The 72,089-nt window shown below is 37.9% G+C and overlaps 1 protein-coding gene across 1 annotated transcript; it reads left to right on the forward strand.

Annotated features, from left to right (window-relative positions):
* Nucleotides 1-5,693: 5,693 nt before the first annotated feature.
* Nucleotides 5,694-29,424, forward strand: LOC104468980 (calcium-activated potassium channel subunit alpha-1-like). Its single transcript, XM_010083290.1, has 7 exons — nucleotides 5,694-5,803; nucleotides 9,071-9,201; nucleotides 17,298-17,492; nucleotides 18,615-18,733; nucleotides 20,527-20,751; nucleotides 22,822-22,850; nucleotides 28,572-29,424. The coding sequence occupies exons 1-7, from the start codon at nucleotides 5,707-5,709 to the stop codon at nucleotides 28,724-28,726; spliced, it is 951 nt and encodes a 316-aa protein (XP_010081592.1). The 5' UTR covers nucleotides 5,694-5,706; the 3' UTR covers nucleotides 28,727-29,424.
* The last annotated feature ends 42,665 nt before the right edge of the window (nucleotides 29,425-72,089 follow it).

Raw genomic sequence — 72,089 nt, forward strand, 5'->3', positions numbered from 1 at the left:
GTTTCACCTACTTTTGTGAGCAGTAGTGTCCCAGAGGGAGCTGGGAAATATTTCTTTGCACAGAACCAAGATCTTGAATCAGCTGCTTTCTGCGGAGAACTGCAGGAGGCTGACACCTTCAGAGCAGGCAGCTGAGTTAGGACATGGGAGTCCCTTTCTCTCAAAGAGGGAGGGAAGCAGTGACTCCCGACTGCCAGTTCTCACTGTTTTTGATCACATCAGGAACCCAGAGCCTATGTTCCTCTCAGAAGCATGGTATGTTTAATCCACTGTTTGGCAGCATCTTGTTTCAAAGAGAGATGGGGGCCTGCTACCTCCTGTTGAAGTCCTAGCCTTTTGCTCAGTTTGATGTTGTGGTGGTTATTACTATAGCCAGTGGTGGTGTGTTGACCCTGACTGGCAGCTAAGCCCCCACCCAGTCTCTTGCTTACTTGCAGCCAGTGGGATGGGGGAGAGAATCAGAAGGGTAAAAGCGAGAAGAAATCTCATGGGTTGAGGTGAAGAGAGTTTAACAAGTGAAGAGAAAAAAAACCCCAAAATGAACAAACAAAGAAACCCCAAAAAACAAGTGATACAAAGGCAATCGCTCACCCAGTACCCCAATTTAGTATCAGATGCGTTGGCTGCAGGAACTGGTATGGTTGTGCTGCACTTTACGTCCTAGTTGTTGGCAAAGAGAATTTCCTGTCACTGTATTTCCTCATACAGGGACTGTGCTCAGGCTTGCACGGGCCATGTGAATTTTATTCTAGGAGTTGAGCCTGTTAAGCAATTGTAACTGCAACTCCCTCAGTTGTTTGTTGAACAAGAAGACACTGCGGTTATAAGAAGATCACAACTATCAGACCTGTTTTATGATTTTTATGAGCATTAATGGAACAATGTTTGGGGACTGAAGGAAAAAATGGAATATGAAAAGGAAAATGAAAAGGGGCTGTGAGGAAAGCATGTCATTTCTAAATGAATGCTCTGTGCAGAGGAATTGAATCTTTTCACAGCTGAAAATGGATCTCAAACCTGATGCCTTAGCTTGTTTCAGCTTCTGTAATGAAATAGAGTTTTCCTAATACCCTGTGACCTGAATTTCTCCTTGCTTTATGGGTGCTATTCCTTGACGTACAAACCTGTATTTTCTCAAGTCAGCATTTGATGATGGATGTCAAAATACAGATCATGTATTATGCATATAGCATTACCGATTTAAGGTGTTTACTTGTCAAGTTGAAGAAATTCAGAAATGTCACATTCACTGAATCTGCACAGCTGTCACTTGTACTTTTTCATGCCTTTAAATGAAAGTTCTGATAAAGCAGGTTAGTTTTCCTGTACTTTTTTTTTTCTTTCCTGGAGGAAAGAAGTAGAGAGCCTATATATAGCATTTACATTGTGACGTGGGAGAAAAAGGTGTACAATGCCTTGTGACTCCAAACGTAGTCTCACAATACCCCCAAGTACTCCTGTTTTCAATTTCCTGAGACCATTCCAAGATTTTTATATTTTTTAAAAGTGGATTTGTAGAGTTGTCTGAATTAAGCTTGGACAAGGAAATTAAATTAAAATAGCAGATACTTCTCAGATCTTCCAGGACTATAAGATGAAAAATATTAAGGCATGTGTCTATTTTTCATTCAAGGAGAAAACAAAATCCCTTTAACATGCTTCCTGCATTTTAGACTGAATGCACGATGTGTGCAGTGTGCAATTACAGAACTCTTGACAGAAATGCCACATTTACTTCAATCTTCTAACACCATTCTAGGAAGACAAATATCTGAAGGGCCAGAGAGAGGTGGCTACAAATAGCCTTCGATGGAGAGTGTCCATGCCTCACTGTGTGGGCATGTTGCAGCAGAGGGAGGTCAAGAACTTAGGCATTTAGACTCAGTTATGTCAGCTTTCTTCAATTTGCTTTTAGCTAGTAGGGAAATACCCATCTGAAGATCTTGATTCACTGAAAGATGTTTTAGGGAGTACATCCTGAGATGGGAGGAGAAAAGCCTTCAGGAAAAAGAGAGAAGCAGGGCCTCTAGGGATGCTCCCAGCAGTACAACCCCTAGGGTGCATAGGAACAAGATAAGTTTTCTTTGCTCTCAGGTAAGAGAGTGTAAAGAGTCTTGTTATTGCCATTTTGACTTGTGAATCTGCAGAGGACCGAATTGGGCCTGCAATTTTAACTGATCAGGAGGTCTACAGCTACTGGAGCTTTTTTTAATGTAGTGTGACAAAAGCCACGTCTTTCCTTTCCTGTAGCATAACTGAATGCAAAACTTAAACATCAGATCCTGCAGCAGAAGGATGTGTCACACTAATACCCCCCTGTCCTCCGATCACATTCCCTCCCTTTGGAGTCACACTTTAATTTTCCTGCTGCTGTGAGTGTGTCAGGGTTACCTCTAACTCATGAGGTGATGCCTCAAGGAACTCTTGTTAGACTCACTTTGTGAGTCTGAGAAAACTGAGGCTCAGCCATGCAGGAGCAAGCATTCACTGAGCCAATACAGCTATTAGTTTGTCGTGGTTTAGGCCCACCCGACTATAAGCACCACACAGCTGCTCACTCTCTCCTCCCCCTCCCAGTCGGATGGGGAGCAGCATCAGAAGAACAAAAGGTAAAACCTCATGGGTTGAAACAAGGATATGGAGGGATCACTCACCAGTTACAGTCATGGGCAAAACAGACTTGACTTGGGGAAAAAAAATTCAATTTATTACTAATGAAATCAGCGTACGATAATGAGAAACAAAACCAGATCTTAAAGACACCTTCCACCCATCCCTCCCTTCTTCCTGGCCTCAACTTCACTCCCGATTCCTCTACCTCCTCCTCACCAGTGGCGCAGTGGGACGGGGAATGGGGGTTGCGGTCAGTTCATCACGCGTCATCTCTGCTGCTCCTTCCTCCTCAGGGGAGGACTCCTCACACTCATTCCCTGCTCCAGCTTGGGGTTCCTCCCACAGGAGACCTCCATGAGCTTCTCTGATGTGAGTCCTTCCCACGGGCTGCAGTTCTTCACCAACTGCTACAGCATGGGTCCCTTCCACAGGGTGCAGTCCTTCGGGAGCAGACTGCTCCAGTGCGAGCTTCCACTGAGTCTCAGCCTCCTTTGGGTGCATCCACCAGCTCCGTTGTGGGGTACTCCAGGGGCTGCAGGTGGATGTCTGCTCCATCGTTACCCTCCATGGCTGCAAGGGCACAGCTGCTGCTTCACCACGGGCTGCAGGGGAACCTCTGCTCTGGCACCTTCTCTCTCCACTGACCTTGGTGTCTGCGTAGTAGTTTCTCTCACATCCCACTCCTCTGTCCTCTGTAGGTCTTTTCAGAATTTTTTTTTTCCTCTCTTAAATACGATATCACAGAGGTGGATCCACTGTTGTCAGTTGGCTTGGCCTCGGCCAGAGGTGGGTCTGACCTGGAGCTGAGGAAGCTTCCAGCGTCTTCTCATGGGAGCCACCCCTGTAGCCCCTGCCTCACTACCAAAACCCTGCCACACAAACCCAGTAGGCAGTTACAGTGCCAGACACAACGAGACATTTGCAAACTGATACCAGTTGGGAATGCAACTGGCTGTTGCCATCCTGGTCTTATTGAATCAGTTTCAGCACAATGAATAGTATTAAATGACTGCTGTTAATGTTACTAACATTTCCGATTGCTTCTAAGAAATCTGCTTTCTAAAGATTTTCTATGCACTGGCAAAATTAAATTGCTTTGCTGTCTCTAGGTTTGCCTATGGCTGTGTTTTTGTCTTGTGAGCCTGTTGAAGATACCACATCCAATTTTTTTCTTCTAATGAATTTCTTCACACATTTTTTGCTCCCTTTTTACTTATCCTGTCCTTACAATCCTCATGTTTTATTGTGTGATAGTCAGAAGGAAATCTGTACTGGCACCTTCTGGAGGGCTAAGTAAGTCTCTCAATTATTCTAGTTTTGTTACCTATATGTTCTATAGGTGATATAGACAAAGCATAGGGAGAAATGAACTGAATATCAAATAGAAACTTAAATTCCATTAAATCAAGAAGTCCAGATCTAGTGATCCTTATAGTTTGTCTTGTTTAGGGACAATTTAAGAGTGATGGTAATTATCACTGGAAAAGAACCATAAATTCCTCAGAAAGACAATGAAAAATCAGTAACACAGGTTAACAACTACAGTTTATAGTTTAGAGATTTCTCTGTTTGTAAATTAGTCACCAAACTGAAGAAAGGTAAAGTAAAAGTATCATATAATCTTCTTCTGAATTAAATTATAGATTATAATGAAGTTACGTCAGAAATTGATTTGGCTGTGAATAATTTTGAATCGGTATATGAAGAATTAAAAACTAGTTCAGACCACTAACGACAGAGGATCAAAAGTCTGTCCCTGGATGTCAGCTGTGAATTCAAAGAATTTGGGAATAATGGGGCAAAAAAATTAGTGTATTCTCATAAATGTGTGTTTTAAAGTAAGCTTGACTTAATCCTATTCCTAGCAGACAAATATTTGCTGAAAAATGTTGCCTTGATATTGGTCTACATGAAACCCTAAAGTCAAACTCTGGCTTCGCCATCACTTATGCAAAAATGACATTAAATGAATATTCCCATGCTTTCTGCAGCTTTAATGAGCAAGGGAGATGGAATGCATTAGTCTCAGCTGTGAATTTCCTGTTGCATGTGCTTTTGTATGTTTTTTTGTATTTTGCCTGTTTTTCAGTATGTGCCATCAAAATCCAAAAGGCTCTGCCTGAGTATTTTTTTATTAAAAAAAAAAAGGTTAAAAAATGCTCAGTGTGAAGAGGTCCTTTTCAGACTGTGTAGCGAATCAGACTGAAAACACAATCTTTTTCAGAGGTGAACCTTGCTGCTCTCCAGATCTCTTTTTTCTTTGAGTGCCTGCCAATGTGTTTCCTCTCCCACTTTTCTTTCCCAGACATCCCCAAAGGTATAAAACTCTTTATAGTTTCTTTTCAAGCATTCCTCTTACATACTGTTTGAAAACCTGTGTCTTTTTCCTTCCATCCTATCTTATTTCTTTTTTCCTGTTAGAATGGGCCCTTCCATCCCAGTATTTCTATACTTGTAATCCTCATAAAATGCGTATTATGAATGGTACACCTCAAAAGGAAAAAAAACAAAACAAAACAAAACAAAACTTTGTGTGGGTTGTATTGCTTCTGGAAAACAGAAAACTTCAAATTCTGCATGTTGATCAAATCTAAAATCTGTTAATGAAAGCAATTTGTTCCTCGTGGTTGTACTACTGATTACAAACAATACTCTTTAATATGTTAATTGAGGTTGAAGGAAAGAAGTTTGTTTCAGGTTTATTTGAAATACTAATAGGACAAAATCAAACCTCTCTGACACTGAAATCTTTTTTTTTTTTTTTGTTTTAATTTGTATTTAAGTAAGCATTACTTTTTCTGTGTTGAGTGTTTTGGTGCAAAGCCTACCTAGGATGACAAAATAAATTTCAGTTTCTCCATTCGTTACCAAATATCTTACAGTAGAAATGGCCTGCATATTTGTGAAGGATTATGCTTTTAGGAAATAACTGTTGAAAATTAAGATCTTTTTTTTAAAAATTACTTTTTTTCCACCATACATTTCTGTAAAAAAAAATAGAAATAGGGAATTGCCTGTTGGTGGAGATTGTTTTTATATAGTTTGTCCTGTGCAAACTTTCCCTTTTTTCTTTTAGGCTTTACACCCCCTGGGATGGATAGGTCATCTCCAGACAACAGTCCAGTCCACGGCCTGTTACGTCAACCATCCATTACAACAGGAGCCAACATCCCTATTATAACAGAGCTAGGTAAGAAAAGCTAATATTTATCCTTTCATGTATATTTCCATGTCTTTTTCCCACTTCCCTTGTTGCGTGGTATCAGGAAAATTGCCTATACTGTATCTTACACTGCTGTGTTTTTTCTTTCAATAACTGTTTTGAATTGCTTTCTCTAAAGAAAGATTAGTAATGGTTGTTTCACTTTATTTGAATAACTGAAATATATTTCTCTCTTTTCTTTGGGTTTTCTCCATTTTCTTAAATAAACACTATTATCAGACAAGATGCTTTTTACATAGTGTAACAAATAAGCGGAGGTCTTTGGTCTAAGGTTAGAAAAGAAAAAAAACACAGTAAGTATGAGCAGACATTTCCTGTGCATTTAATCAGTAGTAAGAGACCATTTGTTTATTTCTTCGTGGTCCAGAACTGTTTAATCATGTGTAACCAAACTCTGCATAATAATATGAGACATTTTACTCCTGAGAATATGATGATGGTAGGTAACCAGGCTCTGATTTCGACTCTAGCTGTGGGTATTTATGTTGTCAAGTGGTGTGATGTGAAGTGCAGAAGCTGTTCTGTTTTTTTCATGGCAAATACAAACTTGATTTGTGGTCCTTTGTCCTTTTACTTTCTTTTTCAGCTTTATTTTTTAGAGCCTTGCCTGTCTTTTTCCCTTACTTTATTCTCTTTCTGTACTTTCTTTTCCTGCAAAATACTTTACTTATTAGCTAAACCTGGCAAACTTCTGCCTTTGGTTTCAATCAGTCAGGAAAAAAACAGTGGAACCCACATTCTAATGATAACTGAACTGGGTAAGACGTGCCTTTTTCCTTCACATCACTGTCTGATTTTCTGTGGCTGTTGTTCTTACTGTCATCAGCTTTTCCTTTATTTATCTGGCTGTATCAGAGGGGCTACCCTCATGGCACTGCTTTGAATGTGTTTTATTTGTGGTTCTGGTTGAAATTGACTGTCTTGTTCTGGCATTAATGATTTTTTTTTTTTTTTCATGCAGCATCAGTAAACCTTTGATCACACTCGTCTGACCTGCCGGCTGTTTTCATAGCACCTTCTCACCAATTCATTTTCTTTGACCTGGGTCCCCACCTCCTGGGCCGTCCCTTCCCCCCCCACCAATTTTTCTCTTCTTTTCTCTTTCTCTCTCTATTTCTATTTCTCTTTTTGTTATTTCAGCCTATTGTCAATTTGGTGGACATGCCTTAGCAGTTCTCACAGGAAGTCCAAGAAAAAGTAAAAGATATTAGAAAAGAAACCCCAGCATTATACTTTCCCTTAAGCTCTTTGTTTATTTTGGGGTGTAGGCCTTGTGTCAGAAGCTCAGGTTTTGAAGCTGTAAAAAAAGCAGCAAAGCTTCCGTGCTGCTTCCTCTCAAAAAAAAGAGAGCTCTCACCCACTTTTCTGAGCCACGTTTGATGAGCATTTCCCATGAGCAGCACCACACGTTCAAGCCTACCTCACCTAGCCCAAAGACCTTTTGTAGAAATCCTAGCATGTTAGCTTGCATCAGGAAGATAAAGATATTGAGGATAAAACCACACTTGCAGAATTCACGTTAGATTGTAGTACCTCGGACACCGACACCACGAAGGGCTAGAAAAATTGTGACAAAGTCAGGTATTACTCTACCAGATGTAAGTGGAAAAAGAATGCTACTGTCAATAGTGCCTGCTCTCAAATAGCAAATTAAACTAAGGCACAAGCTCTTCAAAAAGTACATTTTGAAATAATACATCAGGCTTTCAAATACATTTGGTCAAGGATCGGGAGAACCAATTGACAGCCATCATACAAAGAAAGAAGTATTGTGGATATTGGTGCTTGCTAGGATTAAATTCGTCTGATTCCCAGGGCAGAACACTCTCTGTTGACAATGCTGAGGTGTTATGTTTTCGTGGTTACATCAAGGAGTGGGAAGGCAGGAATTTTAAATCCTGCTTCAGCTTAGGTTGTGACTTATTGGATGATCATGGCCAAGTACTGGCTGAGGAGGGCTCTAAAAAAAGGGATAACAATTCTCATCTCTTTTAGACAGCTATTGTTATTCACGTTCTGTAAGCTAAGCATGGCAAGCACAGTAGTGTATACAGGTTGGAAAAGGAGTGGATGGAAAATGAAACTATATAGGAAGGAAGATCAGAATAGCAGGCAGAAGACCTTCTAAACAAAGAAGTGCAGAGCTGATCACATTAACAGGATCAAGTTAACAGCAGCTCGCCTGTTGGTTTCAAAGCTCCCTGGTTTGAATCAGGAGATGTGTTCACATGGAGAACAGGGACATAGTCAACATGTGCAGTTTCAAATGCTGAAAAAGTTTTTAATTTCCCTTCCATACCTGGGAACTGGAATTAATTGTAATTTAGTAAGTTAAAGGGTATTTCAATGGCATAGCTAAGAGGTCTTTGTTTTCATGCCTGAGGAGGACTAACACAGAAATGAAGTATTTAATGAAATATGATCCACTTGATACACTGATCTTAAGGAAACAACTATTTTTAGTGGAACGAGTTGGAGGCAGAGAACTTAACTGCGGCGATGAAATACTGGAGAAGGTGTAAATGACAAATATTACTTTATCAGGGCTTTTTCTTTAAAACAGCCTGATGAAGATTCTTTTTCACACCAACTAATGTAGAATTTCTGGCTAAGGAAGTGAAGTTATGGAGACAAATATTTGAACAAAAGGCAGTGCTGCAAGAGAATAGCTGGAGTGTTGCTTGTTCATTCAGATAGATGCATGTTAAAGCGACAGTTTATCCTCTTTTGAGCTGTAAGTGCATTAACACCACTCCAGTAAGAATCACAGCAGCACATATAACAGATGCCTGTGGGCTATATCAGAGTTTTATGGACAGCCTTTATTTTACAAAGGGGTTCTGACTTGGTGTCTTATGATAACATTTCACTGTAGATGCATACAGCGTTAGCCACTGAACCTGACCAATACCAGGATTATCTCAATGTATAAAAGAGCATCATGTATCTCATTTTGAGTGCAGGCAGCTGGTGCCATGAAGCTACTTTTACAACAAAGGGATAGTCACCCTCCAAGAGCAAGAGAGCCACCTCTTATGAGCAAGATAATGATCAACAGATTTTTAACTGCACATTTTCTCATCCATCTTGATTTCATTTTCAGTGACGTCAAAGACACCAGTCTCTGTTTCCAGACATACGCCATTTCTTTTTCTTTCTGACTGTGTAATGTGTAAGATCACATCCTGGTGACACAGAAGCACCTTATGATTTTATTGTTGTTATTATTTTCAGTAAATGATTCAAATGTTCAGTTCTTGGACCAAGATGATGATGATGATCCAGACACAGAACTGTATCTCACGCAGCCCTTTGCATGTGGAACCGCATTTGCTGTCAGTGTGCTGGACTCTCTCATGAGCGCAGTAAGCAAACAAAACCTTTTCCATTCTCTTACATCAGACTTCCTGTGCAAGAGTGTGAAAGTGTAGTTCCTTTTCCAGAGGTAGTCAGGAGAAGACACTTTTCAGTGTCGAGAGAATTTCAGAGCGTAAACAAGGTTATTTTGTAGTTGGACACAGAGGCTTAAAACAACTGAGATATCTAGGACTACCATGAGTCCACAATTTTAAAAGCGGAGTGTCTCATGTCTGGCTTTAAGGATAATATTTTCCAAAAAATTTTGTGTCTCCCTCCTGAAACCCAGACCCTGATTCAGTGTGTCAGTCTCTGTGCTCACCATTCATGTCAGACTGCATCAACTGTGTTTTAAGCTTTTAAATTCCTGTAACCGTGAACAATGCTCTGAGGATGAACACTGGGGGGCACTCATAGAAGCATTCAAAAGCCATTGTACACATGAAGTGAACTCTACTTGTGTGAAGAGAGATCATCATCTCTTTTTCACGAGTTGTCTTGTGAATGAAAACATAGTGCATGCCAGAAAGTAAAGAAGGTGGCCTTTGGTTATGTCCACATTAGAGTTTTTTGGTTTGTAGCCATAGTATAGTTTTGAAGTCAATGCCTTGGTCATACTCCTTTTCATCCTCCCTTGCTTCATATCGGCTAGGTTTTCAGACCAGTCTTGCTCTGTGTGAGCTGCACTTCTTTCAGAAGGACCATCTCTGCTAGATGTAGCAAGGACAAAGCCAGTTTAAAATCTAAGCATAGGCTTTCTGAGATCCCCATGGAATAAAGTTCCATGGTGCTGGGAATTATCTGTTGTAAACCCCATGTAATATTAGAAATGAGCAAATGTATTTCCTTAAAGGAACCAAGTCTGACCTTCACCTAAATTCAGAATTAAGCTTTTTACTTTTAAGAAAAATTCACAGTGATCTTTATTATTTGATATTTTATTTGTATTTCATATTTATGTATCTGGATTTCATATTTTTATTCCCTGCTGTATTCCTCATATGTTCCATCCACAGATGAATAATAGCAGTCTACACTGATAAAATTCTATTCTAATGCAGCTTAGGAGCTTGTAATAAAATCAGAAAATACTTTCTTTGAAGGTTATTGACCATGTTTTGCAGATATGACAGATTCAGAAAGCCTAAGCAAGCACATTTAAGCTCTGTACCTTCTCTAATTAAATCTCTATGAAGAAAGTATTTAGCATTTTAACATTATAAATGGGAGTAATTTAACATGAAGGTTCCAAATTGTTATAGTGGGAACTGTTTATCTACTCACATTATTATCTAAATCAATGTCCCTGAATGAATCGTTTAGTAGGACACTTTCACAATGGAAAAAGTAGGGTTAATTCTTCTGATTTCCACTGGTATTGCCACAAAAGAGAGTGAAATGTTGTGGACACCATTACTTTATTTTGCAAAGGTATACCATGTAGATAATAGTGAGGCAACAAGAAATATCTGGAACATGACTGTTCAGAAATTTTTACTTGGAATTCATCATATAATCCTCATAATATTTTTAGTTATTGATAGCTTTTATTAACTTCTCAGTTTTGACAACATGCCCCTCCATTTCTACAATTCCTTTCTTCAACAGAGTCTTTTATTCAAATATATTTTCACATCTAAGTGGTCTTTTTCACCACTTCTACAAGGAAAAGAGTATTTCTCACACAAACTAATCTACTTGCACTATATTATCTTTTTCTAAAGTGCGCTTGTTTTTAGGGACCAGCTTCTGTTCATTCTGCCTAACTTTGAAGCCAGTACTGGCAAACTGAACCCCAAATCCTAATTGAATTGTGAGATCTGTGGTCATGCTTTCATCCTATTAATTGCACAGGAATTCTGTAAGAAGGAAATAATTCACACTGTGCTGGCCTGTGCCAGCTTACTTTGAGACATGGATATAATTCATTATTAAATCCACTTAGTGATTCAGGGCTTTTCATTGTTTAATTTTTATAGAAAAATTTAGTTTTATAATCTCTGGTGATATCTCTAGAATGCAAATTCCTTGTATTGTCTACAGTACAAACATGCAATGTGTGAACTGCTTCATTAAGAATTAATATATTCTCACAGTAGTGGCGTTTTTTAGTAAAACAGGTGTAAGAAATGTTAAAAAGTGGAATAATACCCACACATACAGTATTCTTTCTGACCTGCAGGTAACTTGAAACATACACGTAGATGTATGTATAGAGAAAAAGAGGTACAAATATATTTTAAATAATTTTCTTTTGTATAATTTTATTAATACGGAAGTGGTGGGCTAAATCTTACTCGTAAATCACAGATTAGAAAATGTGTTATCACTTTCTGATTCAAATCTGAATGCTGAAGCTCATATACGTTCTGCTAGTTTAGTATTATTTCCTATAAGATGACAGTATTAGATATGATAGATTTGAAATTGTCTGTTATTTTCTTATTTCAAAGATAAAAGGCTTAATGAAGTTTACTTTTCAAAATCCTATCTACAGTCTATGTACACACAGTTTATTCTCTGCAGCAAAGGCAATATATTCCACAAGCCCGTGATTCACAGTGTGGTAGTTCGAAGATCATTGCTCAGAAGACAATAACAAGCTCAAAAACTGCATTGTCTTTTTGATGAGTTGGTAACAGTGGACTCTGCAGGCTGTGGTTAAAGTGCATTGTTGCACTTTGTGTGAAGATTTTAGGCATGGCTATGTTGTAAGCGTGGCAGTGGCTATTGTTAAATTGCACCAGCTAATCATTATTATGTTCTTGAAGAGACATCTACTGCCATCAAAGATTCGAATGATACATATTAATATTTGTTTTGTCATCACATATGCAAACCCAGGGAAAGAATATATGTAGTCTCTCAATCTCAAGGTGGGGCCGCTCCTGGAAAGCAAAGCACATTCTCGTCACCAAGATGAGTGTGACTAAAAAACATGGGATATGAAGCACCTTTTAGATAATACGGATGTTTTCTAAAAAGATATTCTTCAGCTATAAAAAGGTTACATGACATAGGATAGCTTAAGAGAAGCAAATTTTTGAGGAGAAGTACTTTTTCCTTTTCTGTGTCTTGTTGATATCATTATTCCAGAAGATCCTGTGCATGCAAGAAAACCAGTTGTATCAACACACAGTACCTTCAAAGGTTTGAACAGTTGGCCTGAGAGCCAAAGCTTCTCTCTTATTTCTTTTGGCACTGAAGCGATGAGAACCACAAAAGTTCTGGCAGGTTGGCATCACTCCTGTGCATACTGCTGACAATAGACTTGATATACTGTCGGAGTGGTGCCACTAAAGGCAAGGTTCACCAAAACCAAATTATGCTGCTTAACATTCGATATCCTAGAATTTATTACCTTGTGCTAGAACTGTAGGTCTTGGTTTTTGTTCTGTAGTGCTAAATCTATTTTTTCTTCGTATAAATGAAAGCACAGAATGGAAGACAATAGTTAAAACAGTTAAAAACAACTTTTCAGTATATCCCTTACTCAAGAGTTCTCCCTCAGGGATCCTCACAGTCTAATTTATACAGAAAAGAAACTGTTCTAATCTATAATATGGACATTTTGAAATGCAATACTTTTTTTTTGTGGAAGTCTGTTCAGGGGATTAGCAAGCAGCATCTTGTAGCCTAAGTATCCCAAACTTCTTTAAAGTTTGAACAATATTTTGAGAAGCAATATATTTTCAAACTGTGAAACACTGTTATTTATTTTCTGCTGTTGATTCTGTTTTAAAGGCCCTTTTTTATTGTTATAAGTTGCTGATGTTAGCTCAGTCGTTCCTCAGGTTTGGATATATATTATTCATTCAACAGAATTCCTCCAACTGAAAAAAGAAAAGCAAGTTAAAATATCTGTTTGAAAGCAATGTTAAAAACTGCATGCAGTGAAGGAGGAGTCTTCTTAAAAGAAATCCATAAAAAACCACTAGCAAACATTAAAAAATGGCAGCTATGACTTGGAAAATGACAATTTTAGAGTAATTATAAATGAAAGGTAAAGTGATATTAAAGTTAAAGCAATGTTATTAAAAGATGTGCTAATTTTCAGTTAAATTTTCTGTAAAAGACCAATTAGTTTAAAAAGCTTGACAGCATTAACTGCAAAACATAAGCACTCTGGTAATTATACTTTTAAAAAATGATTGAACAAATGGGAAAGCGTCCCCAAAATGTTTGAAAGAGCTGCACTACAATTCCAGAGTTTAGGCTAGGTGGCACTGCTAGCTCAGATATGTATGTCAGAATTTCCTTGCTATTTACCCAGTTTCAGTGTCTATGAGGCGTTTCCTTTTTTCTGTATTTGGACTAAACCTATTTCATATTCTCATTCTGGATGCTGATTATAGTGACGTCATACTGATGTCCAGTGTAGGTTTCAGTTAATGGCGGCAGCAAACAAGTATTTCTTCAATTACAATTTCACAGTCAACAAAAGGGATTCACTACCATCACTGGAAAGCGTCTTGTTACTTTAAGCACAGCAGCACCTTTCCAAAGACATTCTGTAGATCGGTTTCTTATAAGTACTGGCATATCCAGGCCATATACCCTCCCACAGAGCAAGTAGAAGATGAGTCTTATATTAATTTCAGTGTATTTTTATTCCAAGGGAAATGGATATCAGCTAGTTCAGCTTTTCAGTCTCCCCCAGTTCCAAACTGGCAAGAGGTAATGAGAGGAGTCTGATTTTCGCAGCAATCCAAAGCCTGGACAAATTAGTTTTTCTTCAGGAGTGTTAAATATATTAGTACAGGAGGAAGCAACCCTATTTAGGAGAAGGTGACAAGTTACAGCTTCCTATTCGCCCTTTCTTTCTTCCTTATGGTTGGGCATTTCCTGATCACTTGCAGTGCCAGTGCAGTCCATTCTGGAAGTTGGAATCTTTTCACTCATTGATGGCAAAAAAATCCAAAAAACATCATTTGGCTGCACTCATCCATCTGATTAAATGGTGACATCCAGATCAGTTATGGTGTGAAACCCAAAGCAAGCCATTGTTCCAAGATAAATGTGGCCTCCTTTGCTAATAAGTGTCTTAGCTTTACCTTAACAGTTGCATAGCAGTGGGAGGCCTTTTTCCGGTGCCAGCATTCTGTTCCATCAACAATAGACCTGATTCTTATTTGCATGAGTTCCATAGTAGTGTATGGCTCCCAGAGTTATTCCTGGTTGGCACATGACATAAATCAGAATTGGGCCCATTGTGTCTTGATTGCACTGGGTCTTGGGGAGGAGGGGATTTTAATTTATTTTATTTTATTTGTATTAATTAATTTGTGACAGGTGCCTGACTTGATACTTTATTTTACTACTGCTTTAATATTTTGGTTTAGTATGAGATCTGTAGTAAAATAAGTGTTATGGCCACAGTATAATTTCTTAGTAGATCATGCTCTAGTGAGCTACAACTGAATTTATGATAAGGGGTAGTTGTGCACATGTACAGTACAGAATGCAGCTGAGTACATGTGTTTAAATCTTGGCTTCTGGCTATAGTTGCTACAATTTGAGTTACAGAAGAAAGATAAAGAGTTGGAAACCAGTGAAGGCTGCCCTAATGATGCCCCCTGAAGAGTAATAAAATTATTAGTACAAGTTTAGACTTTTGCATGTTTTACCAATCACTGCAAGTCAGCAGTCTATAAAAACAGGCTATTTGACATGAACCAGTATCCATCAGGCTTAGAGCAGGTGAACATTTGTTACCACAGTTGGACTCATTGTAAACCAGACTTGAAAAATCTGCCAGTAAAGATAACTTTTACTTTTGTTTCTTGTTTTTCTGTCTTGATTTATAGATGTAAAACTGAGAATAGCATTTTTGAATAATACGAAATATCACTACTTAGAGAAGAAAAAGGAATAAAAAATACTGAATAAAAGAGTGGGGAAGGCATGAGAAAATATGCTGTTGCAGAAAATGGTGTGCTTGTGTGAAGATGCATGCTTAAAGTGCCACATAAACTATGTTGAAGCACATTTTTACTGAAAGGGCCTTTCCAGCTTCTACAATTGCAGTGCCTCCAACCTCTAGATCTGGCAGATTTTGGCTTTATATCCAAGAAACTAGTGTCTTGTAACATTGCTGCCTAACTGCAGGAGCAAAGGAATAGTGCTATTTATTTTAGTTCTGAGTCGTATATAGTATACACTGACAAAGGCTAAGAAAGAGATTAAACTTAAGGCCAATTTTTTTATTCTGAGTATTTACATGTCAAAAAAGTATAACAAAGTGGGAAGAGTTGCCAAAGAGGGCAACCCTGATTCTCACTCCAGGGACATCAAGGAAGAAGTAACTGAAGAATAAACAATCGTGCCTGAATGTCTTCTCTCTCGCGCCATGGCAACTCCTGTTAAATGTCATGTAATCACTCTATACTTACATTCCTGCAAAGGGTCACATTGATTTTTCTATATGTTAAGAAACATTTGAGTATTACACTTGAGTCGTTACACAGTGCATCCACCTATGTAAGAGCTGATCTGAGATTAGCCTTTGTTTTAGACTAACTGAATCTTCCTGAACCCCTGCTAATGTCAGACAACTCTTTACAGTACAGTTTGTATTTAAAATATATAGTGCCTAACTGGGGATAATTTAAAGTAATTGGAGTTGATGAGATGCAAATATTTGCTTTAGGGTATGTATAACAATAACAGTATGTTCCTCTCATTATAATTTAGTCAACAGGTGAATGGCATATATGCCTATATAAATAAGCAGAGAGGCTTGAAGTGATGAAACTTCAATGTAACAATTAAAAACTTTGCTTTGTTGTATTCATTTTCTCCTGTTTTATCTGTCATCTCAAGTGGACAGTAGACCTTAAGCTTCGTTATGCAAAGAAAGTATATAAAAGTAACATGGATAGGAAGCCAGTTCTGCTTTTTGATCTCAGGACAAAATATTTCAACCTGTACCTCTGTTTATCCATGTATTAAATACAATTAAATTAAATGGATAGACCAATGATTTTCATTGAAAAGTAATATTTAAACAGTATTATCTTTGGACATGAACTGTTTGAGAATTCAGTATTCAGTTTTACTTGGTTGGATTACAGACTTTTGTTCCAAGTCCCAAGTTCAACGAAAGTCACAAGTCTAGTAATGGAATCCTCAAATCTAGTAATGCCAATTCCGTGTAATCTACAGTGAGCTTATTTTCTTCTCGTATGTCCCCCACACTTGCAAAGCTTCTGAAAACACAGACATTAGTGACACTGTAAGTGATGGTGTCTCCTTCTTTATTTCAAAAGTGTTTTTTGCCCAGTAAATTACATTGCAGTATTTAACTGAGTATCTCTGAACTATACCGCTATACTTTTAAGTGAACTTGAAATTCATTCATCTGGCATTAAATTAATATTTAAAATACCCATTGTTTGCCTGACAGACCAGCAATGCTACAGATGCTGGCAAAATGACAGTGTAGAGTAAATCTTCCCTAATAAACCACACTTACCCTATACCCTAGAGTTTTTTAAAAGGACCACCAGGATCCCAAACTCATCATACATTTATCTGGAATGAACTCAACATGTTTAATTGATACATGCTTGTGTCTGAACACTGTCAAGTCTCGTAATAAGATGTTTAGTACAATACATCGGTTAGACTGCTAGAGTCCAGCCACAGTAATAAGTAATGACATTTGCAGCACAAAGGCAGCTCCCCAACGAATTGGTGACAAGACTAAAAAGGCAATCTAGCCTGCGTAAGCTTTAAATGTGGTCTGAATTTTACAATTACATGTCCTAGAGCCCATTATTAGACATGAAGGCAATGAGAAGGAAAGCAGTCATTGCATCACTACTAACACCAATTATAGGAAACATAAATCATTCAAATTTTTGTACTTTAATAAAAATCAGCCTGAATTGGTGTTTAAAAGGAAGGATCTAGTATAGGAGCCTAATGGGATAGAAGCAAATAGAGTAATTGGAGGGTGCTGTCTTTTCACTTTCTGTATAAAATTATTTGAAGAGACAGCCAAGAACTTTAAACAGCAGAAACCCAGAAAAGTTGTAATCTGGATGTCTTCAGTTGCGGCTTTAATGGTGTTTGCTTAAAGAGCTTTCTTTTATCTCTGCAGACATACTTCAATGACAATATCCTCACACTGATACGGACATTGGTAACAGGAGGAGCCACACCAGAGCTGGAAGCACTGATTGCTGAGGAAAATGCACTGAGAGGAGGTTATAGCACGCCCCAGACACTTGCAAACAGGGACAGGTGTCGAGTTGCTCAGTTGGCTTTGTATGATGGGCCATTTGCAGACCTAGGGGTAAGATCATGAGGGAAATGTAGGCCCAAGGGTGGTCTGCAATCTATTTGTTTCCTCTCAGACTGAATTAAAAATCTATCTTAATTAGCGTATAATTTCTATTATTTAATTTAATAGAGCTTTTGGATTGTTTGACAGTTTATATCACAAGGGGCCAGGTTTGCTCTTACCCTTTTTACAAATCCCAAAGCACCCACTTCACTTTGATGATGATGTAGGGTTTTATATTTCTTAAATTAACCTTGTGTTCACCAGCTCTGTTCAAAAAGAATGGAGCGACCTTCTTCACAGAAATGACAGGGAGTCCCAGTTTAAGGATTGAGGGTGATGAGAGTGTACAGATAGAAGTAAACAGCTTTTCAGTTCATGTAGAAGTCCAGTCATAGCTGAGACTAACAGCTCATCAAAACACTTGGGCATGCGGCGTAACGTTTTCACAAATAAAACAAGGAATACCAATCCTTCAAATGCTATTTTGCCAGAGCCTCAGTTGCACTACGTCAGTGAAGGCAGAAGGCAGAAGGCATTAACATGCATGATTACTTATGAAACAATATTTTAGACATACAAATTATCAAATTAAACTTTTTTTCACTAATCAAAACATTTTATATTATTTATGAAAAATGACATACATTTCATTATTAAAGTGGGAGATATTTTATTATACTTTTAATCCCTCAAATTCCAATTTCTTTTATGCTCCCCAGTGACTTTATTTGTGTAGATGACAGTGTGGCTGCTGTCAAAAAAGGGTCGAAAATACTAACAATTTTAATACCCCAGTTACTGTAATTTGTAGAATATGCATTGTTTGATACCAAAATTTGTATTTCCAGCTTAAAGCGAATAATTCTTTCCAATTTATTGTAATTTTATGGACCAAGGCTCTTCAAAAATGATGACTTTACATAATTACGTATTTAAAATAAAACATTTAGATTCTTTATTTCCTTGAGTAAAAGATTCTCATTTGTGACAAACAGCACTCTGTACATTGTCCTTTTTGTACAGGCTCATACTGAAAATCCTGTTCCCTGACATTGTGTTAACAGAGGAAAAAATAGGAAAAAAACATGCTGTTCTCTGTTCTTTTTTTCCCCTATCCTTTCTTTCTCCTAGGATGGAGGTTGTTATGGAGATCTATTTTGTAAAGCACTGAAAACATACAATATGCTTTGCTTTGGAATTTATCGGTTAAGGGATGCACATCTAAGCACTCCCAGCCAATGCACTAAACGGTAAGTCCAGTCTTTTATCATAGAATCATAGAATCACAGAATCGTTAAGGTTGCAAAAGACTTCAAGGATCATCAAGTCCAACCGTCAACCCACACGACCTAACTACTAAACCATTCTTCATTCTTCCTGGTGAGGAAGATTCTAGTGCCTGTAATAAATCTGAAAAAGAGCTTTCTCCATTTTTTACATAAATTTGCCACAAAAGCTAACTCTTTGAGGACTTCATGATGACTCTCTATCCGAGTTGAAATCATAGGCTGGATATCATAGCATAAATTTTCAGCTAATTTTAAAAAAATGTTTAAAGTAAATTTTCAGAATATATCTCTGTCTTGTTTGATTGATGATCATCTGCTGCTTGCATACAGGGAAAGGAGTTTGATTTGCTTATATCTGGATAATAATTTAGGTTATAGTAGCTAGATTTTCTTTTTTCCAAATGCTCAAAGAGTACTCCTGTGGCCTTCCCATTGGTACTATCTGTATCTAATCATCATTTCTTCCAGTAAATGGAAACCCTTCTCTTGGTAGGCTGCATTTTTACTTCAGTAGCACCAAGGCTGACCTCAGTGCTTTAAATAGAGCAGTCACATTGCCATCTTTGCAAACCGAAGGCCATTTAGCAGCTTACTTGAAATGTGTCGTAATTAAGTGCCTACCAGAAATACACACACAGACCCGTAGCAGAACTGCCACAAATCTACCATCTGTTCCTGTTTCATTCTCTACAAAAAGAATCATTATTGGGTGAGCATGGCAATAAACAACGCTGCAGCCCACCAAAGCTGTTTCTTCTGTAAGGGTTTGGACAAACTGGATAGAAAAAATTATTTTCAGTTTAGATTTACACTGTACTTGCTATACTTGGGATTATTTGTTGGATTGATAAGTGACTTCTGTCCCTGAGGCAGCTAAGCCAGATTTCTTAGAAGCACTGAATTAATTTGAAAAAAAAGTTGTGAGCTTTGTGATCAATTTTTACTCATTTCTTGCTTGGACAGAGCATGCCTATTGTCTTGCTCAAATTTTTAATGTGCATGAAAAAATTTAGCAGCAGAGTCTATAAGCCCTTCCTACCCTGAAAGTTGAAGGTGGCAATTCTTGAAGTTGACAGAGTTTTTTTTTCAGGCCTGGGAGGTATACTTAGCAATGCGGGATTCTCGGATGAGCAGATTTCTCTTTATAAGTGCTTTTTGATGCCATGAACGTACATGTGGAATGAATGAACAAAATTATTGCACATTTGCTGATATATTTTCCTTAACTTCTTTTATGTATAGTCACAATCAAACAAATAATTATATTCCTTGCTCCATTTGCAGGATTTAAATATTTAATAAGTATATAGTAAACATGTATTTAAATGTAACTGTACCTGAAATCCTCCTCTCCCTGCTTTTCGGCCGTTCTCTTAAGTACTTTTGTTGGTGGGTATGTTACTCATTTTTGTCAATATATAAATCTGTTTGCTAGAGTCATTGCATTATGGTGCAGCTAGAGAAAAGAGGATGATTTGTATAGTGTATTTCAAAAATCATTACATGATTCACTTGAACGTCCTCCTCAGACAGTATGTCTGTGCAACAGAAAACATACAAAAAGTGGTATCTGACATAAGAAGGTACTAAATCATAATGGGTATTATGTGAGCTAAAATTAGGTACACACTGAAGGAAACAGAAATGCAAAAATATGAGTAAATGTTCATGAGATAACAACTCTAGAAGAATTTGTTTAGTACCAATCTAAACCTGCTTTATATTTCTTTCTTTCTTTCTTCCTTTCTTTTCAGTTATGTTATCACAAACCCACCATATGAATTTGAGCTTGTGCCGACAGACTTGATCTTCTGTTTGATGCAGTTTGACCACAATGCTGGCCAGTCCCGGGCCAGTCTTTCTCATTCCTCCCATTCCTCCTATTCTTCCAGCAAGAAGAGCTCATCAGTTCACTCCATCCCATCAACAGCAAACCGACCGAACCGCACCAAGACCAGAGATTCCCGGGAAAAACAGAAGTATGTGCAGGAAGATAGACTTTAATATATGTACCTGCTCCCACTGTGTGTGAAACTTGCATTCACCACCCATTCTCCCCAGTTAATGTTTCCAGCAGTAATGTTCCCTGTTTTCCCATGGAGTTCTCCCTTTTTGTACGCATATTTTGCATATGTATGACAGTGTGCATGTAATTGTCATTTTTATTTCACCACCATAAAACCCTTAAGCACAACAGCAACAAAGCAGACGGACCAAAAGTTATTTATGATGCTAGGGGAGAAAAAAAATTCTAAACCCATAGGCACACTGAAAACATAAATAACTCACTGCAGTTACTCTACATATCAGGAAAAAAAGAGTATATTTACCATGAACGTTTGCTCTTGATGTCAGAGTTACACAAAGAAAGTCATTTAGTGGAGAAGTGTTGATGTATGTTGCAGTAGGTTTTTTTTATATTCATATTTACAGGCTACATTTATTTGAAGCTTATAAAACTAACTCATTGAAAAAAAAAACCCTACCAATTTTTCACTCTCAAAGCTTATATTATATAGGGCTTACACTCTTTGTATGGATTATTGCTACGCACCTGCTTTATACCAAAGCAACATCAGGGACTTTTCTGCTTTTTTAAGGGCTTTCTCTAAAATACTAGCCTTTGGGAAGTAGTGTATTTTTCCTTTTAACACTGAAATTGTCTAGGCATGGAGTTGTAAAACTCCAATGGTTTAATTTAAGTTTAGAAAGAGTCTAATTGCATATTAAATTATTATTCTGTCTACTTATACTGCCACATGAATAGCCATATTTTCTTTCACTTTTGACATTTGGGATAAAAAGCCATATGTATCATAAATATTGGATGTAAGTCATTAAAAACTGCCTTCCTGGGACTTTTACGTCTTTAAAAGGTGAATTAGTCACCTTATGTACAGAATAAATAATGTTCAGAAAAGAGCAAGCATTTTTTCTTTGCTTAAGTATCAGATCTCAAGGGACTTTGTTCCTTTCCCCAGATGGTAGTTTAACTTTTCCAAATTACAGTGGTGGTATAAATCTTCCAACAAGAGTCCTGGTATGTGAAGATCCTCCAGAAATCCTGTTCCATGTTCTAGCTCATTCTTTTCAACAGGTTCAAGCCAGTAAGTAGCACACAGTATACAGGGGAAGACAACTGAGTGCCTTTAAGGTCTGTCCCATTTGAGAAGAAAAGGTGCTGTGCCCTAGACAACTAGTGAGCTGAACAAGAAGGCTGGAGTGGAAATATTCACTGTGCTGAGGCACCATGTTCTAGGCACTTGCCAGAGTTTGGTTCTTGCAGATTCTTACCAGTGACACGTGTAGTCAAACAAAAACTGTGTCAGGGAATTAAATAAAGTAGTGGAAAGGAACCTATCCTAAACAGCCATAGAAATGATACTTCAAGCTTGTTTTTTTTTTTTTTTTTAATTTCAAATGCCAACCTTTAGAAATATAGAACTAGTTCTAAGTGATATGAAGAGTTTCCCGGGGCAGGGAGACCAGAAACACATACCACCTTCCTTGGCTACCCAGAAAGAAAGCATGCAGACAGAAAATAAATATTTGGACGTGGGAGTGATTAGCGTTGTAACTGCCAACCCAGACAAGGTGCTTTTATGGTTAGTGTTGTTTTCTACCTTCCCCTTCCCCAAGCATGATAATTTTGAAGATTTGCTTGCTGTGTGAATTGACAATGAAGCCAAGCACTTTTACTGACAAAACCTGGAACCATATAAGTGGGCTACAGAGAGTACCACTGTGCAGTCTTACGCATAATGATTGGAAACGCAATATATATATGTGTATGTGTGCATTCTAATGCACCTGTAAGTCCTATCAGTGAAACACATTGCAAATTATGGATGCTCCCCTACAAATGAGTCTATTACAGGCGCTCTTCATCATCAAGACAAATTCATATATTTCTTTTTGCAAAGAAGGTTTTCATGTTTTACCCTAAGACTATTTATTACTACAAGGATGTGCCAGTTAAAGTGCTCAACAGGAAATATGACAGTTTAAAAGCATTGTAAAACTTACATAGCTTACTTCTTTTTCTAAAGTGCAACAAGGATGAATAGAATGGGCCAAGGTATGACAATTAATGGTTCTGCATGACCTAGCAACTGCTGTGGGTTTCCTTCTATAACTTTGTCCTTGTGAAAACTCGTGAAATTAAAAAAAAAATATACAAACTTATTCAGTTATTGGTTTGTTTGTTTGGTTGGTTGTTTTGTTGATTTTCTTTTGCTTTTTTTTCCCCTCCAAACCAGAAGTAAAACTGGCTGCTGCTGCTGCTGTTGCTCAACCCTGTTTTATTTTTTATCCTCTCATCTGCTTGCCTTTCTAATTGCATGTGTCCTTGTGTAAACACCCAGGTTCCTGCTCAAAGAAGATTCCTACTCTGGTGCAGGCATTACTTCAATTTCACAGTCCTCATTACAATTCCTTTCCTCCCTTGCCCTCCCTACTCCCTCGTCCCCCATGTATGTTCATGAGCATCTTTTTATGTTGGCAATATTGACTGAAGATAGTCAAGAGCAGTTATGCATTTTGGAAGAACGTTAATGGCTTTGACACCAAAATGCTTTCCCATTAATGTTTTATCTGTTTTCCATTTAGCAGAGGAAGGAAGGGTGTTAATATGAAGCCATGTGTCACATACTACATAATTAGTTTATCCAAATATGTAGTATTTGTATTAAAGTGCAGCTCAAAGAGAAAAAATATAAACAATGTACGTTAGAGAAGCAACTTGTCTACTTTCTAAGCAACAGAAGAGCAATATCTAGTATGGATGCAAATATGAATTCTTCAAATAATATTGAAGCCTAATTCTCCTCTGTCTTCTGTCCTAAAGTTGGACACCTTAAAGTTTTGGCTTTTAGTTGTACCATGTACAATTTTCATGGCTAAATATAGTCAAAGTGATCAAATAGTTTATTAAAGTGATAAAGATTTTCTGATATGGATATACTAATGAAATTGGGAGGCTGGTAATTACAAGTAGAGGAATGTTTAAATCAACTAAGTTATGTTATCGAAATTTATTATATTGGAAATTAACAGAAAATCTTCCATTTGTTCAGAAGCCTATCCCAAGTCAAACATTCTTAGTAGCTACCCTGGTTAGTTTTTGAAAGTGGGAAAGCAGCACCAATATCAAGATATGAGAATTTAGAGCTTTAAATTGAGGTCCTGCCACTTAGTCCCAGCATGGTTTCAACAATGGAAACTAGGTTCTTAGTAACTTTGTTGATCTGAGTGTTGACACAAAATCACATCTAGCAAACCTGCAGGTTCTTGGCATGCGTTCCCACTGGCCTAAACTGGCAGAGTCAGGCATTTTCCAGTGAAATTCCCATTGTCAAAAGTAAGAGTTTTGCTAGTTTAAAAAATAAAAAATCAACAAGAGGAAGTCCAGAATATCATTTTTGTCCCAAAACTTTAGTTACCTTGGAGCAAAATAAAGACCTTCACAGAAAGTGATAACAGTTTCTTCTCTCTCTCCCTGCAAATTGTTTACTGCCTGCTACATGTAAAATATTTGTCTGACAAACAAAGAATTGATGGGCAAGTGGGGGGAGAAACTTTCATTGCTTTTTTCTCATGCAGGAAGAAATTGCATGGGAGAATTTTCGGCTTAGCTATAAAGAAGCTGCCTATGTGAGGGGGGAGGCCCACAAACACGTGCATACAGACTCATGTGAAACTGCAAGTGTCACAAAAGAAAAACAAAAAAGCATGTTTAAATCAGTTGTAAGGTAACCTGGGATAACGATGAGACTACCGATTTAGTAAATCTTTGTGTCATGTTTATCTAGTACTTTCTTTGCCTCTGCTCAGAATAGAGGGTGCTTCACAGTGACATTTATTCAAACATGATTATTCAGTCCAGAATTAGTGACAGAAATTTTAAAGCACCAGAACAATAAATGTGTTGGAAAGAATTGCTAAAGTCTTACACAATTTGAAGAAATCTGTATTTTGATCATTTTAATTATTTGTTTCTTTTTATGCTTCAGGGAACAGTCTTACACAAGATGTTAATTTTTATTTATTTGTAATAAGAGCATGAAAACTTTAGAACCTTCATGGATGCACTGGGATGCTGATAGCTCATTGCAAACACAGGTGTTTGGAGGCGAGGAAATGTTTTCTACTTTCTGATACGTGAAGTTACTTAGCTCTTCTAACATCTCTCAAGTGATGCTGTCAAAAGTGAACCTGTCAAATAGCATAGGAAGATCTGGGACTCTCTTGAACAGCTCTTAAAAAAATAGAAAAATATTCCTGTTCTCACTATAATGTAGAAACATATATGGTGAGGATAAATATGCATATGCCAAAAGGGAGGGAAACAGACTGAACATGACAGAGGCCTAAAGAAAAGTTGTTAGTTGTTAGTTGTTATAAAGACTTTATAAGGGGTTTCTGGACTGATTTAAAGGAAAGAGTAAGTAGTTTGTTTAAGATAGGTAAAAATCTGTGCCAAGACTTTGGAAGACATATCAAAGTCAGACTGAGCATAACAAAAAAGTTTGAAAAGTGAGTAAGGGATTAAAGAAGGACATTTAGTAACTGGGAGCAGAATATCTTAGTGGCCAAGAGTAAAGATGAGAAGTGTCAAGCTCACATTTCAAAGGTAAGTGTAGAGGTCAGTGGACTTTCACAGGAGATTCATCATTATGTGGTCAAAGACAATTTTAACAGCAGAGAAGGAATAGGAAAGTTATAAAGCTGTGTCCAAGCATTTGGTGGTGGAGATGATAATGCCTGGATCAAGGTTTCAGCACTGTCAAAAAGAACTTTAAACAGCAAAGAAATTAGAATCTACCAGTTTCTGCACTTATTTATTAAATTTCTCTATTTATTACTTGCCAGGTAAAGGCAAAAAGAGACTTGATGGTGTCTTTTTAAAGATCAGCTCCCTGGATATGAGTTTTATTGTAAAGATTAACACCTAAATAATTGCCTTGTTTTGAAAATTCCAGGGAAAGCAGGGGAGATGGAAATGCTTTATGCTGGCTGCTGAGAAACACAGTGTAGTTCATCCCTGATCCTTAGCACTCATGCAGTTCTCCCCTTTCTTGCTATGAGATTGAATTAACTTGCATCGTTTTGTTTGTAAGGAAAGTTTGTGCACCATATGTTAAAAAAGAAGGTAGAGATAAAAGTTCACAGTGCTTAACTTACCCCGAAACCATTTTAAACACAAACCATTAGAAAACTGTTAGTTTGAAATTGTTTATGTGATCTTGCAAGGCTTTTAAAACATGATAACCATCACACTTTACACCTCTCTGAAAGGTTAGTTTAATCGTAGATCACATAAAATTGGTTTCCACAAATGCATAATGGTTCATGTGTCACACTTGAACTAAATGGGTTTTTAAATGGAGCTGAAATTATTTTGATGTGTATACGTTCCCAGATTTTTTTTCCTACAACCTTTCTTAAACCAGCCCCCATCAGGAACCATTCCCTTAAAGTCTCATTAATAATTCAGATGGCCTGATGACTTTAAAAGATCTATGGAATTGAGGCTTTTTTTTTTAACTGCTTGACAAAAAGATAGATGAATGTAGAAAGAAGCGGTAGGAGTCTGGCAAGCTGTAGATCATCTCTGAACAGATTGTAACTTTATCATTCTGTCAGGAAGAATAATTTAAAGCACTTAATCAGTTAGCTTCAGTGTGCAGGATGTAACATTATGAATTCCTATCGTCCAATCTGTTAAAATCAAAGGGAACTTAATTATAATAGGTAAGAGAGAGAGAGATGGGAGACTGAACATTGTTCAGACTCAGGCAACTATAAAGGGGCAGGGAACAATTTACCGTGATGGCAAATGAGTAGGATATTTTAAAAAGTAAAAGACATTTTCAAAAATGATAATAAAAACAACAGAGTAGTTCTGTTTACCTTCAGTAATAAGCCACTAGTGATTACTATGATTCCTTTTTTCAATTTAAAGTTTTTTAAAAAGCATAAACATAGGTAACAAATACATCCAGGAAAAAAAAAAAAAAAAAAAAAGATGGATTAAACCCTCATGAGTCGTTGAGGGGTGGTGGTGTTGCATGTAGATGCTTAAAACCCATATCATGTATAAGTATTTAAATTTCGTATTCACAAAAGTTAATCCATTTCTTCAGAGGCCCTAACTTGGAAGCTAGTTGCTTATTTTTGTGCATTTATGCCCAGATATTTGTCCTTTTTTCTTCCTGGTTGTCTATTTTCTGTTCTGTGCTTCACCTCTTGAGCTTTTCTGCTCGATCCTTGGGTTTTCGAGGTAGATTGTGCTTTGCTTATTTTTATTTAATTGTTCCCTTACATAAAATGAGCGTTCCTTCCACTCCTGCCCTGATTCCAGCCCAGATACAGCAACATTTTAGTGGTAAGCAAAAGTGGCAGTTTGTATTGCTCAAGTGAGACACTAAAGCTTGTGAAGCATTTTGGGTTCCCCATTGGAATGAGAGGTAGTTCATACATGTGAGAGAGCAGCTCTGATCTGCCCCAGTTGCAGAATTTCATCCCCAGGACCATTTGTGTCCACTGCTCTGCACGCTCACTTCTGGAGTTTGGAAAAGGAGGGCAAGAAGGAGTCCTCTGTTCACAAATGCTTGTCAAAGCACAAGCACCTAATGGCCATAAGCCACTCTAAGATCAGGAGTTTCTAAGTCTTTGAATAGAGCTATCTTGTAAAATTGCAAAGAAATTACAACAGTAATTGCCCTCTAAAGGGCTTAAGAAAATTCCTTTTCTTTTTTTCTTTTGTGAATTTTAAGAGGTTTGTACACCTGTGTACAAACAAAGCGATACAGTGGTTACAGTCATAAGCAGCTACAGAATGGCTGCAATGGTGCAGCCTCTCAGCATCCTCACTCTCTCCCACATTGCTCCCAAACCCTAAATCAGTACCATAAAATTCTTCCTGTGATCATGGAACAGACACTGCCCAAATATATAAAAAGAACAGCTTCCCCTCTAATCTTTAAGTCCTTGCTTCTTTTGCCTTGTTGTCATAAACCACTACCAATCCATTCAGGATTAGCTTGAGCCCCTACTACAGCATCTGCAGCACCAGGTATGTTCCATGTCCCTTCACCAACTGGAGAGTTGAGCAGCAACCAAGCAGACAAGTTGCTAAGTAGCAATATAATGGCCATCCTGTGCAGGAACACAGCCATCTGGCAGCATGAATGCAAGCCCTATTTATTCTAGCACAAACTGCAGAAAGTTGTTCTTTGCATTCCCCTGCATAATCTCTGAGCCAGCAGTAGTGACCACCCTGAGGCTGAAATGGTTCAGAGAAGCCTCTAACTCTTTATGGTGCTGCTCTGTACATGGACTCACATGCTCCTTTCTGCATTACCTTTATCCCATATGCTCTCCCTGCCTTCTCAGTTTAGCCTTTTATTTGTATCATTTTGTGAATAAATGAATCAGAGTGTGTTCCCCTGAGCATGGAAAAAAAAAAAAGAAAAAAAAAAAAAAAAAAAAAGAGCCCTCTTAGCTTCAACAAGCAAACTAGCATATTGACAGTTTTCTGTAGCTTCTACTATCAAATTTGGAAACATATTGTCCTCCTTTCACAAAAAGTATTCTCAGAAGTATTAATCTAATGCACTGTACTGCTGGTAACTGGTCAAAGTCACCTTCTATTGATCACCTTTTCTCTATAAACTTTACTGACTGCTCCCCGCTCCTTATTTTTTTTTTATTTAATGTGTTTATGTGTATATGTGCTTCACTAATTAAAACTCTCATTTTCCTTCCTTATTCTGTCTCTATCCATTTTGCTCCTTAGCAGAAAAGAAATGGTTTACAGATGAGCCGGATAATGCCTATCCCAGAAACATTCAAATCAAGCCCATGAGCACTCACATGGCCAATCAGATCAATCAATACAAATCGACAAGCAGCTTGATACCACCAATCAGAGAAGTTGAAGATGAATGTTGACTCCTTCGAGGCCAGAACTATTTTTTTAAAGCCTGGCAAACTTCATGAATGGTGATGTGACATTTATTCCTCTTACATGCTGAACCACTGATGGAGAAGTTAAGAAGGGCAAGCTTAATGGGAAAATAAAGTAGACAGATGTTTGTTTGTCTGCCTTTAATATTGCTTCCACGTATTTTGGAAACTATTTCATTTATAAATGAACATAATCAAAACTAGTCATGTATAGCCTCTAGCATTCTAAATTATTTTTATTTATTAGAAAAAAATATATTTTTCTTTTTTTTTTCATTGTCAAGTATTTTCCCTTAAAAATCTGCATATGTGGCCAGACTCCTAAGAATTAAAAAACCCCCCCAAACCTCAGTCTTTGGCTTAAAGGAGAATGATGGTCACAGTTATAAGGACATGTAATTAAGGGAGACAAATTATATATTTACAAAAGAAAAAAAAAGGTCCAACTTGTATTTTAGTAAATCAAAAAAAGAAGAAGAAAAAAACAGTTCACCAAAATGTTTCTTTACTGAAGGATGTGTATTTTGTTCAGCATTGACACCAGCTCTTAATAAACTGAACTTATTTATTTTCAAAGTTGAAAGTCATATTTTTGTACATGCAGCATTCTTCTGAAATGTTCTTTGGTTTATTACCATATACAGATCATCTTAATTGCCAGTTATGTTAAGGTCCAACCACCCACACACACACCGCACCCTCTCTTACACCACTACACACACACAGAAGCCCAGCATCCTTGATAACTTTCTGCAACACTAGCACAGTGAACACCACTACGCTAAACCGAGGGCTGTGTAGAAAAGGTGCTTGTAGGCAGCACTTGCTATAAATGGCAAATCTGGCCATTCCACTCTGCTTCCCAGCAGCCATCAGCAGTTGCTTATTCCAGGAAGGCAAGCTTGGCAGTTCTTCTTTTGCTATATATTACAGTGCTTTAATCCAGAGTGCATAAATAGCGCATGAAATAATAATTTGTAAACCATCTCATCTACCGTGTATTTTTGGTTCCTTACTTCAAAAGCACTGATGGCCTTGCATCAGTCTTGCTTATTTGGTTCAAATTCTTCCTGATACGTATAGAGGTTTAGCTCCAGGTCTTTGCACTTTGGCGATAGCTCATACCTTAGTAAAAGGCACACTGACTCACCTTTTGGTGAGTTCAGATCAGAATAAAAACTGGTTTAGCCTCAGCTCTGTAATCTCACAACATGCTTTTCTCAGTTAATTCCTGCACCAAGCAGTTTGTTTGTTTGTTTCTTTTTCTTTAATGTGTTTTCACTTTGCTGGAGCACAACACATAAAAGTACAGTAATAACCAAATCAAAATAAAAAGTAATGAATGTATTTATGATAATTTACAAAAGGCCTTTGATGGGTGCCTTTTGTGTCAGCAGTTTCACAAAGTTGCCAACAAGCTTTATAGCCATCAGACAAAAATATGATGTTTAATTTCAGTGCTGCAGTATTTATCCACCCAAGCATTTGATGTTCTAACTGATTTAGTAACTCTCTATCTGAAATTAGCAACATCTGACACAATTCGGGGGGGGGGGAGGAGGGAACAAAAGGCTGTGCTAATGATTGAAACAGAAACATAGGACCCAGTGACCAGGAAAGGCAGTTTTTCATTGTGCAAGTTAAATTTAGGCTTTGTAATTTTGCAGAGTTGTAAACTCCACAATAAAACATACTGTGGTACTTTTATCATTAGAGAAATATCAGTGAATCAAACAAATAGAAAGCAGATGAATTTATTGTGAAAACAATGATTCCACTGTATAATCCAACATTTAAACTAAACTATCTCAGCTTTAATGTTTGTCCACTGGCTGCAGTACAGATATAATCATACTAACACCTAATAGGCTTTATTCAGGAGTGAATTCTTGGACTGTGACTACTTTGTTGTTACATTTTGTAGAATAGCTATTGACAGACAATGACATGAATTGTTAATACAGTATCTGTAAAATTGGACTGTTTAAAATATTTCACTCTCCTACAAAGTAACAAAACAATTTAAGCAGTTTTTCATTATTATTTAGTCCGTGTTTAACCCATTTCACAGTCCCCAAAACAGATGATTCTGGCCAGTTCTTCCAAGCTATGCTGCTTCAGCTAGTAACTGAATATTATAATCTACATCCAGTTTCTGTGTTGGGTCATGTTAAGCCTTTACATTGAAGTCAGTGCTCCTTTTTCATTTATGAACTGCATTCATACTATAACCAGATTGAAAAAGGCTGGTTCTGAGTCCAGGCGAATTTTTGAAATTTATGTTCAATTTCATCAAGTACACGTGAATTTATTATATATTTTGTTCTTAGAAGACTGGTGTTTAATGTAGGGGCATAGAACATTATATCTTATACTTGTACAGTGCCACTTCCTTTGGAAGTGAGCATTCACTGGATAAAACATACTAATACATCAAATACAACACTCCTACATAGCTAAAGTTTGTGTGTGTCTCTGTCCAGTTTAACTGTCACACCTAAAAATATCATCTTGCCAACTGTACATAAATAAAGGATGAGATCTTAATACACCCACATTCTCTCCCAGCACAGATCGTTTCATATGTAATGACAGACAGAACAACACCTGTACAGAGCAAGTGAGAGAGAAACAGGGATAGTTATGGATTTCAATTTCCCATTTTTAGAAAAGATAAGAGCAGTCAATAATCTTTTCTTACTCCTCTTTTTGATGATCAAAGGCACAGGACTGGTTTCTGGCAATTAGATGGAGGAACCTGTAGAAAACCTGTTGGAGAGCTTTGATAGTCAGCCATTGAAGTTTACTAAGGCCAGCACCAATATTTGGATATAGAAAGTTGCAGCAAGGCAAATGGTTGGGAAAGTGGCCTAGGTGACAGCTGACAGACCACCTCATGACTGACATAGAAATAAATTTTGATCTTTATTAAAAATTCTTACTCCTTTCTCAAAAGTCAACCAAAGGGGGAGGTGGAATTTCAGCTTTTGCATTAATTGTATGCATAATTAATAGAGGACAAACTGTTTTCTTTTTTTTGGTAACTCATATATCAGATAGAGAGTGTGTGTCTGTGTGCATCTGTGTGCATTTGCCTATATGCGTGTCCACACATACGCACACATATGTGTGTGGATATATACACGTATATAAATATATATATATGGAGGCATGTATGTATTTGAAACAGAGTTGTAAGAAAGTGGTCATCATTTTTTTTTGGAGGGTGGTGTGAAGAAAGACAAAGAACAAAAAAGTGATTTACAGCCTAGCATATAGTGGAATTGTACCTGCTGTTTACTCTTGGTTTGACCCCAAAGCAGCCATTCCTGTTTGTTAGTTATATCAGCGGTACTCTGACAGGAGACTGCAGGATCCTCTCTCACTGCTGAAGCAGGCATGTGCTCCTAGCCCTTCCTCACATCCATGCACATGCATGCTCCCACATTGCCGGAAAGTCTGCTGTCTCTCTGTCTTGTGGCTGTTATTTTAATTTGTCCCCTGAAGCCCACGAGTACTAAGATGAAAGGATAAAACTGTCCTCCGATGGGATGTTTCTTGGGTGGAAAGTGCTAAGCACAGCAGAAGTTAAGATGTAAAGAAAAGAAGATATTCAGAGTCTAAATGCAATTGTTAAGGCCTCATTGTGAATGTCTTACTGTTGCTTGTCAGATGATAAGTGTATGTTGTATTTATTAACAGGAAAAAAAAAAAAGATGCAAACATTTCCTTGTACTTTTCAAAAGCTTTCTAAAACCATCACTTCTGTTTTAACAGCTCTTCTTTCAAATTAGTGTCAATGGCCAAACAGTAGGAAGTACAGCTGGCAGAAAGTACAAACCCCTTGATCCAGGTCACAGGTGCACGGGCAATGCTGTTACCCCACCTGTACCGCAAAGGGACTCTGTAAGCCTTACTAGCCCAAAAGGCCAGAAGGACAGAGAAAGCAGGGGTGAGAAAGACATGATGACACACTGAGGTTCCCCAAGCAAGTGTAAGCATGTGGCTATTTCCAGTTCATCTTTGATGGAGAAGCCAGTGCTGCTTATACAAGGTGAAGGCCGTGAGCTTCAGGATAATGTCAATCCCGTGTAGCCTTATTAAGCCACACAGACAACTTGAAAGGGTCGATGAGCCTTCAGCAGCTTACAGGCTGTTACAGCAATGCTAAAGATATGATTTTTTCACCCTATTTTTGAATTTTAAAGAAAAAGGCCACTCAATGACTCAGGCAGCATGGATGTGAAAGGATTTAACTGTCCTCAGCCAAATGTGGAGCAGGGGAAAGGTAGTTTGCGTGTCATGTACAAGAGATGCTACAAAGGTATTGTCTATAGCCTTTTATTGTAGGTTGTTGGGTACTGGTGAGCAAGGTGGTTGTTGTTGTTGGGATTTTTTTTTATATAGTGTAAGGCAGATTTGTATTTCTTAAACTCTTTATAGAGTAGGAGAAGAAGGGGAAAGTATAATACCATGTTCTCATTCAGAGAGGACTGTTTTTGTTAGAGTTTTTCTGTGTGTGTGTAAACTACATCTAACAACTACTGCAATAATTGGATACATGACAAAAAAGCAATAATTTATGATTGGGTAATTATGGATGTTTTCACTGCTTGGTCACTCATCGGCAAATCCATAAACATTAGCAACTGCCCTGTTCTAGCTGACTCATGGGCTCCAAGTTAAACACAGAGCAGGCGCTTAAATGGTTTTATCAAGAAGCAGGTTCGTAAGGGCTTCTGGATCCCAGTGTATTTGAAATGAACATATTTCATTTGGTTGGGGATGTGTGTGTGTGGTATTTTGTTTTTAAAGCTATTATTACTGTGAATTTCTTTAGCACCAAAAGAAATGTGTGTCTCATCTTTCATTTCTAGTTTTTAAGTGTGCTTTAAAAAAATAACCAAGTGTGTGAAAGGTGATGAACAGGACAAAGTAAAAACAGAAATCCTTTCCCTGTGTTACGGTGGATTGGCTTGGGAATATCTGTCAAAGTCAATGGCAGATGCATAGAAAAATTGAGGGGAAATAAGAGTTCTTTATATTCCTTCTTTAGTTTTCCTCTCCCTGCCATCTGAACCACCAATATCCCCAACATTTGAACAAGCATTTTTATTTTTATTATTTTTTAATTCTAAGGGTGTTTAAATGATCTCAGGATTAGGGGATATAGTTTTTTAAAATTCATTATATATGCACACCAGGTCTCCTAACATTCAGTTAGCAGGCATAATATTTGTAGTACTTTTGTACTGAGCAATACTAGTAGGTATGGGTACAGCCCCCATCTGAAATAATGAAGGGCATGGAGTAGCTGTTCAGCTGTGGCCGCTGCCTAGGATGGTACATAGGCCTACAGTATTGTCAGTTCTGCCCCAGCATTTATCAAAGCTATATTTATATAAGTAATGTATCTATTCTGCACAGATATTCTCTGCTATAGAACATGCAGCCACACTGAAACTGTGTAGTCTATAATGTGCAGTAGTCTATATAACCCAGGAAATTCCACTGAAGTTAATAGGTAGGACTGCTGGTCTAATGTATCTGTTTTATATAATGGTGTACTACTGTTAACTGTCAAAATGAGAATTGGTAAAGGGAAGGAAGAAAATATAAAATACTTTTTTATCACTTTAGGTCAAATTGAGAACAGTATCTAACTTAAGAAGCTAAGCACAGTAATGCTGCATCTAATTAGAACCTTAGTGAGGTTGAGAGAAAGCTTCTTACTGCTTCAGTCAATGCATTTTAGAGGAGATTGTTGTAATTTAAAAAAAAAAACCCACAACACAACATATTAGCAGTTGAATACATGTGATAGAAAACACAGATATTTCAGAAACCAAAAAGTTGGCAGATGAGCACTTTGTTGACTGGACAATGACTAACAGGTATCTCATGAAAAGGTCAGAAGTTGTCTCAAGTTTTCCTTAAGTAGCGGTTAAAAAATGCCACTTCTGCCATGGTATAGCTTGGGACACACCAGCTTAGCCAATGTAAATAATCCAACGTCTGTCCAAAAATAAAGCAATGTTGCTATAACATTAACGTTTGCTTTTCTGTAGAGCTCAAAGCTGATGAGTTTTTCTTCTTCCTTCAGAAAAAAAACCACACAAACAATGCAAACACAAACATACAATATATTTTGATGGTTACACATGCCTATTTAGTTATCATTTAGGAGTGGGGATTGGGGAGCACTGAGAACCAGCTATCAATTTAGCTTAAAAGTTCGTCAGGAAAAAGGAGTATGACTTCTTCTTTTTACTTTCTGCCATTATGGGTTGGTGAGAGAGAACAAATGCTGGTGCTCAGAGATGATCTACCTGACTTTGTCATATGTAATATCCAGTGATAAATATATTGTCCTGTAAAAAGAGTTTGTACATAACTTGTACATTGTTTCATTTTGTATTTTTCTCAGATTAAAATTTATGTATTTGTGTTCTAAAAGAAGTAGAGATTGATGAGTTTTCTTTTTTCTGTTTGAGACAGGTTGTGTCCCCTAAAGGTGTGCACCATGTATCACCAACTCATGAATAACATTTTATTCGCAAAACCAATGCTATCAATACCTTGAACTCAGACTAACCCAGCTGTCTTTCTCTCTTGCTCACTCTCCAGAATCAGCCCCTTCATAATAATAATTAATATCAGCTGATATTAATGAAGTGAAGGATGCTGTGAGGGCTCTAGGTGAGTAACTCTGCAGTAACAACAAACGTCACCCTAACACCAGTTACAGTCAAATACAGTTATAATCTAGCATAATTTAGCAGTGAATGAACAGGCTGCTCACAATCTGAGGCAGTCCTGCTATGCTTTCACAATATTTTAACTGGGATGCAATTGCCTTTTGCTCTGTATGAGGATACATATAAATTTTGTTATTTATTTTAATTGCAAATATATGGTTCAAGTTGGGGAGATGATTTCATAAGGATAGCTTTGTGCATTGAAGGAGTGCCATTGAGGGACAGGGGAAATGTGAAACAAACCTTTGCCTCACAGCCCAAAGGCAAGGTCAAATATTTACCATAATCTTCTACAGCAATACAAAAAAACCACACACACAAAAAATGGGCCTCTCTCAGGTCCTCCCTCACTTACCACAACCTCACCCTCTGCCCAACCTGCAGCCCCTAGGGGAAAAAAAAAAAAAAAAAAAACACCTATTTTAAGAAAGACTGTAAATTTTCTCTGACTTCAAAGGTAGAGGATGTTCAGGCCTATTTCTAAGTATTAAGGGAAAAGCAATCAAAGATCTTATTAAGTCAGTCCTTAACCCATTAACAGTTACTACACATTACAGCTATCCCAGCTTTCACCTTTGCAAGCTCACAAGTTTTGCCATCAACAGTGAAAGAGTACTCAGTTAAAGACAGAGGTAAGGATAAAAATTTTTTGACATGATGCACTTTTTTCAAAAAGTTACCAACATACATTTTTCTTCCCTAGACCTTGGAAGAATTCTGCTTCCTTCCTAGCTCTTACAGTTTAAAGACAAAACAATGAGGGCTAACACATGTGGTTTCTCAAAAAATCCCTGAACCTTAACAATCTTTAGACATGGCTAACATCTAAAAAAAGAAAAATTTGAATCTTGTCACCAGACTGTGGTTGTACAGTATCTGCTAAACATGACAATTGAACAGGTGTGGGCAGTGTATGTACCAGATTTATGGCCTTTAATCTCCGCTTCAGTCATGCCTGGCACTGCAGCTGTGGGGATTAGCTGGTGGCACGTCGCGCCGTTACAGTACTGCTTGCTAAACAGCACTGAACCAAGATGCATCACAGTGCAGCTAAACACCAGGTGGCCTATTTTTTTCTTTTACACACTAAGGGACCAACATAAATTGGAAAGACAGATTGACACAGAATCAGTTAACCTTCCCAGTTCCCTGAATACAAGCAGAATGGACTGGCACATAGTATTTTGAATAAACAAATGAATAAAGAAATAACAAAAAGGCATCTTGAGGTAAGAAGACAGCATAGCCGGCTCATCTAGATAACTGCAAGGACCTTAACGGTGAAGTCTGCTTCAGGATGCAGCTGTCATGTGATGCAGAGCCAGGCTACCAAGTCCTACACTTATACTAGAAGACTAACCTGAGAAGGCAGAAGCAGGGTAACTGATGAGTGTGAGGGACTTGATTGTCTCAGGACTAGACTGCCAATGCCACATTATTTGGCTTAAAAGAGGTTGTGTTCCAAACAGGAATATGAAGCCACTCTAAAAACCTCTATGACCTGAACAGGTTAAGAAAAACAAAACAAAACAAAACAAACAAAACAAAAAGTATGAAAAGGAAGATAGAAGTAATGTAACTTGTAATTGGAATGGAAGACATTTCAACAGCTCCTGCCACCTTATTCTTTTCTAGATGTATATAAGAGCTGTGATATAACTTGCAATAAAATGTCTGAATAGCCTCAGAAAACCTCCAAAAGCTTGACATGTTATTGCCTCAAAAGCTGTGTGCCAGACAGACAAAGGACATGAGCAAATCCTGCTGCTCATACTCAATGGGTCCTCTGTCGTCTTACAGTGCAAGAGATAAGTTACTCCTGTTCAAAAAGAAAAAAAACACGGTGTCCTCAGAATTGCCCTAAGCAAGCTGGGATGTGAAGCACTTACCTATATGTGTCTTGCTCAGGGCGCAGAGTAGGTAGAAGGAGGAAGGTTTTAGGCCCAAATCAGCAGCATGGCTTCTCATCCAGAGCCTTTTACTGGGCCTGCTTGCTACCTGGCTCACTGTTTGCTGGTTCTCTTGTGCATAACCACACCTGTAGAGCCTGGGGAAAGGCTGCATGGCTGGGACCTGTGCCTGCTTAGCCTGGGTTTGCTACCAGAGAGAATTTATCATCTAATTGCATCCTAAGGAGATCAATAAATTACAAATGTGATTAAGTGAAAACAAGTGAGAAAATCTTTACAGTGTATTGGAAGAAAAGGATTTGTGTATTTATGATAAAGCTATGCAGGTTTTGACCCTGGCTCTTCCCCACCTCCTCATCTTCTTCAAGAATGGTGGCTGACAGGGGCTTGAAACTTGTTACTATCCCTATCAAGAGACCAAAAGGAGAACATAGAGATAGCCTCACATCTATCCTCTGTCACTTATCTGTCTCATAGCTTCCTTCTAAGGAAATAAATTTCTGAAGCCAATGCTTATTCTTATAATACAACCGTGCTGCCATACACTGGTCTTTATTAAATCAATTGCTTTGAATTAATATTCAGACTTTCTTTGTTTTTTATAATGTTTCCATGTGATCTTTACTCTTGTACAGCAAGTTCACTGTGCCTGACTGTTTCATAAGCTAGCACAAAGATCTAAGACTTCCAAATATGCATTATGTATCTAATAATCTCTAGCTATGAAAGAAAATGCGGAAAGAAGAGCAGGGGCAAATATATCCAAACATAACAAAATGGGAAATAACATAGGCAGATTTCATCAGCAAAGATTTTGTGCAGTCTGCTTAAGTCACAAAAAAGCCTTTAATTATTTGTCCACAAGGACTTGAAGTATGTAGTGCTTCTGCAGTTAAGCTAAGTCCTAAGCATGATTTCTGGCTATATGCACTTGACTGACCTCTTCAACAAACACTCCCCTCACCTTCCCCCAGGCCTGAAAACACATAAATATTACTAGAACTTCTTTTCAGACCATCCATTATGCAAAAATTTTCATATCTCTCTGGGTGCAGTTTGCCTTTTTTTACTTTCTCATTTACTTCTAGGAACTAAACACTAGTGTCCAGTAACCAGACACTTTCAGTCTCTGTCAAAAAGATCTTACAGTCAGTGGGAGCATGAGTTCAAAGTGTCCCAGTGGATGTGTTTGAGAGAGAGATGAACACTCAAGAGCACTTTTTAAATGACTTTATTCAATTCAGTTTCTGCTTTCTTTTCCTCCTTGGAAGAAGAAACTCTTATTCCAACATCGTCTTTGTCTTCTTAGGCTCCACAGAGGTTTGCAAATCAAACCACAATAAAGACTTTTGTAAAATAATATATTGTACTTGAAACTTCTGATTGTATTTGAAACTGTAAATGTATCTGTTTTTTTCAGTGCACACATTCAAGTGTTAGCTAGCAAACTCTTCTAGTTAGATATCAGATACAATGCAATACATATTTTGAAAAGCATTTATCTCAAGGGACAGTGCAAAACAATCAGTAAATATTGGTTTTATCATGGATCAAAGACTTTGCATGTCGGGTTCATAATCCATGAGTGCTGGCTGAACTAGATAGCTCTCCACCCCAGGCCTAGAGCTTGAATGCAAAGTTTTTTTATAAGCCAGTACCAAAGCAGTTTAATGCTTGGTAATGATGGAAACAGGACTGGCTCCTTTACTTCAAAGATAACTTTGATGATACCAGTTAAAGCCAAGAAAGGCCATGATTTGCACATATATTGGGTTTTCCCACTGAGGAAGAAATAACTTTAAGATAACTTTTTCTTATGATAGAGTTTCTGAAGTGTTATCCCCCCCTACTACTTCCTACCACTAGACTACACGTAAAAAATACTGATCAGAGAAGACCTCTACAAAACAGGAACTTTTCCACCACTTTTGTCACAGGATAGAAGTTCTGGAAGAAATTGATGTAAACTTTATTCCTATTGCTGCTTCCAAGCATTGTGGTGTGCTACACCGTGACCACTGGAGAGTTTATATGTGGCCTGGTCTTTGATACAACTGCCCCGGCCCATTCCAAAACAAATAGCAAAAGTGCTTGTAGTCATGACAATAGCTGCATCTGCAGTATGATTTCCGTAGTTATTAGCTGATTTTTTTTTTTTTCTGTAGAGTCCCTTGTTATCAATTGAGTGCTGTTGGAGGCTGCAGGAGCAGCTCATCATCCTCCAGCAGTTCTCTCATTAATACACTTCTGACCTAGAGGCCTATGCCTGGTGGGACTGAGACTCCCTAGCCAGTTAAATCACCTGTCCCTTGGCTATAAATGCTGTGAAAACGTAATTATAGGGATTATACTGAGACCATTAATTTAGAGCAAAAAATAATACTGTCTGTAAGACTTTTTGAAGATTTAAATCCTCCAGAGCAAGTAGCACAGTCCTGGTAAATCTTATGTTGTTGGACAGTGACCTATTGCTGTGTCCAAGTCTCACAGAGCGTGCTCCAAAGCTGTGGTTGCTTTCCATGGACTCTACCATTGTCTCATTTCATAGTACCTTTAGCATGCTTAGTAAGCATGTGGACCATTCTCATCCTAGCAAACAGCAGATATTTAACATAAACTGCCTTTAGAAGATTATTATCAGTCCTGATTGTCTATGAAGGGAACCTAATGTAACTGGATATCTGAGACACTTGAATTTAGATGGAATGAATCTAAGACACATACTCTGTTACCCCTTTATGGAAGACCACTTCTGATGTACTGTGATGAAAGACTTCTTTTACAGATCACCTATTCAGGAAAGTATAATAATTGAAGCGCAGAACATAAGCTTGTGTTCTGACAAAGTTGTTCTTCAGCTTGGAGATAGGAAGACCCTTTAAACCTATGATATCTCTACTTTCCATGCCTCTGTTTCTCAAAACTTGGGCTTTAGAGTTATTTGCCCAGAATCCTTTAATGTGACAAGGAACTCCTTTCTAATGTGCGTGTGGTTCATCCCCTAACAATCCTCTATTCTCTTGCTGTACATCCACTGGTTTGTTTGGATTTTTTTTTTGGTAGTCAGACAAAAAAAATCTGGTGATAAATTATGGCCTTTTATCTCACCCTGTTATCCTACACACTTAAAAATGTAGTTTTATTTACCTTTTTCTTGATCACACGATGTATTTGAAAGATTCCTGCTTGCACGCTCCTGTTCCCATTTCTCTGTCACAGACATATCAGGATCCAAGGAATAAATACAAATATATTCCCATGGGGATTTTGGCAGTAAACTCTACATTCTTCCTCTTGTTTGAAGGCTTTACTTAGGTGGTGCCCCACAATATGAATCTACATAAGAACTTAACCCATGAGGCAGAGCTGAAGGAATAAATCTGTATTTCATGTTTAACTTAAAACTAACCCGAAATTTAATCACCTGGAATCTGTTGCTATTTACTTGGAGCAGTTAGATTTAACATGCAAATTTAAAAAAAAAAAAAATTCCCAAAAGCTCCACTTATGAGACCAACAAAGAAATACACACTGTTCAAGGAAGTTAAGGAAGGGTTGAGAGAAGGGGTAGACATACGAAGAACATCATTAGGAAGGGGTGTGTTGAAGAAAGTGGTATGGAGAAGAGAGAGCAAATGGGCAAACATTAAAACAGAAAAGCAAATGTGCTATCTCAGAAAAGCAAAACAACTGAAAAACAAGGAGGGGTTGAAACAATGCAAAAGAGTTCAAGATTAGTGCACAATGATCAGTCCAAAACTAATGAGCTTTTTGTCAGGCTCTAAAATCGACAGATCTACCATGTGCTTCAGTGAACTGTAGTTTCTTTCCATAGAAAGGCAGATGACTTTTTATCAGATGTGTCACTTGGTGAAATAATTGCCAGCAATAATGGTGCAATAGCAGCATACTCAGAGCACAATTTATCCATGTCTATTCTATCTTTCAACTTCAAAGCTTCTACTGCCTCACAGATCACATCAAAATGACACCTCTGTCGTTAATGACAGTGGTCTAATGCAATACAGAGAAGCCAAATCACTTCTCCAGATAGGCAGAATCTTCTCATACAGAAACTAGGCATGTGCACGGGTCCTGACATTCATATTCAGATTTGTATTTGTGAGGAAGAGGGTGTGTTTGACATACAGATTTATTCATATTTGAAACAGTTTGATCTTATAAAGCACAAAGTTCACTAGAATCAGAAAGGATGGAGGAAAAGAGTAGCATGCAGGGATTTAACTAATGCAAAGTGAATGCCTGGATGTAGGAAATTTCCATTTCCACAGCCTACAGCATGGGTTAGTCAGTGTCAGAGGTCAGAGATGTATGTTCTCTTTAAAGAAAGAAAGAAACAAACAAACAAGTCAACAAAAGATAATCGTACTTTAAAATGCAGACATTCTCCTTGTAGGCAAAACCACATATTTGCTGTATCTAGTAACAAACCAAACTGTTTTGAAGCCCTTCATGGTGGTGATTAGGCACATAAAGAAGAAAGCCAGCAAAATACATTTTTTGAAAAGAAAGAATTGTCTTTTTATATGCCAGTGCTATTTGGAAATTACCATAAAGCAATAAATCTCTAAGTATGAAAAAATACTTATTTAGCTTTTGTAGTATACATAAACACACATGCAACCAACATAGTGGCAGGGACACCATTTGTTTAGGTTTCATTAAGAGGTATTGTTAAAAGCCATACTAAAAGGGTCCATTTCTCACTTCAGTGATTAAATTTATTGCCTGAGGGTTAAGCAATGCTTCAGAGAAAAAATTAGGTTTAGGAATATTGTCATATTTGACCAACTTTTCCAATTGAAACATTTCAAGAAATGGCTGCTTTGGTAGAGCATCATCATATTGCTGAGAACTAATTAAAAGTTTTCCATACAGACCTGCTGGGAAATACTCCTGAACAATGCTGTCTCCAAGGAAGTACAAAATTCCTTAGAATTCTCCATAAAGACCTGCCATCCTGTGCCTCTTGTCCTAGCTAATTGTCACTGGGCAGACAGCCTGAAACAAGAGGCCACACATAAAAGCATTAAGTAAAGATCTTAAATACATTTGTATTTGGTTTAATTTATTTAGAGAACCCTGATAACCTCTTCCGTGTTTCCTCACAGGTCAGGAATGGCACATGAGGAATTATTGGAAGTTTCTCCCCCCTCCCCTGCCGGTGAACATGGTTCATCTCTTAACCATAGTGAATGTTGTCTAAGGTCAAAGCAATGATTTGCCTGTTAGGTGTTCATACTCAGAGTTTCTACTTCAACTTGCATACGCTCCCCCCACTGACATGGTGTTACTATAACATTCATTCAGTTCCAACTGGATTGTGCTGGTCAGCACATTTCAGTATCAGCTATCACTGATATCATTGATATCATTATCAGCTATCACTGATAATGGTGGTTTTCCATCCATTGTTAGCATCCTGTGTAACTGCTGAGTAGCAAACTTAAAGGGAAAAATCTCTGTCTTCCCATGCCCATGCCCTGTACTGATCATAAAACTATTTTCCTGTTTGTTTATATGTATAAATAACATATATATTTGCATTTTTTAATACAGAAAAGCTTTAACTTATGTAGACAATGCCAAAAACACAATTGCAGGTTTTTCTATAAATTTTCAGCATGAAGTTTTCCGGATAATGATTATCTTAAAATCCCCTACAGTTTTAATGCACAAAAATTGCTTTCCAAAGAAGAGAAATAATCAACAGGACTGCCATTTTTTCCTCATTAAAATTCATGACATTCCAGGTAAACCTGTATAACAAATGCAAAATCTTTTTTCTTGAGAGACATTGTAAAAGAGTGTAGAAGCATTTGGAGTTTTTTTGTACACAAAAATCTGCATTTGGTACTCTCAGGTACTCTGCTCAAGTACCCTCAAATACAGAAACTGAGGAATAAGACCCTGATCAGAAACATTGGGAACATCAGAGAACATCTAGCTGCCCCTTAGGGCAGAATTCAGACACAGTCTCTGGGTTTTTTTTGTATCACAATTTGACCGGACTTTGGCAGCTTCTGTGCTATTTTGGTAATTTTATATTTTTTTTATATATTTATGTATGCAAAGACTCACTCTTGTAGAATCAAATGAAGATTTAATGACCCATCATCCTTTTGACTGTGAGTTAGATTTCCCTCTAGATCAGGAAATTCTGTACAAACTGCACATCAGAGGTGGCTTACCTGAACATGTCTCTCTGTGTGTTCACCCTTGTTTATGCTCACTGCCTTTCTACTCTTTTGTCAAGCATTAAATGTTGAGTTTTGTTCAAAGGAGTGACCATCAGTAGCTGCTGAAAGAGGTATATTTTTATCTATTTCAGGTTTTGGAATACTTTTATATTAAAAGATCACTGTGCAAAAAACCCACTAAATGTAAGTTCTTCACTTTACAGTAGTAAGCGTAGAAATGTTTTTCTCCTCACAATGACTTTGTAAGAAGAAATACTTCTAAAACCTCTGCCCCGTAATCATCCAAGGACCCTAAATAAAAAGCACTTTTAGAAAGTGCAAAGATATAATAGTCCCAAGATGAATCTGCCCTACAGTTCCATTTTCTGCCATACAAACGTTTGGGAGCTTATCATTGAAGCTACATTAGTCTTGATTTAAGGTCTTTTGACACATTATTACAGCATACCGCCATCACTTCACACCTGCCATTCTGTCAGTCAGAAGAGAGGGAGGGGAAACAATTTTGATGTCAATCAACAAATCCTTTGGGAGGCGTAACCAGTTAAGACATATTACCCTTTGCCCATTGTGATTTACAGGCTCTGAATTTAAAGGACATATGCCAGAAATAATTAAAGACTAATCTTTATTTTTCTTGCTTATGAATGAAGGCATTTAGCACCACCAGCACATTTATATTGTCCAGAGGAAGAAAGAGAAAGAGGAGCTGAGTGTGGTACTACTACTCTTTCCATTTCTATTAATCAATTTTTCTGTCTGGATGAATCCTCTGCCCTCACAGAGCAAATATTTAGAACAGTAGCTGTAACTATTACATTTGTATTAATGTCCTAGCAAAGTATAGATGATACCAGCATGGTGCAAGATCCTTACCATTGTTTATGAACCAAGACATTATTTTAAAAATAGAAACAATGACATGAAACTATTGAGAAAAAAAATCTATCAAAATAGACAAAAAAATTCTGTCCCATATATTTTATATGTATATGTATATATTTTATATGTAGCCATAGTGGCTACAAAAAGCAGTCTCAACCTGGAGAATTACAACTTATGTGGGCATGGCTTTGGATAACCTTGCAACTGTTGTAATTTACTCAGAGGCATCAAAGGAATTACGTCAACCTCAAAAATCAGAATTTTGGACCTAAATCCTGAGCTGAAGGAGTCTTTGTTTTTTCCCAAACTAGGTTTTCAGAGTGACGCAGAAGAAAAGAAGCATTTACACAGTCTACTTGTTACAGTTCACAACTCATCTCTGGAAAGAACATCTTATCCTTGTACTGACCTTAGAGCTACAAGCTAAAGGAAATAGCTGCAAAACGAGAATACCTGTCGAGTAAATAAAACAACAGGCAGTAACTATACAACCCAGAGAAAACCAGAATAAAAAAAATAATTATATTGTAAATTTTTTTATGCTATTGCACCGTAATACTATACATACTGCTTGTTTGGGCTAGAAATGGGATGGAACTATGGAAGCTCTGACTTGCAGTTGCTACCACATATTACCAAATCACTACTGGGGAGAACAGTTTTGCTAGCTAATCTGAAAAAAACTTCAGGCACATTGTTCAATAGGCAAATCCTGTGTCACTAACTCAAAATCACTAAACCTTTCCTCTAAGGAAACATACTGTTTTCTACACCTTCTTCCTGCCTTACCTCCCTCATTATACATACACACATAGACACACGCACTGGAAGGGACAAGGTGGAGCTAGGGAGAAGCAAGCAATAGCTCTCAGCTGTGCCACAGACCTTTAAGGACTAATACATCACCCTCCTAGAGATGCAAATATGATGTGGCATGCTCTACTGATAGTGTGGGTATCGAGACCACACAGGTGATTAGGTTACACGTAGTACCCTCAGTTTGTATTCACAAATCGTTTTCATCAGGAGGGTAGAGATTCACCTGTGGACAAAAGCATTATGCACACATTTGTTTATTGATTTGATCTGAGGGAATGGAAGGGCTGAATTATTTTTAGTCAGTGATAGTGATAGTGATAGTGATAGTGATAGTGATAAAGATGTGCCCTGGTAGCTGTTAATTTTCCATTTCCCAATGGAATCATCTGACATATGAAAGACTATGCCTTCTCAGCTCTCCTAATTTAAAGTACTCTGAGGAAGGTGGAAAGTTGAAAGACAGAGAAGTAAGAATGAGAGGCGGATTTTGATTTGCCACTTTACACAGAGGAAGGAGGAAAACAAGTGCTTCTTCAGCATCTGTCTCCCCTCCCTTTTAAATACGCCATCTGTCTGACTAGATACTCGTTGCCTGTTTTCACGGTACCTGAGAACCTCTATTACATTTTTCCCCATCCATTCTGCTTTGCACTCTCTCTGGAGGTGTCTCAGACATGACCATAGCTCGATGTCCAAGTGGAGACTGGTGACGAGTGGTGTTTCACGGGGGGTTGATATTGGACCAGTGTTGTTTAACATCTTAATCGGTGACATAAGCAGTGGGACTGAATACATCCTCAGCAAGTTTGCCTACAACCACACCAAGCTTTATGGAGCACCTCCCATACAAGGACAGGCTGAAAGAGTTGACGTTGTTCAGCCTGGAGAAGAGAAGGCTCCAGGGAGACCTTATAGCAGCCTTCCAGTACTTAAAGCAGACATACGGGAGAGATAGGGAGGCACTCTTGATGAGGGGTAACGGTTTTAAGCTGAAAGAGGGTAGATTTAGTCTAGATATTAGGAAGAAATTTTCCGCTGTGAGGGTGGTGAGGCGCTGGAACAGGTTGCCCAGAGAAATTGTGGATGACCCGTCCCTGGAGGTGTTCAAGGCCAGGCTGGATGAGGCTTTGAGCAACCTGGTCTAGTGGGAGGTGTCCCTGCCCATGGTGGGGTGGCTGGAAATCGATGATCTTAAGATCGCTTCCAACCGAAACCATTCTATGATACTATGTCAGCCAGTCCTTTTGCCTCAAATTCAGCTTGCTGTGGCATTCATTAACTTAATGTACAACATCAGCAACTGTCCCTTAAGCTATAGTGGAAGGGAAAAATAGTACACCAGTTTTTACAGAAGAAGCTGAGACTTTCTAGGTCAGACCAAAACTTCTGATTTCAGGAAACATCAGCACTCACAGCCATGCATAAACCAGAAGCTGAATAACTATAATAATATATATAATACAAGAGTACTAGTATACTATAATACAAGAGTAAAATACTGTAAGCAGTGTCTTGTCTTGTATTTTGTGGCAATAATAACACGAAGAATCTGTATGTTTCCTCCTGGCAGCTGATGGCCAATTCTGCTTTTACTTTCGTAGGTGTAAAACAGCACTGGCAATGGAGTGAAGCTGCTAGAAAATGTTATTTGAACCAGTCTCCTAGTTTGAAGTTGGTCAGAATAGAACCTTGTCAGCCTGGAAGACTGTCGAATATGCTGTGACATTTAATCAACTGTTTGACTACAGGCTCACCTCTAGTGTCTGTGGTGAAGTGAACATGATTCCTCTCACCTTGCTTCACATCACACATCACTTTTCAGTGCACTGCTGTAGAGAGCTGTGTTATATTTTTTTTTTTTTCCCCCTAAGAGGAACACAGTAACAGAGGTCAGCTACAGTCATGAATTTTATGAAAGGTTTGCTGGGAAACCACATTAAATGGCAACATCAGTCCATACATCAGCTCTGCAGTACTCTTATTCCAAGACTGCAGCTGAGTGATTTGCAATGTACTTGCATTTCATGGCCATCATTTTCAAGCAATGTCATTTGCCTTGGTATCAGACACTTCAGCTGCACCAGAATCCACACACCTATTCATTATAAATTTCCTTCAAGAAAAAAATCTTCACCAGAAACACACTCCCAGGATCACCAAGCTCCAATCTTAGGAAGCCTTGGATATAAAATCAGGCATGGACACTCCAAAATACAATAGCAGCTGGAGAGGAAAAGCTGAGAACAAAATTACTATCCCAGGATTCAGAAATGTAAAAATTTGAGATTCAGAAATGAAACAGGACAATTTACTTGTATTTATTGTTTGTACTAACTTATCTTTTATTTAGAGCAGCCTAGCAAAATCGTGCAAAATAAACATTCGTACCTCTGAACACTGATCATCCCAAAAATGTCTATCACTGTCTCAACACAGAGAAGCAAATATTTTAGGCAAATAAGCAAACAGTCTATCTAGTATTACTATCTCCAGCGTATAAAACTCCAGATCAGAGGCCCACTACATTAGCATCCATATGAACATAAAACAGAAGGCTAGATTTATCAGAGTGGACCCATGTTCAGCTGTTGCTGTGATCCTAACCTTGCCATTTATAGAGTCATAGAACAATTTAGGTTGGAAAGGACCCTTAAGATCATTGAGTCCAACCATTAACCTAGCACTCTTTGTTGGTTGCATCACTCCTGAGCTTGGAGGAGGCGATCCTTGACTATTAGCCAGCTTTCTTGGGCCCCTCTTCCCTCCAGGGGTTTATCCCATGGTACTCTTCCAAGGAGATCCCTGAAGAGGCCAAAGTCCGCTCTCCTGAAGTCCAGGGTAGTGAGTTTGCTGTGCGCCCTCCTCAATGCCCTAAGGATCTTGCAGTCCACCATTTCATGGTCACTGCAGCCAAGGCTACCCTTGAGCTTCACATTCCTCACCAGCCCTTCCTTGTTGTTGAGAACAAGGTCCAGCATAGCACCTCTCCTCATTGGCTCTATCACTTGGAGAAGGAAGTTATCAACAACGCATTCCAGGAACCTCCTGGCTTGCTTATGTCGTGCTGTATTGTCCCTACAACAGATATCAGGGTGCCTAAAGTCCTCCATGAGGACCAGGGCTTGTGAATGCGAGGCTGCTCCTATCTGTCTATAGAGGGCCTCATCCATTTGGTCTTCCTGGTTGGTCAGCTCCTAGCAGAGCCCCACTATAATGTCCCCTGTCCCTGCCCTCCCTTTAATCCTGACCCATAAGCTCTCAATCAGCTCCTAATCCATCCCCAGGCAGAGCTCCATGCACTCCAGCTGGTCATTGACATAGAGGGCAATGCCCCCTCCTTGTCTCCCCTGCCTCACCTTCCTAAAGAGCCTGTAGCCTTCCATTCCAACACTCCATTCGTAGGAGCCATCCCACCACATCTCTATGATGCCAATAATGATGCAGAAGAATTCAATTAATATGACTGAGGTCAACAGGATGCTATTAAAGCATAAGCTGAGGTCTGTAGCATCAATATGGCAAATATAATCCTTTGTTAACTTTTTGAAGAAAAAACAGGGCTACTGATTTTTCTCCAAGAGAATATTTTTTCCAGCAATAACATTGCCTCTATTCCCATCATACTATGTATTTTCTTCTCAGTTGAATTATATTATTGATATTGGACGCCAGTAGATGTTTTAGTATTGCAAAATATTAAGATGCAGAAGTAATGTCATGTCAACCACATCACAGATCCACTAAACTTTTCAATATACAAATGGGATAAAACAACAGACCTCTTAGTCCCTTCTGAGAAAGGGGTTAGTCAAAAAGTAACAATAAACACTAAAAATTGTAAGTAGTTGTGGTAACATTTCCATACCATGGAAGGATCCTCTACCACCATGAATAAACTTAATGAAAGTCTAATAAAATAGTACTCCTACTGGAATGTCTCAGAGTGTTAGATATTAGGCTGTAATCTTCTTGGAGATCTTTTTTGCATCTTGGAAACTGTCTTTACCAGCATATTCAAGAGGTTTCTCCATGAAATTTGCTATATACCTTACAGACAAACCCATTATTTTGTTTGTTCCTCATGCTGCAATGCAACAGGCACCAAAATCTCTTTCATCTGTTCAGAAAGCCATCTCCTTCATCTGTTCAGAAAGCCATTTTTCACCCCAAATCTCATGTTTATTTTAGTTTGTATAGACTAAGACATGTCTCCCCAGGACATGGGACAGTCTAGAACTTCAGCTGAAATCCTGGTTTGTAAAAATACATTTTTAGAAGCCAGAAAGATGAACTTGCCTCAAGCCCAAATTACAAGAGTCCCATGTGTTGAAGCACCAACACTCAGAAGGAGAAGTGTTAGCTGGTTATTAGCATCCTGAACCAGCAGAAAGCACACAGAAGACAGACAGATTGACCCAGGAGGCACTCAAAGCATAGATGAATACTAGAGGAAGGACTGCCACATGCAAATCAAAAGTCTAGAGAAGGGAAGGAGTTAATTATTCTCACAAGTCAGGAAGCAGGTTTCCAAAGTGGCAACTTAAGTTTTAAATGTCAGATGTCTTGCAACAACAGCAACAATTATATATGGATGCACAGCCCTCCTAATTTCACTTACAGATCCTTAGGCCAGACATCTGTGTCTGCAACTGGAAGGAAGCAGAGCACAATGTTGCAGGTGTGATAGCAGTGCAACATCTGTCCCAGTGTTTAGGAAAGAATTGAACTTGTTTCCTTATTCAAGAGAGAAAGAGGAGAAAAGCACCCAATAGCTATGGACCCTTAACAACTGGGAGAAGCAGCTGTAAGGCTTTTCTCAGTCTTCCTGCTCCCTGCTTCTACATATATAATTTCTATTGTAGATTTTCCAATAATCACTATAAATGCTTACAACAGCACACATCTACTACTCTGAATCAAAGCTGCTTTACTGGAAGGACTTATGTGGTTCATTATCTCCACTTGGTTAGGTAGGCACTTTGTATCCGTGATGGGGAGAAACAGTGCCACTGAACTTAAATCCTGTTAACATGGTGATGGTTACGAAACCCTACTTCTAGCAGACCCATTTGCAGCCAGGGTTTACTAACTCACCTTGCTTTTATTCCTAAGTCTCCACTTTGTCTCAATGACTTGGCAGTCAGTCTACAGAGTGCCTTCTCACTAGGATCAAGGCGACTGTGAGTGATTGAGCACAGGTCCTTGTCTCAGTATTTAGCAAGTAAAATTGTACACAGAATTACAGTAGTAGATAACATGGCAAGAATGGAGACCTGCATCCTTCCAATAAACACATTTCTTTACCCAACATCTCACCTACTTAATCTAAGTGAAATAGCCCTCCTTCAGGAGTAGGAGTTCAAAATGACAACTAAGGATGCTGAGGCAGTTGAATGAAGGGATTCAGAAGACAGCATCAAAAATCACAGTAAGCCTTCCATTTATACCTTAAGAAGCTTTGCCTCAAATCTTATCTGTATCCTACTTGTGGATCAAGAAATATTGAGAAAGGATTGGCCAACCTCTTGACACTTGTGGTAAGGTTTAGGAGCAAGTGTTTACATGAGAAGATTGAATCTGACTGTGTTATTTGAGCCAAAACCAAAGGAACTTTTGCAGGAAATTTCGATACATGATAGCATTTCTCAGATGCTAAACTGAAAGTCTGAATTCCTTCCAGGTCATACTAAAACCCAGTGGTTGTATGATGATGCCTGACTGGCACCCAAAAAAATGAGTTCTTAGTGTCAGTTCAATGCTAAAAGTAGAAGACTCCTTGTTAGAAAATAGCCACTGGAGTAAATGTTACCAGGGGTACTTGTTAGCTGCTACTGAACAGCAAGAAAAAAACAAAAACAAAAACAAAAACAAAAAAACAAAAACCAAAACCCAGGCTTGGGAAGAAAGCGAGTTCTCTTTTCACCCATTCTCAGGTCTCTACATGACACAGAGATAAAACTGATAGGGTATCTACAGGAAAAAAAAACACCGAACAACTGCCTCCTCTTTACATTACAGCTGTTCTACAGAGATAGTGAAATGCAGTCTCCAACACTGCTGTTCTCATGTTCTTTGTAAAAAAAAATGTACATTTCCATAAATTTCAGCAACAGAAAAAGTTTAAGAGTTCTGTCACCCTCTTCATTGTATATATAGCTCGATAAGTAAGGAAGAGAGAGTGTGCTCTTGGCAAAACCATTGGGCATTCTGTGCTCAGCCTTCCCTCCTGAAATAAAATACAATGTTAAGTTCTTCACATTAGTTTCTTGATGTATGGCTCTGTTCTACCTCATCATTCTAGTATGATTCAACAAACATTAGAGAGAAATTCTTCTGTTTAAATCCTTTACTGCAACACGAGTAAATATCTTACTTTTAGAAAACACATTTCTTAAAGATAAAATTCAATTCTGCAATGCTCTTTGAGATAGATTTGCCATAAGTCAGATATCCTTGTTCAAATAATGGACTATGAACCTAATTTATCTTGTGCCTTCAAGAAGTACAGAACTTGTTCTTATTAAGGTGCTCCATTATGAGAGCCTGTGACTGATACAATTAATTGTTTTTCAGCTGTGCTGTGGTTGCCATTATAAGTCTTCTGGTTGAATGAAAAAGGCAGTTAAGGGGGAAAGTATTTAAAAAGAGACCAAAACAAAATGATACAGTTTTAAGGCCAGATCATGATTACAATGACATTTAAACTGTCATTCAGCTAAAATAAAATAACAATATAGAGCTGCATGGGATTCTGGCAAGGGTGATGGGAACAAACCTATTAACTTAGGAGGAAAAAAACCTACTTCATGCTGTAATAATACCATTGAATCAAGAACATTTGTTTTTCACATCCTTCTCACTCCTCCCTAAATTACAAGTGCAAATTGGAGCAAATATAATTCCATGTTCAGATGACCTGATCAGATCTACAGCTGGACGACTCATACACCTAGATGCAATTCTCTAATCTTCTGTTTTTCAAAGACAATTTTTCTTCTAAATTCCAGGGTTTTAAATATATCATTCAAATTTGGGAGAAACTATTTCACTGCATAATAAATCCAGAAAAAGCTAGCTGAATTCTTCTATTGCTTAGAAGATATAACTCAGTCATATGTGAGAAAACCATCCTTGTGCTATGCACAAATAAAATATATATATGACAGTACTGGTCAGTACACTATAGTGTAAAATAGCTAAGTGGGAGTAAATAAAAGTAAAGCTGTGAAAGGGACTAATAATAGGTGTTCCTGTTAGAGCTGGACTACGCTATACAGTGTAGGTCTCCTGAGGTGTAGATATCTGAGATTTTATTCAGTTTTCCCCCAAGACATAATGAAATGACACCTAATTGTAATTTAATTTTATATTAGTGCCAGAAATTGGACCAAACCAGGTCTGACCAGGTCAAAAATTTTAATTATTCAGAAGTTATGTCCAGGTGAAACTTGAGTTCATCTCTGGATTAGTTTGTGCTTCCTTTAATGACACTGCTTGGTATCTTTCCTAGAGCCTTACAGGAGGGCTTTTTGGAAGAGACAGCAAAATCAGAGCTTCTAATTTTTTACTACTAATTCTGATGAAGGCGATAAGTACTAATTCAATAGAATTGTGTCTGAAACTTTCCTTCCTTCCTTCCCTTAACACAAGTATTGCTATGAAGGCCAGCTTCAGCTCACATTAAATTCACTTTTTCTTCCAAAACAATAGCAGAAATGGCAATTAATGAACAAATCTCACCAGCTGCCCTTACAGTGCTTGTCTTTCCTGAACAATTTTTCTAGAGTTTAATGTAAATCTGAAATCCTTTCTCATTCTGGGTCATATTTCACTCTCTTCTTGCCCTTACCATCCTCTCCCACCCCAAAGTTCCACTCAGGTTGTGAAGCTTGTCTGTTGTTCAGACCGAGTAGGGGTCATGTAGCACAGTTCTTAATGACTAACAGGCTTTCAGGTTTATCAAAACCTGTATGTTCATTTAAAAAAAAATGTCTTGCAAAAAGTTGAATTCACAACACCACCGACAAGAGTTTCACTCCATAGATCATTAACCCATATTGCTACAGAACAAGGAAAGGGGAAATTAATTGTGATCACAAAAACGCCATGGGACCAATTCACATTTGACATGTATCAACTTCCACTGCAATCATGAGAGTATCTCTGTGAACACTGGGTATGGTATTTCATGGGGAGTAGAAAGATCTTTTAAAATTATTTTCCTACACGAGATAAATAATTTAAAAGTTGGGGGATTACTATAAAAAGGAACCACATAACTTTATTCAGAAAAAATGCCTTTTTTTTTGTTTGTATTTTTTTTGTTTTCTTTTCTTTGTTACAGAAACTGGAAATTAAAGAAGGGACAAGCTGAAATTTTATTTAACCTTTTAACAAAAGGATAGATTTTAAATGAGTTTTCTAATTATGTAGCTATATAACACACTGATGTAGTGGTTGTTAAATCTCACAAATTAAAAGGCAAAAGCTGAACTGCAACCTAGAGTTTTTAAAGCAGTCTCAGAGCTTGGAGAATTCATAAACCAAGTAAACCTTCTGACATAACTATAAAATGTGGTATAAACCCTAGGAAAAAATAGCCATCTTGAAAGGGTAACAGCACTTTTATGAGAATTTCAACTGCACCATGGCAACATCAACCTGTCAAAGCAAATGAAGGGCAGTAAAAGTAAAATTAAAAATGATGAAGGGGACAGCAGCTTGCTAACAGCTTTCCAAGCTGTAAAGCTTTCAAATGTTATATCTTCATTGGTTTGTTCAATCACACATGCCGGTAACCAAGCTTTATCATATTATGTATCTTTCCCATCACTGCAGGCTGCCGGGTTTTGATGGACCTATGCATAAAAAAAAAAAAAAAAAAAGTATTTTCCTTCTTGGTACACACCCCTCCTTCTTTCCCCTTATTAGTGGTTCCACCATTTTCTTGTCCTTTGCCATCTGCACACAGATGACATTCCTTAAGTCTATGGCCCATCCCTCCAAAGTATTATTGATGGAATTTACTTCATGACTTTGGGCTCCATCTGTCATGACAGTCTTTCAAGGCAGGAAAGATGATGCATAGTTCACTCAGTTGGTAGAGTGCATGATGCTGGATGCAGCAGATAGATGGTGGATAGTCTCTGCTGCATGCTGCATCGCGAGCTCATAGCTGATGTATCTGGCACAGTTCACGTCCACAGTCTGCAGGTTGAAGATGTCAATCTCAGGGAAGTTGCTGGACGTTAGTTCTGGTTCCATCAAACCTAGGTGATTCTTAATGTAATAGCATTAGTATAATATATAGCAATTATAGCAATGATATTATGCAATGGCAGGGTTATGCAGCAATTAACACTATACAACTGAATTCATTGGCTACTTTCACCCAGCATCAAAACCCTTGAGGTAGACATTGGACCTCTCCATCCTCTGGCATCACCCACCAAGTATACCCAGGTCCTTGAGCAAAAGCAATCCCAGGAATGTGTTTGCCTTTACCTGAGTTAGGAACCCAGACTGTCTTCCCTAGCATATTCTTAATGTGTACTACAGGGACTTTATCCCCTTCCAGAGTGCATAAAAGTTCTGACTGGGCAGGGCCAGCTCAATTGGCAGATCCCCTAGTGTTGATTAACCAGGTGGCTTTTGCTAAATGTGTATCCCAGTTTTCAAAAGTTTCACCCCCCATTGCTTTCAGTGTAGTCTTCAGCAGTCCATTCTACCGTTCGATCTTCTATCTGCATGATAGGGGCCATGGCATACCCACTCAGTGATGCATTCTTTGGCCCAAGTGTCTATGAGATTATTTCAAAAATGAGTCCTGTTATCTGACTCAATTCTTTCTGGTGTGCCATGCCACCAGAAGACTTGCTTTTCAAGGCCCAGAGTATCCTGCATGGCAGCACGGGACACAGCATATGTTTCCAACCAGCCAGTGGCTGCTTTGACCATTGTGAGCATGTAGTGCTTGCCATTGGAGATTTGTGAGGCTATTATTTTCTCAATCACAGCCATTGGGATTTGACTACATCCCTCTTGCCATTTTATTCCTAAAAACTGAATTTCTTCTGTGGATCCCTTGACCTTACTTTGTTTTATGGCAAAACTGGCTTTCAGGAGGAATGGATTTTCTCCCCTTTCTCAAACCCAAGTTCTGCTGTGTTGCCCCATATGATGATGTCATCAATGAATTGCGGGTGTTCCAGAGCTCCACCCTGTTCCACTGCATTTTGAATCAGTCCATGGTAAATGGGGGGTTGTGTTTATACCCCTGGGGCATTTGATTCAAGGTATACTGGACACCCCTCCAGGTGAAAGCAAACTGGCCTGCACTCTGCTGACAAAGGAATGGCATTATACATCTCCTGGCATTGACTAAAGCTACAAAAATGATGAGAGTTAGTTCAAAGGACTCTTAGCTACTTCAGCTTCCTATTCCACTCTCCTGCTTGCTCCATTCACATGCCCTGGAGTCTGTCCCCAAGGCTTTCAAATCCCCAACTAGGGGTGGTTGCTCTCACGGGTTTGCCATGTATCACAGCACATACTGCTTAGATTATCTCTCTTTGAATGTTCTATCAACTGTACAAGTAAATGGCAATTTACCAATTTGCAATTCGTTCATTACATTGTAGTCAATTTGTCGAATTGTATTCAATTCCTTGAAACATTTTGAGACAGAGTTTTTACATAAGACTCAAATGCAAATGCAGAGTGCCATGTATCACATGCATCTGGTCTGAATCTCATTCCTCCTCTATAGGCCTTGGTAAAGAACTAAAAGATTAGTGTCTGTGATTCATTTAATAACATAATACAATAAATATTTCTGCATTAAAGAGCCACAGCTTTCTCACTGGACATTTGCTCCTGTAATTCGTCTCATTTTTTATTAGCTGCAACATGATTCATGTTTTAATAAATTTCTCATTTAAAAATGTCATTAAATCAAATCATAAACATTGCATATATGTTTCATTGTCATTAAAAAGATCTTACATTGCAAAAGGAGATGTGTTAAACGAGAACATTAATAAAGTTATAAGAAAAATTAATTTTTTCATTAAAAACAATCACTAAAGGACCTCCACCTTTCAAAGTACAGGGTTATTAAAATGTAGATTTCTCAAACTGTACATGTGACAGCTCCCTCTTTTGGGGCAGAAAGTCCTTGGACTCTTTCACATTTAAGCTGTCATTAAAGCTGTCATTAATGGAAAGGACTTGTGATTAAGCCATTGCATATATTGTGCAGCACATGCTCTGTTTCAAGCCCAAAACAAAAAGGTGTCTGACAATGTCATTGGTAGATATGAAAAATATTAAATCTGTTCATTTTTTTTGGTTTCTAGAGGGAGAGAAAATTTTTGATGTATTCTCCAACTGATCAGATCAGAATGAATACCGTGGCAGGATATGAATGACTGCAAAAAGAAGTACTGCATGTTTGCACAACTCCGTCAAACCCAGTGGGGAAAAAACGGTCTTTTTTTTGTGGTGGTCCTACAAGGTGATAACCTGGGAGCTGCAAGAATGTATATTAATTGTAGACATGTAAGAAAAGACTTTAAAGTAGGACTGAAAGTTTAGAGTAGGGGTTCTGGCCCAGGCTAAACTTTATCAAACTGAATTTTATTATGTAAGATTTTCTTCAATGAAGGACTGATTTTTCCAGTGCAAATTAGAAAATTGAAAATTATAATTTCTAAAATAGCTGATATCTTATGACTATTCAGGCTGGCTGTTGCTTGTCAGTATTTTGGTTCCACTGTTGCTAAGCCAAAGAAGACATCCAGATGGACCAGGATCTTCTCCTTTATGATCACTCTACGTCATCAAGAACCTGAGAGCACCCTTTCTTACTACACTTGCTACTGTTCTGAGTATGCCTTATCAGTCAGCCTAAACAAACCTCCATGAAACACCTGCAGTGATGCAGAATTACAGAATGGTTCTGGAGATCTGAAATACAACTGCCTTTAAGAGGTTAGTGAAGTTAATAGAAATTTGTTTATATCAGTGTATTTGGATCAGAAAAGTAAAGAGAACATTTTGTAATCTCTATAATCTATCTAGAGTTAAAATTTCCAACTATCAGTACACCCAGTGAGCATAGTATTTCTTGATGTTTACTAATGTTCCAGCAAGGGTGTTTAATGAATGATAATGAATTTTTAATAAATTCAATGAATGTTTGCAACTGCCGCAAAATACATTCAGGAATATCTTTCTTTCTGGTTTTCCATTGACTTCAAATTAGATAAAATTCAACCAGTTTACAAATTTGTCCAAAGCCACAAGCATTAACATTTTACAATATGTTCAGAGTAAAAAAAAAAAAATAAATTTTTTTAAATTAATGGTTTAGAGATTAAACTGTCTTGATGAGTAAAAAAGCATGTTTTTCATTACCTTTAGCAAAACAGATTTGCTCTTTTGCAAGTGCCTCTATTAAATATCTACAGAAGTGAAATTTAGTTTCAAAGTTGGAGAAGTCAAAGCTATTTCTAGGCTTTTTGAAGTGATTGTTTGCTTTATATTGCTGAACAAAAGAATGCACTCCTTAAGATTCAGACCACCAGCTTCTTTTTCTAGACTGCCACCTGGCATAAGCACTGTTTTCCTGGATTGTCATCTATCTTCTGTTTCTAGTGAATAGTTTCTAGGATTGAACTGTGCTGCTTAGACAGAATTCACTCAATAGAGCCAATGCGGCTTGGACTGATCAGTTTGATGAAACTCATCAGTGGTGATGAGTTTACAGACGTCTTAGTTCACTCAGTATATTTTCTATTCAGTGTCTGGCTTCATACACGTAAAGATGACTGAAGGTAACAGATTGTTCAGCACACATAGGAGAAATGACAATGAGTGTTGAACTTTAGGAAAAGTATATTGATGGAGAGCCCTATTGAGCTTATTGATTATTTGTTTCACCTGATAGTTGACATAGATATCCCACTGAGCATGGAAATGAGGGTTGCCTTTTTTTTTTTTTTTTTTTTGTTAGATAACTGGACTGGCAGAGACTCCCCCAGATTCTCTGTCTATCAGTTCAGGGTTGAGTCACCTGAACTATTTGAGAGGCTGGTGCTCATAGGTTGTCAACCTACGCTACATCTGAGAGATAGGCACTGGGGAAGCTTGTAGCAGTTGGTTAGCATACAGGCTTCTCCAGATGCACTGGTATCACAGATGAGATGCAAAGTCACACTTGCTGACCTTCAGCCTCAGGAAGCACTTGATTTAGTTTCAGTTTGGCTGATTTTGTGTGTCTGGGACGCATAAAATATAGCACAAAGTCTGTGGCAGTCTCTGGACTGTGTCCTGCCGATTTTGTCTGTCCCATTCTTTGTATTTCATGGTGCTTAAGTTCATGAAGCACAGGCTTTGAGACAAGAAAACTTTTCTATTTCGGCAGTTGCCACCTATCAAGGAAACATGCTCTTGGTTTTCTGAAGATGGAGGTTCTTTGAAGTCATTACCAAGGCTCTCCATATACTTTTCTTGTATAATAGAAAAACTTGAATGAATTAAATCTGTCAGTGTCTGTTTTCTCGCTGATCTCAATTTGCTTATTGCAGGAAACCCTATAACTGTTCCTTCTAACATTTTTGAGATACTACTCCTTGGAGCTTCATTCTAGCTCTTTTTCTCACAGCATAATAGACAGAAATAGACATGTCTATTTCAGAGTTCTAAACCATGGATAGAGGATATGATTGGAGCTCCCACTGCATAAGCTCCTAGTGAGACTGTGTCCACACTACCTAAATGCATGTAAGAGAAAGATTTAGATGTCCAGAAATTGTATTTGCTGTCTAAATACAGAACTGCTCCTGTTAGACATCAGGCATCAGTGGCAATAAAATAAATACTAACTTACACTCAGTAGAAGTATCAATTGTTGGTTCTAATGCACTTTTCAGGACCTTACAGCTCAACCATTTCCTTGTCAATGGAACCAGTAAAACCAGTGCAAGAATTGGAAATGTGATTTTTAAAAAATCACATATTCTGTATTCAGTGAAGACTCATTATTCATGCCTTCACACTCCAAATCATAAAATAACTACAATGAACTCCATCCAGGTCTCTTTCTCACAACAGATGTTGGTATATACTATCTAGTAATTACAATAGGGAACCCATTGGAGTCCTCCAATAACAATAATATCTCGTAACACTACTGGTCGTAGATTGCTATCTGTTACCATACTTGCATAAGCTTTCAACTTTAAAATCACAAATAACTGAAAAATAAGAATTAAAACATTGTAGTAATTATCTTTATTATGTCACAGTCTTTATTATTATTATCACATTGGATTTATGAGGGGGTATCCATAAATGTAAATGTAAACAGTTAGCATAAGTGACTATCTGTGGCTTCAAAAGTCAAGATTTTGTCAGAGAAAACCATTGATTTAAAAAAATCCTTAAAGTTTTTTAAGGAAACAACAACAACAAGCCCCAACCCAAACATCCACCTCTCCCCCCAAAATCCACCAAATCCCCCAAAACGCCAAAGACCCAAACCAAGAAACTCAAGCAAAAAATCCTGCTGCTAACAGCTTTTACTTCCCAACATGCATAACTGCCCAGTGTTCTTTTAAGTGTTCTGCAAAGAATCTTTCAACTGTTCTGAACAGGAAGAGCTACTCAAATTAGAAACATCACTGATAGAATCTTATTTCAAAGCTTGGCCCACAGTATTACAGTAAAAAAATTTTGAAGATATATATCTCTATCAAATGATAGGAATTGATATTTGAAGGGGAAAACTACATTACATATAAAGTTTTTTTAAAATCTTAAACATACCTACTTAGAACCTGGCTGAAGAAGTTTACCAGCCTTGGAAGTATGTATTATTTTCCTCTCTATTCAGAAAGTGACTGCATAAAATCTTTGTGTATAGTTTTGCTTTACGTTTTTTAGCTAATGAAATTTGCTTATGATATTGAAACAAAGCATCAACAAAACTCTGGTTTCCATATACCAATCTATTTTTATTTATTATTTTTTTTTTACCTTCGAAAGACTAACATGTGCTTCAGTCTAAATTACAAGAAATTTACAAGAATGACTAATAGAACTTATTCCCTCCTATCTCATATGCTGGTGAGCAGTGGAATGAGTCATTAGTGATGACATTTTCTGTTACAAGTCTCTTCACCTAGCAGATCTACCAAGAGGAATACTGACACAGTCTCTGGTGTGTCACTCCTGCACATGAAGAATTGACAGAAAGGTTTGTACTTGGGTTTACAGATGTAATTGCATCATGCTGCTGGATGCAGGACAGGACTCCAGTATCAAGAGAAAGAAACTTGGGACTGGGAGATCAGGAAAAAGGACAGAACAGTTTTGTGACTTGGTACAGTCATAGTAGAACCACCTGCATTAATCTGAAGCAAAGACAGAAGACAGCACAGCGTAAAAGGAGAGAAATAGCTAGAGAGATTATCTGAGCTAAACTCTTGCACTATTTGTCAAATTTAAAGCATTATTTCTATAGTAATGAAGAACCTTGTGGACTAGAAGGTGATAACCATGATTTCTAAATCAGTTTCAATCTACTGTTTCAGGCACACTATTCTGTGCCATGCCAGAACAAATCTAGAATAAGCAAGAAAAGAAACTGTCTCCAGGATATTAGTGCCAGGCTTCTGAAGCTGATTTCTAACTTTTATGCTACAGATTTCTAACTTTTATGCTAGACCTCCAGAGATGAACTTTTTTTTTTTTTTTTTTTTTTTTCATTATGCTTTTAGGAATAAGGATCAATGATTTCCCTTCAATCATGCCCACAGCTCTGTTTGATTTCATTTTCTTGTGTTTTTATTGTGTGGTGCCTTGAGATGTTTGTTTGATAAAGTGCCCCATAAATGGGGATTTTTATTGTTATTGTCATTGCACTTCTTAGGTCCCAAACTATACATTGTTGTCATACTAGCATTTTAGACTGTCTGATTTTTCATTGCTGAGGAGGATTGATCAGTCTTGTTGCTCTTGCTAGTGAGACCAATATATTTTGTAATTAATAGTCTTTTGTAGAGTGCTATGTTGGACTGGATGGCCAAGCAGAGAGCTATTCTTCTCTACACACAGCTCTGCATTTAGTCCAATAATAATATCATATCAGTAAATAACGAAAGTACAAAACTTCACAAAAACAGTTCTGTTTCCTTGCTTTTTAATTCAGTGAGCAGTCCATCTTATCCAAAAAACTATTGCCAGAGACCTGAGAAAAAACAGTCTCTTCTCAAATAAGCAAATCCAAGTGCTTCAATTAAGGTCAGAGATAAATATTACATTTAGATTTTTAATATAAGCAAAGGATATGACAGAAGAGTTTCTAAAGACACCATTTGCTCCCTTTTAAAAATTAAACATATTTCACAGTCTTTTTGTTTGATTCCGTATTCTATTGTTTTTATCCTATCTTCTTAAATTCTCACTTTCAGCCTTCAGTCCAAATTCTGTTAAACCACACAACAGTGCTAGAGTACAATGCAAAGAGGAGGCTGAAATGGCCCATTTGAAGTCAAATTTAGTAAAATACAGCCTGGAATAAATGGCTATATATGCTAGACAGTAGCCTGGGTCAAAATGTGTCAGGATGTGAGTAGCATTCGATAAGAAATTCATCAAGTGTTGGCTGATCAAAAAAATATTATAAATGCTCAACTAGAGTAATTTAGATCATTCATATCAGTGCTGAGTTTTACTTCACACACTTGAATTTGTTCACAGTTACATTGACATAAATCCACAGAAATTCAGTTTAAATCAATGGAATAGTAAAAGACCTAAACAGAATTTGCTTATCTCTTCTTGCACATGTATCCTAAGTTAGATCTGCTCACTTGACTGATGCAAATACATTTTAGCACTTTTTATTATTGTAGCTCAACTGGCTCTGAAATACCATAGTGACTGGAGCAATCCTTTTCAGTTTGCACATAATCCATACGATTTTGAAATATGTCCTCTATTTAGACTTTGGACCAGAGAATTGCTCCAACTGAGCTATGGAAATTTCTGTCAATTCTCAACTTTTATTGCCAGGGTCAAAATACCGTTCCAAAAAGAAACTGTTGTTTCCAGTTCCCAAGTCGAATTCGCAGAACTGACTGCAAGTAAAGTGAATATAGTTTGTTTTGCTTGAAAACTGAGCACAATTAACGCTGAAAGATAACAAATAAGAAGCCCCAAATGGCATATATAATGGCACTTTCAATGCTATACTAGAGTGTGGGTGAGCTACAACAGAAAGTGTTCTAACCAGTGATGGACTAGGAAAAAATATGAACAAGTATGGATTAAAACTATGTCAGTTTTTTACTGTTTTACAAAAGTGTCTTTTTTATATTGGAAATCCAAGCAAGTCAACCAAGGGAACATACACCTTTCATACAAAATACATCAAGAAATTTGTGATTTTCTATTTTGGTTCCTTTTGGCAAAAACAGATGGAGCTGTTTTCATTTTTCAGCCCTTTGGTCCCTTGTGCATAATCTATCATCATGCTAATAACTTTCACTGTACCTGCAATGCACTCCTTGCCCTTCTGAACTTTTTTATTTCAGTTAATGCAGCTCTTTGAGACTCTGGCAGGTATTGGAATAGCAGATGTGCCCAGGGCTTTGCTATGTAGTAGGGAAGTCAACATCTCATGCTAGAGAACTCTGACGTCTCTAAAGAGATCTGCAGAGTCTTGCAGACTGCCAGCGTGTACATCCAGTCATGTAATCTTGCATATCAGAGTCCCAAGAAAAAGATGCAACTTGTTATGTTCAATAAAACTACGTTGCACCATCACACATATTATTCTGTCTTTGCTAGTCACCTCCTTACTTGTTTCCTGATCAAAAGCATGAAAAAAAGACATACTGCATCAACTATTTGATGGGGAAGGGAAGATAGATGGCTCTGCATATTACACTGTGTTCATTTGTCCCATTTCATCCTGAAATGCACTGAAACGCAGCCAGTAAGACAGCTACTAGGGTCAGACTAGAGTCTTGTCCTGGGTTAAGCTGAGACAGAGTTAACTTTCTTCATAATAGCTAGCAAGAGGCTGTGTTTTGGATTTGGGCTCAGAAGAAAGCTGATAAAAAGTGATGTTTGTGCCGCTGCCAAGGTCTTTCAGCTTCTCTGGCTGTCTGCAGAGCGGAGAAGCTGGGAGGGAGCACAGCCCCAGTTACTATCCCAGGATTTGATCATAAGTTCAGGATTGAGACCCAGAGTGGCCAATAATCTATTCCACAACATACACGTCATGCCCAGTATATAGGTGAGGACCCTCCGGAAGATCGGCCCTTTTGGTTCCGGATCTCTTTACCTCCGGGTCATCTCGCTCCAGGTGGTCGCTCTCCCAAGGCCTTCCTGCCATCCCCAGCCCGGTCAGCTCTCAGTCTGGGACACTCGGACTTTTATCTCCGTTCCGCGAGTGTGGTTTCGGGACTCTCCCTGCTCCAGGATCGTTAGCCGGGAACAGGCTGAGTCTTGGTCACGGGGTGCGGGGGCAGTATCACTGTGTATCACTCATTTGTATATTTGTATATAGTATTATTTTCAATATTATTGTAGTTTTGTTATTAAATTGTCCTTATCTCAACTCATGAGTCCTTTTTTCCCTTTACCCCTTTAATTCTCTCCCCTAACCTCATGTGCAGGGGGGTGGCGGGGATTGGGTGAGTGGGTGTGTGGTTTGGCCCCCAGCCATGGGCAAACCCATCACAAGTCTTCAGAGAGATTTTTGCAAATCAAATTTTCAGAAGTAGCTACTATGAGCCAGATGCTTGCAGATATCAACAATATCTCCCTCAATAAGATAATGACAACTGTTTCTGTTAAAATATTTTTCACCCCATAGTAGTTGTAATTTTCAATATATTTTTGACTGTTGTGTTTACAATTCAGTATCAGATTAATGTGGTCATTACAACTGTATCTTATAACACAGTATCCTGTGATAATGAAATAAAATAATCTGAAAATAACTGTGTTTGCATTTTTTCTCATCTTTATCTTCCATCTAGAAATTGTTATCATAAACAAAAAAAAAATATATTTGTACCCTCTTGTTGTACCCCCTTAGCATTCAGTCCAATAATATAAATGCATGACATTCTTGCTAACTAGCAGCAAGACAGCAGTAAAAAATATACTAACAGTTACAAAGTAGTGCAAAGCACTCAACATCAAGAAAGAAAGAACACAGAGGAAAGAAGTCCTAATTAACCAAAATTAACTCAGGAAAGAGATACCAAAATGCATTGTTCATTTAAGTATTTGCCTTATTATAAAGAGTGCAAAGGGAAACTAGATTCTTATAGGCACCCAGCAGTCACTACATAACTCATGCAACAAGCCAAAGGTAACTGGCAGAACTACTAATAACTACACATTAATACATTCTCGTCTCATAAGAAGACCAGTAGGATACCAGAGCTGGACAAACTAGTCTGTGTCAGTGTTTCATTGACGTATCAATGTTTCTGCTAGCTTATGCTATTGCTTTATTAAGCCTGTGCTTATTTACATAGCTTACATTCTTTAGACCTGTACTGTACTTTCGGAATCAGAATTGCACTGTTTAATATTGCTTTGAATATGTTTCTGCTGTACCTAGTTTGATCTGTGTAACTGTCCCAGACTACCTTTTTTCCTATTTCCTTTACCCTGAGATCACAAGCAGACAAGTCTTTGCTTTGCAACATCTCCTTCTTCCCTATGTCTCCAAGAGACAGCTTTCATGATGATCTGCAAGTATTTATGGTGAGGCATTCCATACGGAGGATCAAATGAGTATACACAGTAAAATCGTTAGGATTTTCATATTAAAATAGCAGTAATAAACCAAACTAGTAGTTGAATCCATATCCTTCTGCACAGACAGGACACAGAACTCAGTGTCAGATAGCAGGCAACTGTATCAGAGAGAGAAAGCACAGAATTTGTGAAGATTATTGACAGTATTTCTTTTACGAACTGAAAAAACAAACTTAGTCATAGGTAAAAATGTGTTATTATTTCTATTGTTGTAGGTCCTGGGAGCCCTAGTCACAGATCAGGTATCTGTAGCATGATATCCTCTCAGGAGCCAGAACATTAGCACCTCCATAGTTACGTTACAATTTTTTGTATTCAGTAGAATGATCCATTTTAATTCTCAGACTTTTCTTCTGAAGACATTCTCACGAAGAATCAGGGTAGCATAATCAGGTATTTAAAGAAATGTCATCCTTCTGGTAATGGGAAGTTTATATTATTTCTAAGGTTTTTATTTATTTAAAATCATTATGCTGCATATATGATTTAACTTACATTTTATGTAGGTATATTTACTTCACTGGGTAACACAAACTATGTTCTGGGCAACATTGATGGAAAATACAGATTTCCATGATTCCAAGGTGGCGAAATCTGCTACTGTGGTCACAGAGAAATACATTGACTGCATCCATCGTTTGCTGGCACGTGGGGAATTTGCTTCTAATGGTGATTTTTACACGTTTCAGCAGCCACAGGAAGGTAGATGTAAAGATCCACACCCTGATGACAGTCCATGGAACCAGGGTAAGGATACACAGCATAATTCAGTGAAGGGAGTGGGCAGACAGTAAATAATACATATACATAAATAAATTATTTTCCTGACTAGGTGTAAGAGAATTTTTCTTCCTATTTTTTCATCTCTGGACTGAAGTAATTTCCCTTCCAGGAAACCAGAACCATTTTTGCACAATTTCAATCTGGTACTCATGGTCTGCTCAAAACCTGTCACTATAAATATTATGATGACAAATGAGCTCATGGATTTTGTTGATGATCAGATAGTACAAAATGAGTTAAATAGAAATCATGGCCATCACTGACAAAAATACTACATATGTGAGAATGTGAGTTGACTGATAAGACCAAACAGTGGTCATCTTGCTTGTGTAACACAAGCCTGACATACTAGAGGAAGTCATTTAAACAGAGCACCTTTACAGACCAGCAAACAGCTGGACCAGCTCTATCTGAAAATAGCACTGGAAGTCAGCTGAGGAGCAGGAGTCTCATTTTAAAGAAACCAGCCCAGAAAGATAGTTGAAGTTCTTTTTGAGAAAGGTGAGAAAACCCTCACAGAAGTCACATGGGAACTTTTTATGCAGGAAAGAGGCTCCCACACACATCTTGTCCTCTGTCAGCCCAGTAACAGCTCACTTACCTGCCAAAGGAGTTTCTCCTGTTTGATGGCTTGAATTAGAAATCAATGAACCTGGCACAGCTTCCAAATTTAAGTAATGTCAATCCTGACACAGTTTCAAAGCATCTTGAGTGCAAAACCTAAGTATATGATTACTGCTGCTTTTTTTTTTTTTTAATGTTTTGCCCTTTGTAGCCTAAAACCTAAAGGAGGCAAGGCTGGGGGAAGGCAGCTGCACAGCTTTTCACTCATCTCCATCCCTAACAGACTGCTGAAAGGAATTTCTGCAACACAGAAAGAAGAGGCTTTCCAAGCTCCATGAGAGCAATAAGCAAGAAAAGGCAGGATTTGTGCTTGGGAAGGGAGCATTGCCATTACCTTTAATGTAGAGGCACAGCCTGTCCTCTCAGTGAGACCTGATTGACAGGTAAATGGGTGTTAGCGAAGTACACACAAGAGACAAGTCACACAAATTCCTGGCACCCCACTATTTAATAGTAACATGGTACATTTTGGGGGGATGTCCATATGGTCAAAAGATAATGTGAATTAACAGCTGATGTTGCCTTGTTCATGTGTATCACTTTTTAAAAAATAAGTAAGGCTAGTTAGAGGAACTAACTGCAGAAGTCACACGTGTGGGCTGGAAGACAACAAGATGTACAGCCCTATTATAATGTATGAAACCCCCCCACATTCAAATCCTGCAAGAGGGAGAAGCTGAAGTTCCAGCTTCTGCTGTGAAGCTCTCTTCTTGCTGTGAATACTCTACACTATTTGATAAGGGATATCTCACCAAAGTATCTTACAATAAATGAGAGGATAAATAAAAGGATTTCAGCTGAGGTTAATGAAAGATAGATCAGGCCCAGCATCTCCTGAATGTAAAATTGTTTTCCTTACAATCATGTGAGATCTCACTTAACTTTTATTTTTACTATATTTCCAAGAGTGGGACACTTCTTTAATATGAAAGTATCTGAGAAGCTTTGCATCAAAACCAGTAACTAAACAATTACCATGTAATCAGACACAGTGTTGACAAGGCAATCATGTGGCAATGTGTAATTACACAACATAATGCCTTATGCAGTACTTTGGACTACACCTTGAAAACTAAGTGCTGCCGTATTTTTTTCTCAAGCTGAATAAGACTCTAGAGATTCTAAACAATGCACTCAACCTGAAAACATGATTCTCACAGCTTTTTTTGTTGACATAAGTGAAATGCCCAGACAAGTCAATAAAAAAAGAAAAAGGTAGAATATACCTTCTTCTCTCTCTTTTATTTAGGGTAGTATGAAGTGTCTTAAAGGAAGAGTTTGGAGACCAAGCCATATATCTGTATCACCCCCCTGGGGCAGCTTCTCCAACTACTGCCAGCTGGAAGACCCACTCTCGGCACAGGCAAAGTTTACCAATTCATCATGTCAAAGAATAAGGAGAACTTCTTTGACTCTGGGGATCGATCTTAACCCCCAAGGGGCACAAGGGCAGGATGTAAAGTCTCTGAGTTACTGTTAATGTTGCCTTCTAGTAATAAAGGCCATCCATTCCATCCATTGTTGTTAAAATTCTCAACCTATTGTTTTTTTCTTTTGAGAAAGCACCCGCACTTTTGGGATGCCTGAAAAGTGACCTGATGCATATGAACCATAACAATAATAATAAAAAAAAAGGTAAAATCACCACCAGCACCAAATACTTATAGACTGTGGCTTAAAAAAAATAACAACTTCTCCATAATTTTAGAATAAATGTTTGTTGCACTTCTAATTTCTAGAGTGCTCCAGACAGACAGTTTAAATTGATGGCTTGTTAGTGAAGACTGGCCCCTTTGTGAGATGTTTTCAGAATGATTGATTTACAATAAAGTGGCTCCTGGTGGGTGCACGCAGGTGGAACTGATTCAGATCGATTCCACAGAAGCTGACTAATCAGCTGTTTAAACTGGCAGAGTGCTCAATGACAGAAACAGTGCAGCTATCATTTTCTATCTAAGATTACAAATTAACTTGTTCTGTTTATCCTGTATGCCATCAATATGGAGAGAAGCAGCTGAGAGGGAAGTGGGATTATGGACTGATGGTATAAAGCCTTCCCTGCAGATGTGCTTTCCAACATTGACAATAAAGGCACAGGGGGAAATTTCATTACGTATTAATGAAACCAGTGTAAAGCACCATCAAATGAGTAGGACTTATTTAATTAATTAACTGGAGTGGGAAGTCAACAATATTTTTTAAATGTGACCACAAAATAATAAATCAATGCCAAAGTGGTCAATATGTACTGTTTTTTCCTCCTGTCCCACACACCCTATCAGTCTGTCCCTCTCCATGCATATTATATGCACACCAGAGGATGAACATCTTTAGAGACTTGTATTTCCAGAAATGATTAATGCTAGGTAATCAACATTTCAGCCTCTGCAGCCATATCCCTGAAAGTGTCATTTTTACAACAAGATGAAAAACTCCATGGGGAACACAATGTATGTGGGTAAGTGAAAGGTGTCAGAGAGAATGGGGGTAAGTGAACAGAGAATAGATATTCCCTGCCTCAGAACTGATAACAAGAGCAGGGGCATGAGGGGGGTGGGGGCTTAGCAAAATAATTCTAAACATCTCTCATCCATAATGCTTCCTTCATACAGTGTCTCTGTGGCATTTGAAAAATCTGTGATTTTTTTTTTATGTCCTTCATCCCCTATCCCACATAGACATACCCTGTATGTTAATTACATTAATGATGATGTTAGCAAATAAGTTTTAGCTAACCTACCAAACAAATTCCCCTTCACCAGCCTTTTCAGGCTTACCTGGAAAAAGGAGGGAGACAGAAAAAAGTTAAGCTTCTCTGAACCTGTTCAGTCCTTAGTATCTCTACAGAGCTTGACTGACAGAGGGATAATTGTTAGCAATTTTGAGGGCCATGTTATGTGCCTTTTTATGGTCTGAGAGCAACTCATGACACCTGGGGTCAAAAAAAAATAAAAAAATTCACCTGACAAGTGTCAATACCTACCAAACTGATTAAAATTAAAAACAGTAATTGAAAAGTGCTGCTCTAACACCAGTGTTTACCTTAAAGAAACATAGCACTTAGATACATCAGTCCTGTAAACATTAAGATCACTGTCAATCTGACTTTTTACCTGCACACATTTAAGGAGAGACCTTAAGATTTGCCACAAATCAAAACTGCTATTTTACTGTAACTTGTGAGATGCATAATATACTGTCTTACTGTCATCTCCTTTCCTCTGGTATTGATAACATAGAAATTAAAATACTAAGATACTGAAATCAAAATTGGTGGCCTAGAAGGTAAATATTTTGACAGATGTACTGATAAAACTACTTTTTATTGCTACAGAAAGGAAAATAAAACTTGGTTGTCAGTAATAAAGGGAAACAATGTATTATACCTGTATTGCTACATGCATGCTAAATGTCAAAAATAGTTGAGCATGTCTTTATCATGAAATAAGTTTGTGAAGGGCAATACATTTTTGTCTAAAAAGCAAAATCAAACCAGAACTCTTTTGAGCCAACCAACCACATCTCTGGATACTCACTGAACATATGCTACTATTTGCCAAGAAAGGAAAGGACTCTAATTTAAGAAAAAGCAATTATTAACTAGGATAATCAGGAAGCCACACGCAACCTTTGGTTCTGTCACATTCGTTTCTATGATAATCTCTTCCTGAGAAGATTAGCCTCTTGACCTCCACTGTTTTAGCCTTGAAAAGTGTTGAAGTCCAAGCATACGAAGCAAAATTTAGCTGCCTCATTGCTGGCTTCTTTTTGAGTCTTCAACCCTGACCTCAAGGGATCCTTTCTGACTCTGTCTCCAGAGAGACGAGATAATTCAGTGCTCCTGCTAATGTAGGCCTAGCTCTCTCCTGAGCAAACTGCCAAAGCCAGCTGAATTATATGTGCTGGTATTGTGATGTGGGCTGCTCACTGCAAATTGATTCAATAGTGCTGAAGTCATTTCACTTCAGACCTCAGGTTGATGTGCAGTCTCAGAGGTGAGATAAGCTACCTGGTTCTGAACTGAACAAGACATGTGTTTTCAAGATAAGATTGGCAATTCAAAACCAGCAGCTGCTTGGACAACCAAGCACAGACATTGAATGTGATCTGTCACACAGAGTTTGATACACATGTATGTAGTCTGGAAACAGAGCTACACTTCAAACTTCTGCTGCCTGAGTATCTGAGAACATTAATATATGGATGTTTTGTACAGAACAAAATCTCGAGGAAAACTCAGGAAACAACTTTTCAACTATTCAGATAATGTGGGATGATGAGAAGGGAAGAAGAATCCCAAAGCACAACCAGTTTCATCCTGGGTTTAGATAAGAGCTATTGCAATTCCAGACTGAGTCCATGCTGCCACTTTCAGTTTCCTTACACCTTTACATCTTCTGTACACTCATTTTGTCACTTGATTCCCACATTGACTGCAGATCCTGCAGAGACTCCCCTAAACTGATCTTTAACTGAACTAGGACATTCGGGAAAAGATTTTAATTTTTCACTATGAAAAAATCTATTTCAGTCTGAGTAAATACCATTCAATTTGAAAAACAAAACCAAAACCAGTCAAAATTAATGTTCAGTGATTTTCATTATACTTGTGCAGTTCGTCTGCACAGGAAAATCTGTTCTGATCAGAGATGAAGTTCTAAGGAAGTCAGCAACATTGCAACTCCTACCAAAGTTATTTCCTGCGGATATACTAGCAAATGATACCAGACAGTCCTTTAACCTTGTTCCTGTAGGCTAAATGGACTCTTTTACTGTAAAGCATATTTTCTAATCCTTTAATCATTTGTGTAGCGTTTGTATTTTCTCCAGTTTTTCTATTTTCTAACTGACATCAAGTCCAGACATATAGTCCGGAAGCAGCTGTATTAGGATCCAAAGAAGATTTTGCCTGTCTACTCATTCAATATTCCTCTTGTAAACTTTACCCCTTTTGTTATCAGTGTTTTTTATAAAAATCTGTTGATCTGTACTAGTGTCTTTTAATTAAATCAAATCCTATGTCAACAGAAACCTTATTTTGCCCAGGATCAGTGCTGCGGCTGACAGTATGCTTTGTCCTCTTCATTATTTCTAATGTTGAGCACTCTTCTAGCTCTCTGGAACTTTCACAGTTTCAAAACCTATTGAAAATTAGCCTTTATTGTGCAAAGGTCTTAGCTATCTCTTTTTAAATATTTGGGCAGCAGACAGAAATTTTCCACATCTTCTGTGATACATATATTATATGCATACAGACACTGATTGTAAATGAACTTACTGTCATAAACAAGGTACCGTTAACACTTATTGTAGACCAGAATAACATCTTCCCCATCATCTTGCTGATTAATATTTGCATTACACCTGCTTATAGAAATTACTAGTATCTTGTGATATACCAGCACCAATGTAATTGCACTGTCCTTTGCCACGTGGACTATGTATGAACAGAAGAAACAGGGACAGAGTATGATATCTCCAGAGGTACTTTTCTGTCACA

This window comes from Pterocles gutturalis, unplaced genomic scaffold (assembly GCF_000699245.1).
Source record: "Pterocles gutturalis isolate BGI_N339 unplaced genomic scaffold, ASM69924v1 scaffold30181, whole genome shotgun sequence".
Classification (NCBI taxonomy): Eukaryota; Metazoa; Chordata; class Aves; order Pterocliformes; family Pteroclidae; genus Pterocles; species Pterocles gutturalis.

Bases quoted from the DNA above. Each gene is read 5' to 3' on its own strand.
- LOC104468980 (XM_010083290.1), top strand. From the start codon at position 5,707: ATGGATAGGTCATCTCCAGACAACAGTCCAGTCCACGGCCTGTTACGT. The intron at 5,804-9,070 runs GTAAGAAAAGCT...TATTATTTTCAG, and splicing joins CCCTATTATAACAGAGCTAG to TAAATGATTCAAATGTTCAG. The intron at 20,752-22,821 runs GTATGTGCAGGA...CTTTTTCTAAAG, and splicing joins GATTCCCGGGAAAAACAGAA to TGCAACAAGGATGAATAGAA.